Here is a 72,089-nt window from a genome sequence, read left to right as displayed (position 1 = left end):
CGTGTCATTTTGGGATGCTATAATATTATGTATTTTGTACCGCAAATTAGATGCATACACGTCACGCGCATTTCATATGGAAAGAGATGCCACGAAGGAGCCAACTATCAACACCTTCCTTGAATACTTGGATAAGAGAGCGCTGGCGCTTGAGAATGCTGATCCGGGCTTCCACGGGCAGCAACGCCAGCCGCAAAAGGAGCAAGGCAATGCCGTTGGTAGGATGGTAGCCTACACAGCTGCGCAGGAGTCTACATGCTTATACTGTAAGTTGAAACACAAACTTTATTTATGTAACAGTTTTAAATTACTGCATGCAAAGGACAGAATTAAATTTGCCAAGGATAAAGGCCTGTGTAATATTTGTTTGGGGGCTCACACCGGAAAATGCAAATATCATTTTCGGTGTGCAGAATGTAAAGAGGCCCACAACACATTGCTGCATTGCAGCGCACATAAGAGTAATAACTCAGATAAAACTCATACGGCCTCATCATGCACTGCTTCCCTAGCAGCAAGCAATAATAATAATAATGATGTACTTTTACCCACAGCTAAAGTCAAACTTATTGCTCGAGATGGTACCGAAGTTTACTTAAGAGCCCTACTAGACAGTGGGTCCCAGCTGTCCTTTATTTCACAAAAGGCAGTAAGGCTGCTTGATCTGGACCTCACCGATAGCAATGTCAAAGTAGTGGGCATAACTTCAACACGGACAAAGTTAAAGCATTGCTTACCTTTAGAGATTTACTCAATAACTTGTCCATATAAAATTTCAGCCACTTGTCATGTTGTTGATCAAATCACATGCAATTTACCTCAACACAAATTTAGTGCATCTGACATATTGATACCTAAAAATATTAAATTGGCTGATGATCAATTTAATATACCAGCTGAGATTGATGTATTAATGGGAGCGGACGTATTTTTCCAGGTGCTGCTGCCTACAGAGCTGCCGGTGCTGCCTGAGCGCCAGCAGTCTGCATCAGAGGCCGGCACTCCGCAACCACGTCTTATCAACACTTATTTTGGATACATAATTGGAGGTACCCTACCACATATTTCATCTAAGGTCTGCAACAAGGTAACGTTAAAGTGTACTACTTGTGAGTCTGACATTAATGAAACCTTAAGTAAATTTTGGAAAACGGAAAGCGTTCCTCAGATCTATGATGAAAGGTCATCAGAGCAAGAGCTCTGCGAGTATATTTTTAAAAGTACTGTTCAGATAAAAGAAAATTGTTTTGAAGTCTCTTTACCTTTAAAATTACCTCTTGAGGAAATCAATGATGCGCTAGGTGATTCCTTTAATTTTGCTTTAAAAAGGTTTTTAAACTTAGAGAAAAGGCTGCATAATGATCCATATCTTTTTATTGAGTACCAAAAATTTATTCATGATTATATTAACTTGCAACATGGCCAATATGTAGATATTGAACTGTATGAATTGAATAAAAATGCAGTTTATTTCTTGCCTCATCATGCAGTTTTAAAGCCTGACAGTAAAACTACTAAATTGCGTACAGTTTTTGACGGTTCCATGAAGACTAACAAAAAGGTGTCTTTAAATGATTTGCTTTTGAATGGGCCGACTGTACAAAGAGATTTGTTTGAAATTTTATTACTGTTTCGTTTTGGCGATTTTAACTTTACTTCCGACATAAAACAAATGTTTCGAAATGTGCGTATTATACCGGAGCATGCTAGTTTGCAAAACATACTATGGAGGGATAGCCCTGATGAACCTATTAAGTGTATAAAATTAGACACGGTTACTTATGGGTTAAAAAGTTCAAACTATTTAGCAACTCGCTGTCTGAAAGAATTAGCAATGCAACATAAGCATACCTATCCTCTGGCTTCATTTATTATAGAGAACTGCACATATGTTGATGATATCCTGTATGCAAATAATAATTTAGATATTATCCTAGAGGCAAAATCACAACTTCGCAAGCTCCTAAGCTTAGGTAGTTTTCACACACATAAATGGTCATCCAATGATAATAGGGTACTGACTGACATTCCCTCAGCTGAACGCCACTTTGATGATATAGAGCTTCAGCAAGACAACTGCCTGTTAAAGACGTTAGGTTTGAAATTAATAGTTAAAGATGACAAGTTCGAAATGTCTTGTCCAGAGCCATATAATAATAATAATTGCACAAAAAGAGACATTCTTTCATATATTGGGAAAATGTATGATCCCATGGGATTTGTTAGTCCTATAATTGTGCAAGCAAAGGCTATCATGCAAAGGTTATGGGTTTCTAAAACCGCCTGGGATTCCACGCCTGATGATGACATTAGGCATGCGTGGCATGAGTTTTCCGCTGCATTAGCTATGATGGAGCCAATTTATATTCCTAGAAATATACATGTTAATAATACAGACAAAATTGAATTGATAGGATTCTCAGATGCATCCAGTTCTACGGCATATGGATGCTGCGTGTACATGCGAGTTACAGATTTTAATGGTAATGTAAAAATGCACTTGCTATGTTCAAAATCGCGCATCAATCCGCTTCAGGACAAAAACAAGACTGTGCCGCGCTTAGAGCTTAACGCAGCCCTGCTACTCTCTATTCTTATGTCAAAGGTCTATTGCACGCTAAAATTAATACATAATATAAACAATGTTTACTGTTTTACTGATTCAAAAATTGTACTCGCATGGTTGCACGCAGAACCCATGAAACTTAATGCATACGTCGCGAACAGGGTTAAAGCGATCACCAAAAATCTATCTGTTTGTCGCTGGCTTTATGTAAGCACTGAAAACAATCCTGCGGACTATGTAAGTAGGGGCGTTTCACCCAGTGAGCTTCACGATTGTCGCATGTGGTGGGATGGGCCTGAAATTTTGCTCGATAATAAATACAATTTTGACTCTGAAATAGATTTACCTGCAAACTTACCTGAGACCAAGTCCGGGTCAGCATTCTCTACCAGTCAACTCTCCACATACACGGGTGACATTTTTGATCATTTACGTAATTATTCTAGCATACACAGGATGGTACGTACGTTGGCTTATGTATTGCGGTTTGTAAACAACATAAAAGGTGACAAAATATCTTACAATTATTTGTCATCTTCTGAATTGAATAATGCTTTATTGTTGATAATTAAGAATGAACAAGAATTATATTTTAAGGACGAAATTTCATGTTTAAGAAATAATAAACCTGTTAAGGGTCCCTTGCAAAGTCTATGCCCATTTTTAGATTGTAAAGGCATTTTGCGTGTTGGCGGCAGACTACACCATTCTAATATTCCATATGCACATAAGCATCAGGTTATTTTGCCCAAAAAATGTCATATTACTGATTGTATTATAAAGTCTGAGCATGAAAGACTGTTACATGCGGGACCGAAACTATTATTGTGTAATTTAAATCAAAAATTTTGGATTACAAACGGTTTAATGTATGTTAAGAAATTAACTAAGGATTGTGTATTATGTTTCAGACACAAGGCTAGTGCCTCCAAGCAGTTGATGGGTTCCTTGCCAGCCGATAGAGTGACCGCTATGAGTCGCCCCTTTGAAAAGGTTGGAGTGGATTTTGCTGGGCCTATAAATGTAAAACTTTCGCGCGTGAGACGTGGGTAAAGGCTATATCTGCGTATTTGTATGCTTTGCTACAAAAGCGGTTCATCTTGAACTCGCATCAGATCTTACCACAGAAACCTATCTAGCGTGCCTCAAACGACTTATCTCTAGAAGAGGGTTGCCCAGGGAAATCTACTCTGACAATGCTAGCACCTTTAAAGGCGCACGGAACCAATTAGCTGAGCTCTATTCACTGCAGGCATCTGGTAGTCACCAAAATAAAGTATGTCAATTTGCTGCCAATCAAGGCATAAACTTTCATTTTGTTCCGGCCTACTCGCCTACGTTTGCGGGACTTGCAGAGGCTGCAGTGAAGAGCACTAAATACCACTTAAAAAGAGTGTTACAATCACAATTGTTAACTTATGAACAGATAAATACAATCTTAATTGAAATTGAATGTATATTGAATTCAAGACCACTTATTCCATTGTCATCAGATGTAAATGATTTTAGTTACTTGACACCGGGACATTTTTTAATAGGAAATTCATTAACAATGTACCCTGAAAATGATGTAACAAATATTCCTTCTAACAGACTTAAATTTTGGCAGCTATGTAATCAAATTAAACAATCATTTTGGAAAATGTGGTACAAGCAATATCTTAATAGTTTGCAAAATAGGCCTAAATGGCTAGATGTCTTACCCAATGTAAAGGTAGGCACAATTGTAATTTTGAAAGAGGATAATGTACCTGTAATGTCTTGGCCCATGGCTAGGGTTACTAAGGTTTTTCCTGGTCATGATGGCCGCGTAAGAGCGGTAGAAGTAATAAGATCTAATAGAAAGAGCCATGTGCGCTCTATTCGTAAAATCTGTATCCTACCTATAGATGATAATAATTAATTTTAAGTAACGTTAATTTTTAAGTAACGTTAAATAATATTAGTAATATCTGTATTCTACCTATGGATGATAATAATTAATTTATAAGTTAATGTTAAGTACTAACTAGGTAACATAGTGACAAATAGGTTGCCTTGTAGCGCTGTACTCCCATTTTTTTGTTTTCCCTTTGGACATCGTTGTTCATTGAGGAGTAACTAAGCTTTGTATAAGTAAAAATGTATTCACCTTTCATATGAAAATTAATATCTTATGTAAGTCTATACATGCGTCACAGCTGTTATTGGTAATTGTAACTTGCTTATAAATAAGAGTTCTCTCCTTTTGTAGAGGTGGAGCATGTTGGGTTCCAACACTAAAACTCATTCATTCCTTCATTCGTTCGATCTTGTGACGTATGTATTTGAGCGCCTTTCGCGCCCAGTAGCGTTTCGTACTCCGGCCATTACACTTGTGATTGTGTGTATTAAACTGTGCAGACCTGGCAATAAACTTAATTAGTGAAACCACGGCCTTTCAATCAACACCTACAACAATTTCGCTGCCCTACAGTTTGTGTAAACAAACTGTCCTGTTTACGAAACCCGGAAAAGGTTTTGCAACATGACTACCGTAAGTTACTTACGAGTAAGTCGAAGTGAATGCATCAGTAAACCATCTCTGAAGAATCTGTAAAGCTAAGGCTCTGTAATCTCTACTTGAATGTACCTTGAGACTCAATACTTACTTCCAAGTCGAATTTACAGAAAATTGGTTTATAAAATGTAGTTTTAATGTCACGATTCACGATCCGAGAACCCAGCATCTCCTTTACCGTTAAAAGTTATGATGTTGTGGTCCGGTGGAGAGTTTTCGACTCACTCTACTTAGAAGTCCAGGATTCAGTTTCCGATTGAGACAAAGCTATAGACACTGCAAAAAAAACTTTATTTAATTTGTTCTCAGTTTGCAGGTCTGTAATGAATTAGAGTGGAAGAAATGTATGTGTGAAACATACCATAATTGGGATGGGACGGCGGATGCGGGTAGCGGCGGATCGGTCACTGCGGAAGATCCTTGGAGGAGGCCTTTTGTCTAACAGTGGACGTCTTTTAACTAAAATTTAACGTAAACTATACTCTATTTCATGCGGGCAGTGAAGGATCGGTCACTGTATAAGTCCTTGGGGTTGGAATTTGTCCCACACTGCTAAAACGTAACGTACAGTATACCCTATTTTCAACCGACTTCAAAAAAAGGAGGAGGTTCTCAATTCGAACCGTATGTTTTTTTTTTTTTTTGTTTTTTTTTTTTTTTTTCTATGTTTGTTACGCGATAACTCCGCCAATTATGAACCGATTTGAACAAATCTTTTTTCGGCGTATAGGTAATACCTCAAGGGTGGTCCCATTTAAATTTAATAATAAAAAAAACAACCCCCAAGGGTGGAAAATTGGGGATGAACTTTTTTATACGCAATATCTCCGCCGATTATGAACCAATTTGAACGATTATTTTTTTGTTGAATAGGTATTATCAAAAGGGTGGTTTCATGCGAATTTGAAGAAAAACTGGTCATGGTAGGTACAACTCCTTAATGCTTAGGAGTTGTAGGATAAATCTTTAAATATTATAAGTATAAATAGACCAACAGTTGTATTCTTTCATGTTTTTAAGGTGGGCTGACTGCCTACCTTGAGTGGTAACATCAAGGTAATAATTAGTTAACTTCGTTTGTGAATACGGGTGTTTGTCTCAAATCTGAATCATAATAATTAGTTAACTAAAAAGCAAGAAATAAGTAAAATTTTATAAAAAAAAATAAAACCGACTCCAAAAAACCTACACTAAAAAGTAGAAAAATAATTACTAATTACATACCTACTTATTTATTAGGACGAATTATTAATATTTATGTAGGTATACCATGATTGATACTTTTGGAGTCGGTGCAGGCAAACTTTACATGTTTCATAATCTTGGCACCGACTCCAGAAGTATCAATCATGGTATACCTACATAAAAATTAATAATTCGTCCTAATAAATAAGTAGGTATGTAATTAGTAATTATTTTTCTACTTTTTAGTGTAGGTTTTTTGGAGTCGGTTTTATTTTTTTTTCCTTTTTCTTAACGATTCCAGGACCAAAGACACCCCTGAATCCCACGCACATAACTTGTTGCGTTCGATATGACGCAGCTCGCGCCACCTCTTGGGATTTATCGGAGGCGTTATAACTGCCCCGTACATTTTGTTCGGGTGTTTTATGTCCAGGGCGAGTACCTCATCTATTAGAGGGTTATTGGGAATAAGCCTTTTATTGTCTTAGTATTCCATTGGGGTCATAATTTATCATGGCATTAGTTAGTTGTGTAGTCTTGATATATTTGTGAAGGCCGTCTGACCGAATCACAGGCTTAGTTGACTCTAGCCGAATTTTTGATCGAATCTCAAGTTTTTCCTGGTTGTAGAGTACCGCCTTTGGGAAATTCGTCATAAAATGATGTTTCACCTTCATAATCTTGATGGCTGGTGATCATCTACTTCATTTAGAAGAAGTTTTCTACCTCATAGAATGACCATGTCAAGACCAAGTGGCGATCGTTTGCCATCAGGTAAACTTTAAGCCTTCATCATCATCATCATCATTTCAGCCATAGGACGTCCACTGCTGACCATAGGCCTCCCCCAATGTTTTCCATGTTAATCGATTGGTAGTGGCCTGCGTAAACTTTAAGCCTAAGTATATTTTACCCATAAGTATATTTATTTAGAAAAAAGTTTGGTGTTCAATCGATTAATAAGCAAATATCAACATAGAGATCCCTTTAGTACTCATTCGGCTAGCCGCAGTAATGCAAACGTCGTTACTGTTAATTCACTCAAATATTGATTGGAATTTAGTTTATTCGATCTACAGTAAAAAGTGTAGCTTTTCAGTAAACATTACTCGATCAAATGAGTTTCGGAAACATGTACGGGACTCGCTTTCGCAGTAAAGTAAAGAAATGTGCCAACTAATGCATTTGGCTTTGTGAATCTTATTTTCATTTTATCAATGTTTGATTTTATTCTACTTTTGTGGGTTGTAAGAGTTAAGATCACATCCTGGTATCAGACAGAACCTTATAACCCCCATAGGTAGACAGTGGTTGATAGAATCGGCATCTAATCTGAGAAACTAGTAGACCTTTGATGATTTGGCTAATGATTTTTGTTCATGAGACGTAGTACAGTTGCTAGCACATCAAACTATACACTTTTGTTCCAAAATCTCATCTATTACAACAATATAAAATGTGTTTTACTAGATGTACCGTCGTCCGCACGAATAAATAAAAGCCAGATAAAATATTCAACCTTCGCAATAACGAAAACACCTTCCCAAATTCCCAACCCTTGTCTAGTAAGTATAATCCTTTACAATCGGAATCAACCTACTTTAGTGCCCTAAGGCAACATAACTAGCTTACCTTCAGCTCATACGTGTCTCTATGAGAATTATTTACTACGACTACCTCGTACACAAGCTATTTTCAACCCTCTTCTACAAACTCAAGGTTCGATTCAATTTGCCATCGTATTCCAGAGGTAAGATGACGGAATTCCAAAAGCCTGGAGTGAGTTTGCTCAGAGCTTGATAGGTGTACCGTCAATATAGACGATCGTATACCCAATGGAATAAGGTCGGGAATGGAATGGCAGACGGGCTCAATCGCAAGGGCAACTTAATGCAGGTTAGTTTGTACAGAAAGGTAAATGTTGTCGTTTAGTTAATTTGTCGTTGGACTGAAATATTAAAATTTAGTTCACTCAGCCGAGCGATCGCTCGCCATTTCATAAACACATGTACACAACTTACAACATATGAGTCTTTGGTTGATTGCTTTTTATGTTAAAAGACTGTCTAACTAAACTCTTCTAATTTGTGTACCTATTTCTTGTAATTGTGTACCATAGAAAGGATGTGATAAAGGGATCCATATCTAAAACATAGGAAATCCCTGTGACCACTGTTCGACAGTCTTCTTAGGTTCTGTTTATACCACCTTTGTGTCAGACTTTAGGTATCGCCAAGCTTTCAATGTGCATATCGAAGCAAGGAATCTTTCTTTTCAAGTAAACAGTTTGATCGAAGCAAGGAATCACATTTCTTTTCAGACAGTTTAAGTCCCTTCTGCTACTCTATGCCTCTGAATCGCAATTGCCCAACTCTAACCACTAAAACATATCTAGGCGTTCGATCCACAATCGGACAACACATTCCCCACGCCCTACGTCCAGTTTCTATTGCCCCAACCCGGTGTTAGAAGTTTTACAACTTTTTCAATTCCAGTTGGGAAATTGGTCAACTTTGGGGCGATTATTAAAAATTGCAGTCGCCCGCGATGAAATGTTTCCTTGAAATTAAGCACTTAGCAGAGGTATAAATCAGCAGAATGGTCGCCGGAACCACCGACAAATATTTACGTACTTAATAATCATGGGGGTGCGGCGTTTTGGGATAGGTAGAGCACGTTTATTTGTTTGTGTATGATGTAAAGCTAGAAATGAAAGGAAAAATTAAAGGCAAGTTTCATAATCAGATAACACAGACAATTTTTGTCATTCGACTTCAGTACTTATGCAAAATGAATGACTCTCTTATAGCTGGATCACGGAGGCGCGTTCAGTAATATTGCTAGACCCTTCATTCAGACTTAGACTCGTTTTGGGTTCGATTAGCATGTGGCATATAAATAAACTATCTACTATAAAATCATTCAATGTAGTTTTCGTTTACTGACTTTACAAAAGTTATGATGTGCTTTAAAGGGCATGTTAATCCGTCGGTTCGTATACGTTCAAAATTTATGGGGGCTCATCAAATCTGATGATCTCATTTGATACAACACTTCAACTGGAAAAGTTATAATTTGAATGGGACAAAGATATTAAAATTGTACTCACAAATATTCATGCTTCTAATAAAGTTACTACTCAACCTAATCCACCTCCGCACTAATAGAAAACCAACTCCCCAATCCGACGTCATATTATATCAACTGGCCGAAAATTTCTCAGCCATGAATCAACATTGAAGAGGTTATCTAACACCGTCCATAACTTGAGGGGATCGAATTTTATGTAATGGCGGGTCTGGGAGGTGGTGTAAATCGTACGCGGACATTGCGCGCACTCGTGCCGACGACGACATCGTGAGAGTTGGGTGGACATGGCTATCACTAATAATAATTATAAAACAGGGGTGGCCAACTTGATTAGACATAAGATCTACTGTTTACTAACGAAACCTATAATTAAGGCAGCACTTAGATTAAGTTTAAATATGTTGTAAATATTGATTGTCTTCTAGTGTATGTCTTGTTGGTTGTCCTATTAAATAAATAAATAAACCCTGGGTGATCTACCACTTACATACTTCTTGAAATCTTAAATGAAACAGCATAGCTTAGTACACAATCATGTAGTATTTTTTGCCTTGCCACGATCGACTGGACTAATAGTCGCGATCGACCGGTCGATCGCATCACTGTACGCATGGTGGTATGCGGCGCCGCAACGGCACCGTCTCGCTCAATCGAAGTGTGTACCTGCGGTGCGGCGCCGGAACGCACCGTCTGGCATATCATTCATTTTTATATGCAGGGAAGCGCTGGACGCAGGCCGCTACCAATCGATCAACATGGAAAGCATTGGGGGAGGCCTATGTTCAGCAGTGGACGTCCTATGGCTGAAATGATGATGGTGATATGCAGGACGCCGCAGCGGCACCGCTCCGGCGCCGCGCCGCGACTGCACCGTACCGTGTGGCTTCTCCCAGATAGAGTGATTCATGAGGAAGGTTTAAGTGTCTATCTGTAATAGATAGAACTTCATGCAGGTGAAGCGGCTTAACAAAAGCTGGTAAAGTATAAAAATTCGTCCACATATACTCGTATATTGCACCGCAGAGGATGGAAGGATCTATGTAGGAGCGGCAAATGCTCGGCGAACGTCAGCGAACGAACGCGAGCAAGAATATCGATGATCAGATGTTGTGTTTCCCTGGGCTATTTTTGTATGGGACCGAGAATCGGAATTAGTGCTTAAGGCCCAGTTCCTGATTTGAGAATTGAGATTTCCATCTTGAGGGAGGCTCATACTCATGTTCTACTCAAGGATGAAATTAATATGAAAGTTCATACTTGTTTTGATGATGAAACAATAGTCTAAATTCAGAAACCAGGCCTTAGTCACCGCTATTTGAATATTTGACTTGAATTAAGGCAGAGTAAATGGGTATTTCTTATGAAATCTCAAAATTTGAGATTTTTTTTAAATTTCTTTTTTTTTACATAAACTTAGATATTTTTTGCAGAGATCAGAAAAGTTACTTTTAAAGATCTGTCCAGGGGTATTGGTCTTCCATATTTTTTTATATTACCTATAAAAAATGAGGTTTAAAAAAATTAATAAATGAGGGAATGATTAACGGAGTGAGGGAATGATTTATTATTATATTATAGTAAAAAACAACATGTACAAATGGCATATTGGCATGCTTTAAGTTTTGACAAGTATTTCGGGTATTCACTAGTCTAAGTTTTTACTTGAACTTTCGCTTTTTCCTTTAAATATTTTAATCTTTCTTTATCCCGCAGTTTTTTCAAAGATTCAGTATTATTTTTCATTTTTCTCGCCTTTTTCTATCGTACACTTTCTTTTTTATTTATTTTTTTGCATCACTCAACTTCTTTTGTCGTGCTATTTTGCTTCCACATACATGCACCTCTTTTAAATTAAATACCAGGAAATACAAGTTACATGAAATAAATAAGCCTAGGCGCAGACCATCGATTTTTCGTCGGCCGATAGTTTAGTCGGGCAGTTAATCAGTATGGGCATGTATGGAAGTTCGCACATTACGCCGATTTGATTTGGCCGACTAAATAGTTGAATACGATTCCCAACTGCCTTCCAACTAAAGTATCGTCCAACTATCGGTCGATAGCTTGATCAGACGGCGCTCCTCTACGCGCGCGCAGACTGGCCGATTTTTCGTCGTCCAACTCGGCCGATAGCTTCAGTTTGCTCCTCGTTTTTGGCGGGAAAGGTTATTATTACTAATTAATTGATTTAACTAGTTATTACTCTCGATTTCACTTTTTCATGATCATTTCCCTTTCATCATCATCATTTCAGCCACAAGGACGTCCACTGCTGAACATAATCCAATGACTTCCACATCGCACGGTTGGTCCCGGCCTGCATCCAGTGCCTTCCTGCTACCTTTATCAGGTCGTCGGTCCACCTTATGGGTGGACGTCCCACGCTGCGTTTTCCGGTACGCGGCCTCCATTCCAGAACCTTGTTGCCTCATGCCGTCAGTTCTGCGTACTATGTGCCCTGCCCACTGCCACTTCAGCTTGCTAATCCGTTGGGCTATGTCAGCTACTTTAGTTCGTTTACGGATCTCCTCATTTCTGATTCGATCTCGTAAAGAAACACCAAGCATAGCCCTCTCCATAGTACGCTGTGCAACTTTGAGCTTCTGTATAGGGTCTATAGTGAGAGGCCACGTTTCCGAGTCATCACAGGATGAACACGGACAAAACGAAGCTTATGTCGAACGTCCATGTTGCGCTCGATTCTTGAGATTGTTGACAAGTATGTGTACCTCGGACAAACGATTCAGCTAGGTAGGTCCAATTTCGAGAAGAAGGAGGTCAATTTCCTTTTCATGATGTATAAATTTGAGATGATTTTTATTAAACTTTTATCTTTTATGTAACAATCTGAATTTCGAGCAGTTGAAGCCGCAGGCATGAGTTAATTTGGTATAGAAAAAATTATAATATTTCTGGGAAACATTCTAAGCGACTGATCTCTTCAACAGCTCTCTATCGAATGAAGCAATCGGCCCGATTTTAAATCGGCGGTCTGCGCACCCACACCCGATTCAACTGTTTAGTTGAATCAGTGTGAGCACTGAGAGCCCAACCCAACTAAACTATCGGCCGACTAAAAATCAACGGTGTCTAAACAATCTAAAAAACCGCAGATTACTGGATAAATCATTCCCTCACACGACCGTCATTCCCTCACTGCACTTAGAAGTGAGGGAATGACTGTGAGGGAATGACGAATTTTAACTTAAGCTACAAAAACACCGACACATAACCTCAATTTGCTTGTTACATTTTTAATATGTATTTTACTCCCAAAAACGCATAAAACCAACAAATTTTAATGATAAATATTAAAATGCTTAATACATTAATGTAACGTGAGGTAATGATCGTCATAAATTTAACTTTTAACAATTTTACGCAAAATATTTTTTTACACGAACTAACCTACTGTTGAGAAGAAATTGCCATCTTGAATCATTTGAGAGTGTATCCAGGTACTAAAAACTTAAAGTTGCGTTACTAAATATCGTTTGACACATTCAGAAATCGAATATTCGTAATAGGATGAGGGAATGATTTTATTTGGCGGGACACATTTAAAATCGAATCATTGTTTTTATAAATTTGTTGTTGTAAGATGAAAGCTTTTATGGACAATAACAAACATCTTTCTTACATATTTGCATAATTTTATTATTAAAAATATTGATATATTTCAAGTTAATAGGCATTTTAGTAATAATTTTGGACTAAGGGACAAGGTGAGGGAATGATTTTCACGGTAATAAAGTAGCCATATCTTTTTTTTCTTTAGAGGTAATACGTTTTCTTTTTATGCAATAGTGGTATCGACAGCGTACATTCAAATAAAAAAAAGACTTATGTAATTTAATGCATGTGACTCGGCACTAATGGCTCGGGAATCAAATTTCGCAATTTGATGAGAAATACCCAAATACAAATGAGTAGGTCATCTTCATAGAAACGCACCGAGCGCGGTTTGTATGTGAACGCGCCTCAATACGAATGCGGCAAACCGCGCTCGGGCGTTTCTATGAAGATGACCTACTCATTTGTATTTACTCTGCTTAAGGCTAAAAAAAAAGGTCCTATGTCCCTTAGATGGGGCAGAGGGCGTCCACAACAGTCCTCCTATTTCCTTCAATATTTACTGGTTTTCATTTTGTTGTAATTAATGATTAATTAATATTAGCATTTTCAAGTGTTTGTCAACAGTCTTGTCCACCCTACGCCTCCCTCAAGCCGTATATATCGGGTGTAACACCTCGGGCTCATCCCTGGCGCCGACCGCTAGACATTATTTATACGCCGAGAGCGCCCTAACGTGACATATTTTAAAGCGACCGTTTTAATAAGTCGCCTTTAACCTGTGACTTTTGGACTTAAAGCCGATAGATATGGTCCGTTCTAATTTTAACCGGTTTTAATCATAAACTGTCAAAAGATCGGTATGAGGACAAAAGCTTTTGGTTGTCCCCAGTTTTCTTTAATTTTTGTGTTTGTGGTGTGAACAGGTTGAAACTGTTCACATTTTGATGTAGTACCTACTCGTAATTAAACCTTTACTATGAGTTCCATGGTGATAGCTAGAAAAAAATGTTCTGTACAAAAATGTGCTATCGATTCAACAAAAATGTATAACTGAAGATTTTGCAACTGTTTAAAGTTAAGCCTTGCTAGCCAATGCCCGATGAAATTTGTACAGAAGTTTTTGGTCTCGTATACTTTTTTAATTGACCTACTATGAATGTTGCCAGTATTTATTGAATAAGAAACTTTCAAAAGGCGTATTTTATGTCTCACTCTTGTCTGACTTAACTTGAAGACAGCGCAGCGAATAAAGACCCAAAGAAATACCTAGTACGTCTTTTATTTCTAAAGAGTCCTTTGTAGGATCTCATTCCTCTCGCAAGCAGTAGCTATCCTATTACACTTCTCCGCTTCTCCGCTTCCCGACACCTAGTAACACATCCTGCAGATTACCCTGTCACATACTAAAATCTAAACCTAAGCACATTTAGGAGTGAACAAAGCCGTGAATATGGAAACATAGTGGGTATTATTCACTGTGCAACATGTAGGGTTAGGATATCTTACATGTATCCCAAGTTATACAATATTCGTTTCAGTACCACCCTTGCAATATTGGATAACATTTTGTTGATAAGGGTTTGTTGGGTTTGGTTTAGAGCATATCTTTGATGTCTACATTCATTTGTTATTTATTATGAATTGATTTAACGCTGCTCTCACTTCAAAGAGAAAATGAATCTTAGAACATTGTCATTGTCTCATAATTTCTAAGCAAAAAGGCGCAATAGTTCCATTATTTAAGGTTCACCAATAATCCAACTGGGTTTCCAACGTGTTGATTGTCACTCTTGTTTTGGCTCATCAACATTTATTCTCATCATTTATCATCATAACGCCAGTCCACGACTGGGCATTTTCATAAGCTCGTTACTTCCTTAAATCTGCAAGATATGCTTATGTTATCGGTCGCTTTGATTACACACCCAAACACGTGATTTTCTTTGTGGACGTCATTTAGCTGAAATAAAAGAACGATTAAAAAAATTAATATTTATTACAAAAAGTAGGTGTACTCTTCCACCGCGCTACATCCGTGGCAGTCCCCAGGCGCGGCGCCTATAAAACTTGGTCGGATTACCCCAGCACCTCCTAAAATCTAAAGCTAGTGGCATGTGTTACTAATTGATGTGCTCCACGGGGAATAAAAACGGCCCGATTAGGAAGTTCCCTAGTTTTAATGTTAGTTTCGTTTTGTTTTGGACGGTTGTTTTTGTTAAGACTTATTTATACCTCGACATTTAATTCGAACGTGTGTTTTGTTGTTTATTTTATTTGTGGATCGTTTGTCGTTTTTCGCAAAAGCTAGTCAGCTCCAGGAGACTAGTAAACAGTGCCCGGTATCTATTAGTAAGTGAACTAAAGAATAGGTAAATTGGAGATTTGTATTGTTAATAAGTTACACATTTCTCGATTAAAGTAAGTAGGTAGCTTTTGCTACTATTTGTTACTTAAACAGCTTAAAAAAAATTGTGACCTATTAAAATCGTAATAATATTTGTAAGTACATATCATAGATTGACTGAATCCGCATAGTTTATGAGAAAGATCTGTGTGAGTAATAAATAAGTACTTCTATTTACCCCAAAATTGCAACGCGAAGCACCATCACATATAAGATTTACTATGTTACTATTCAATAAATTGTAGTTTCAAATGCATGACTTGCAATACTGAAACTAATATTACCGTGGTTTCGTGCTCAGGTACCGTGGGAGTTGAGAATAAATAAAGCAGTCAACTCGTTATATCAAAATGATAACACTGACTACAAAAATGTAGAATTTGTAGAGCCTCTTTATTAATAAACTTGCGGCCGCCCGCGACTTCGTACGCGTCGATCCCGTTTTACCCCCTTCATCTATCTTACGCGGTTTAGATTTTTTCATACAAATGTTTTTTCCCGCTAACTTCCGGTCCCGTGGGAATTTTACAATATCCCGTTGTAACTAAGCTTTAAGTTTACTAAGGTACCTGCATGCCAAATTTCAAGGGTCTAACTTAAGCGGTTTAGATTTTTAATACAAAAGGATTTTCCCGCTAATTCCCGTTCCCGTGGGAATTCCTAAGTATACTATAACCTGCTCAGGAGTATGAAGAATAATTGTACCAAGTTTCGTTAAAATCCGTCGAGTAGTTTTTGTTTCTATAAGGAACATACAGACAGACAGACAGACAGACAAAAATTTTACTGATTGCTTTTTTGGCATCAGTATCGATCACTAATCACCCCCTGATAGTTATTTTGAAAATATATTTCATGTACAGATTTATTATAAGTATAGATTATAAGTATTATAAGTAAAACGAAACCATAAAAACCGCCAAAATCACTTTCAGTTTAGACCGCAAGGAAGGCAAGAATTCCATGTCACATTAACCTACTAAAAGTTAAACTATCTCTTTAGCCCAGTCGTATAAAAGCTCTATAAAAACATTAACAATAGCAATTCTGGTCGAAATAGTAAACCTTAAACGACATTCATTCGTATAATTGCTACCAAAATGAAGCTTTTGATAACTTTAGTGCACGCAAAGGAATCAGTTTAAAGCTAAGCTTCCACCAAAGCTCTGCTACGTAACTAAGCTAAGCGAGAAAAAGTTATAATTTTTTAACAGCTTTCGTAAAAAGTGGTAAGCGAGCGAGGTAATAATGTATTTTGGCTGTGATGGGAAATAGAACCCCCCCTCCAATTTACCCGTCTGGCTAGAAAAGGGAGTGTAGACGGAATCTAAATATACATAATTCAAAGGTGACTGACTGACTGATAAAGTGATCTATCAACGCACAACCCAAACCACTGGACGGATCGGGCTGAAAGCCCGGTCTGTGAGCACGTACAATTTACGCGCGAGCGATAAGGATGGGTAGCTTGGGGTCATTGGACAAAATTTTACGTGCTCACAGACCAGACTATAGATCTTATGATGTTGGCATTCGCTAAGAAAGGATTTTACGAAACTCCACCCCTAAGGGGGTAAAACGAGATCCACGCATATGAAGACGCGGGCGGCCGCTAGTCCTCCATAAATGTCTGATATTTGTAAAGAAATATGTGCAAGGTTCACAAGCGAGTTATTGTAGGACGAGAGGTGTTGTACCGAGCAACAGTCAAGAAAGCCAGCTATGTACATCTGATTCTTCGCTAAACGATTGAGGTCTACAAACAGAGAATTGGGCTGCTTTACCACCAATTTGCGACTTAAAGTAATGTTACTGTTGCTACGAAATTGTATGCATAATTTCAGACGTTTTAATTTTTAACGGAGCTGTTAAACGGTGTATAGAAAGGGTGCTTTGGTGGATTCCTAGCTTGAAAAGCGTTGTAACAAACTTAATAGCTATGTTTCAAAGTAACGGCACTTTTATAAAAGTTTTACTATCATAATTCTTTTGTTTTAAGATTACGTTGTTATAATCTTTTTATATGAAAACTTGTGCTTGAGTGGTAAACGTAATTTATGTTTCACGACTTTATAACTTAATCAAGCCGTGAGTAAATATGTAACCCCTATAAATATGTCGCCTTAAGACTCAAGTTTCTCTATCGCCTTAAGACCCAAGTTTCTCTATCGCCTTAAGACCCAAGTTTCACTATTTTAATAGGTAACAGTTTTATATCTCTAAATAATACAGGTACGGCTTTTAGAGCTGCCACTATTTCTGTTGTGTGATTCAAAGTTTCTTAATCGTAACTAGTGACCTTTTAAAACGCGCTCTCATGGAAAAGCAGCTTGTACAAGTTGTTCCGAACTTATCTACACCCTTAGTCAAAGTGGGTCGTGGCCATTTCTCTTATTATATTAAGGTCCTTTGATGAAGTCCGGGCGGGTGCAAGATGTGGAAAAACTAACGCAAATATTATGCACCCCGTCCGCTGCACTCTCCGAGTGGTCTCGGTCCATGGTTCTTACCGCTTTGTGGACGAGATGTTTTATACAAGGTTTAGACGTCGTTATAGAGAACTACAGTTTTCCCGCGGCTTTGGTTCTATAGATTTTTTCTAGTTGATGTATTTTCTATGTCCTCGTAATTGTTATAAAAGCCGAGCTTGTAATGAAATGGTAAACCTTTTTTGGAATGCACCTGAACTGCTACCAGTGTGTCACTCTTAGAAATTCTCTCTACATAAAAAGGTGTATAATAACTATTTTCTTCCGATTCTGTTTCTTTGTCCTACCCATTTCCCAATATTTGGGGTCGGCTCTCCTTGTTCTGTGGCGCTAGGACAGTCTGGTCAGTTATATGTTAAGATCCTTTGATGAAGTCCGGGCGGGTGCAAGATGTGGAAAAACTAACGCAAATATTATGCACCCCGTCCGCTGCACTCTCCGAGTGGTCTCGGTCCATGGTTCTTGCCGCTTTGTAGACGAGATGTTTTATACAAGGTTTAGACGTCGTTATAGAGAACTACTACAGTTTTCCCGCGGCTTTGGTTCTATAGATTTTTTCTAGTTGATGTATTTTCTATGTGCTCGTAATTGTTATAAAATAAGCAGAGCTTGTAATGAAAACGTCGAGCTATTGGAACGCTGCCACGAAATTTCGATCGACCAGCAGATCAAGCGCCGCAAGTGGAACTGGATTGGCCACACTCTCCGAAGGGACCCCGATCACATCCCTAAGCAGGCTCTGGATTGGAACCCCCAAGGAAAACGCAAACGTGGTCGCCCCAGGCAAACTTGGCGGCGCACTGTAGCGGACGAGGCGAAGAAGATCGGCAAGACTTGGAACGAGATCAAGCGCGAAGCTCCAAACCGAACGAGATGGAGGACTGTTGTGGACGCCCTCTGCCCCATCTAGGGGACATAGGACCTTAAGTCAAGTAAGTCAAGTAATGAATAATGGCAAACTCATTTTGGAATGCATCTTCTTTTTAGCAGTGTGTGGCCGTTGGAAATCCTCTTACAGGTGCAAAAGAGTGCACTAGGCCTTTTCTTCAGATTAATATTTTTTTTTAAGACTAACTCAGTCATCATTGGTTGCCAGGACTTACAAGATGCAGTCAGTTTTGTTGTAAAAATGCAACTGTTAAAATTACATCTCTAGTGTTTGCCCTCATATACCATATTCCATTCGTAACTTCTGTTAATATTAATATGACATCAAGGGCTGATTTTTCAATCGTCAGATATCTTTTAACTGACGAATAGTCTTGTCATTTTGACATATTTCCCATACTAAAACTGTCAATGTGCCAAACTTATTCTTCAGTTAAAAGTTATCCGACGATTGAAAAATTAGCCCTAAGATAGATATTTGCGTCGTCATTCCAATTACTTAGTTACAAAGCAAAGTTACGTAATTAGTGTTAGTTGGTTATTAAATTAAGAGTCTGCGATGTCGTAAGTATGCACCCTCCACACTAAGTGCCTTCATCCCGGTTTTGTTGTCATTTGCGACGAGTTTGTTGTGTGTTGTTCTTGCAAGTTCAGCTTGGGAATTAAGTAGAATGGGATTTTAATTCAGATTTTTTAATGAACTGGAGACGATTAATGAGTTAGATACTTAGGTACTCATCTTGGTATAATGTTCAATAACGTTATTTTGAAGGCATTTTTAACGATTGTTTTGAATATCTCTGAACTGCTAATAGTCCAGTAGAATTAGCTTTTAAATCGGAAATAATTCCTACAAAAGATTTTATTGTTTTAATGGCTTCATTGGTTGCCCATTAAGACTCTCCTAAGTTTTCGACTTCGACGGAGTTGTGCTTAAGTGGTGGGGGCCCCCAAAAGGGGCATTTTTTCGGTTTTCCGGTTATACCGCGAAAGGACTTACCCTATCAAAAAGTGGTCTTCATGACGGTTGAAGGGCACTTAATCCTGCATTGAATAAGACCAAATTCATATGTTTTGGACAAACCGTTCTCGCGCTAAAGTTCGGCAAAGTAGAAAATATACGTATATTTAATGACCCTCTCCACGTCCAATGGTTTGTTACCCACAGGCTTCCAAGTCTTGAAAAGGGCCACCTCAACCAGTGTAACCCTATCAAGGCTTACGAGCTTGATGCGCCTATCCTTGTTCGTCCCAGCCGTTCCTTAACTGCGGTTGCTGCACCTCTTCCTGGCACTCACCTGAACGACTCTGTGTTACCTACTGTGGCTGCCCCTCTTCCTTGTGTCCTCCTGCATGACTACGTTGCCTAGCCGTATGCCTGGTCTAAGGTTCGACGCCAAAAATCAACAACAACAAGTTCATATTAAAACGCTGAAGAGTTTTTTGTTTGTTTGTTTGAACGCGCTATTCTTAAGAATTACTAGTTTGATTGAAATCATTATTTTTGTGTTGAATAGCTCATACATTGAGGAAGGCTATAGGATATATACAATCACTCTACGACTAATAGAGGCGAAGCAGTAAAGAAAAATGTTGCAAGCACGGGAAATAGTATTTAAACTATTTTCACTCGTACGAAGTTGATTTTGTGGCGTCGAACATTGGACCAGGCATATGGCTAAGCAATGAAATCGTACAGAAGGGTACAAGGAAGAGGGGCAGCCACATTAGGTAACACAGAGTCGTTCAGGAGAGTGCCAGGAAGAGGTGCAGCAACCGCAGTTAAGGAACGGCTGGGACGAACAAGGATAAGCGAATCAAACTCGTGAGCCTTGTTAGGGTTACACTGGTTAAGGCGACCCTTTACAAGGCTTGGAAGCATGTGGGTAACAAGCCATTGGACGTGGAGAGGGTCATTAATTATACGTATATTTTCTACTTTGCCGAACTTTAGCGCGAGAACGGTTTGTCCAAAACATATGAATTTGGTCTTATTCAATGCAGGATTAAGTGCCCTTTAACCGTCATGAAGACCACTTTTCGATAGGTTAAGTCCTTTACGCGGTATAACCGGAAAACCGAAAAAACGCCCCTTTCGGGGGCCCCCACCACTTAAGCACAACTCCGTCGAAGTCGAAAACTTAGGAGAGTCTTAATGGGCAACCAATGAAGCCATTAAAGCAAAAAAATCTTTTGTAGGAATTATTTCCGATTTAATCAATTTTTGTGTTTAATTCTACTGGCCTATAAGTCATTGTTTTCCTGATTGCATCCATGTCATGTAATTGTCATTTCATCATCTAATGCCATCATTTCATCATCAAAAACCCCATGCAAAATTTTAGATCTCCTAGCACTTGTAGTTTCACGAAATCCTTTCGCTTTTAATAGATTCAGGTCTGTTTTTAACAAATTGAAAATATTCAGAAATGGGTTTAAACTTCTTCATTCATAAAACCTAATCAAAAAAGTAAAACAGTAATTGACTAACCCTTATCGGGATTAGAAGAGGCTTATGAATGAAGTTTAAATCCCTATAAGAAAATTCTGTTTCCAACCGAACAATTCAATAAATACAGTCATACTAAGATATTGGTGCGAACTAAACAGACTAACAAACAAGTAAATAGGTTCTAAATCCCAAGTATTAAGGTACAAGTGCAGCGCCGGCGATAGTAAAACTTGAATGCAGTTTGTAAGGATGGGCACTGTGCGCCAGACCCGCGCGTTTGTAGCTAATCCATTCGGATAGGGCTGTCGAGGTAGAAGTTTTACTGGATAATCTTAGGTGGTTAATAAATCAACTTTTAGATAAGTACAAGAAAAATACATTTAAAAAAAATAGATTATATATTATTGGGTGCCCTCTCAGACGCATAACATTTTTCATCATAATTTAGTTTGGCATAACAGTATTTGCATAAAGTTTTTTCGCATAAACTTTGATATGCATAGTTTTGTAAATGCTTAATAGTTTCTTAGGCATAATAATAACTTTCTCTAATTTTCAATACCATAATTTAAATAATCATAAATGTAAAGAACATAATTTTCATACAGGGTGGAAACGATAAGTGATCTCACTCGATTATTTCTAAACTACACAAGATATCCAAAAACTGATTACTGATCCTAAAAGTGCTTCACGAGCTCTATCCAACGGTACCAATAATAGGTTACAAAATAAACAGGATCTATCTGAAAATTCAATGATTCCAGCCTCCATACATTTAGTAAAACCACATAATATTAAAAACTATTCAAGATATCCAAAAACTGGTAACTGATCCTGAAAGTGCTTCACAAGCTCTATCCAACGGTACCAATAATAAGTTATAAAATAAGCTGGATCTATCCGAAAATTCAATGTTTCCAGCTTCCATACATTTAGTACTGCCACAGTCATGACACGCATTTCTTGATAATATTATAGCAAGTAAAGGCTAAAACCAATGTTTTCCATGAATAATTTTAAATTAGAATAAAATTTACGAGTTAATTTTAAGTGTTTATTATTTAAAATAAAAAAAATTAACACTTCTAATATTGTGGGCTGGCATAGTGGCATACATTTAGTATGGAGGCTGAAAACATTGAATTTTCGGATAGATCCAGTTAATTCTGTAACCTATTACTGATATCGTTTGAAAGAGCTCGTGAAGCACTTTCAGGATCAGTAATCAGTTTTTCGATATCTTGTATAGTTTAGAATTAATCGCGTGAGATCACTTATCGTTTCCACCCTGTATACATAAAGTTTGTTTTTAATAAAATACTACAAACATAATTTAATTATTTATAACATTTAAAGTCATAAAATATTGTCTATAAGAGCAACCAACATTGAAGAGTAAATAATTATGTATTTGTGATGTTACGAACGATCCTCCTTCCACCTTTATATACTCTTTCGGCCTATAGATTTGCAAAAACTAAAATTCTCTGTATCATTGTCATTTTTGTTCTTAATTTTTGACCTGTCTCTTAGAAAACTTAAGCTCGTGAAAATACATTCTGTTTGATCTCGAATCCCTCTTATCTATTATAACGCACATATTATACAGTCCACATTTCTTTTACAACATTAAACTTGCCTGGTCTGAAATTATGTTGATCCCGACTGGCCGTAGTCTCTTCCACGTGGTACTAGTCTGCCCTATACTAGAGTGTAATTTAAAAGCCGGAGGCGCGGAGGGAGTGCGGTCCTCGCTCGCTGTAACATATATCCGGCAGCCGAAGCTGCGGAAGCGAGCATGGCATGCCGGGTATATGTTACGCCAGAGCGGAAGGACCGCACTTCCCGCAGCGCCGGAGATAAGGCAATCCTAATGCTTGCTTGCATGCTTGCTTGCTTGCATGCATGCTTCCTTGCTGCTTGCTTGCATGCTTGCTGCTTGATTGCATGCATGCTTCCTTGCTGCTTGCTTGCATGCTTGCTTGCCGCTTGCTTGCTGCTTGCTTGCTGCTTGCTTGCATGCTTGCTGCTTGCTTGCATGCTTGCTTGCTGCTTGCTTGCATGCTTGCATGCTTGCTGCTTGCTTGCTTGTTTGCAACCTTGCTTGCATGCATGCTTACATGCTTCCTTGCAGCTTGCTTGCATGCTTGTGTGCTTGCTGTTTGATTGCATGCTTGCTGCTTGCTTGCATGCTTGCTTGCTGCTTGCTTGCATGCTTGCATGCTTGCTGCTTGCTTGCTTGTTTGCAACCTTGCTTGCATGCATGCTTACATGCTTCCTTGCAGCTTGCTTGCATGCTTGTGTGCTTGCTGTTTGATTGCATGCTTGCTGCTTGCTTGCATGCTTGTTTGCATGCTTGCTTGTCTATTTGTTAACTTATATTTTATATGTATAACATTTTTATATTTCATATTTGTTAACATTATGGTATTTTGTATATTATGAATAGTAATATTTATGGAATTGGTTTAGATGCCAATAAATGTTATGCCTAGAAATCGTTATTAAAAAAACAAGAATACAGAAAAAATATATACTAAAATATTATTATAATAAAAGTGGTTATGGCAAAAAATATTATGCCTTATCATTTATTCTGTATGAACGTTATGCGAAATGATGAGTATGCCAAAAAACTTTATGCACTCTTAAATTATGACAATATTTTTTATGCAACCGAATATGGACCCTATATTATTAACTATTATAGATTCAAGCTTGTGGTATAAAAGTACAGAAATACGAATCCTGGATGGAATGGAATCGTAATATTATAGAGGTAATAGTTCAATAGATCGATACTGGTCGTAGTGATACTAGGGTGAACTAAAATTGTTGCTCATCACTTAAATTCACGTGGGAATGTGACGTCCACCCACAAGGTGGACCGACGACCTGATAAAGGTAGCAGGAAGTCGCGCTGGATGCAGGCCGCTACCAACCGTGCGATGTGGAAGTCATTGGGGGAGGCCTATGTTCAGCAGTGGACGTCCTGTGGCTAAAATGATGATGATGATGATGACTAAAATTCAAATAAACAGTTGTCTAACCAGTTTGACCACGATGGAGAGTGAAAACTTACCTCTTCATAAGAGTAGGCAGTTCTATAAAGGAGTTAAGGACTAGCGGGCTCCAGCAAGCCCACCGACTCCGAGACCTTTTAGAGCCAAAGCCTTTGCCTCTTACAGTCTTTGACTTCATTTTAGTTTACCGCGGCATCCTAATAGCATATTTTGTTTTTATTAATAGGTCCAAACCCTGAAGGTATATAACAACACCAATAACTTTCAGCACACATGTTATTTTCACACATGCTTACATCTTTCTTCAATTCAAGGTCCCAGTACGGCAGTTAGAGAACCATTCAAATGTACAACCCTATCCGATAGGTATCTTCAGCACAACAGTCGTATTTCAGCAATACACTGAACAGCAGTTCCTGATACTTAGCAAAAGGATCTCTTTATCAATTTTATTAAAGCTCAAATTCCAGCTCGGACTACAACGTGAGCGCGAGACTTGGGAAGTGCAGGCGAGATTGTTCCCTAAAGCCATCAGAATGGGCTTAAGAAAGAGTTAATTTCCTGTGTGCGAGCAATAAGCTGTGTTCTAGGTTGTTAATTGGGTGGACCGTGGTAGGATTATGCCAAGTTTTTGCTGCGTTCCGGCATAATTACTTTGAGTGCTCAAACTTAAACTGCGAAGTTGGAAAGGTTATGTTTTATGCCGCAAGTTTGATGAGATATTTGTATTTAAAGTTTAAGAGAGTAACTAATAATATTGGTTAAGTAAGTACGAGCAGGTATTGAACACGTTAAATTTCGTCTATTTCATTCTGGCTGAAGAGGAACAACTTGATAAGTATGTACATTGATATCAGTTAAATGAGGAAATACAAAATAAATTTTCAGCTTTTTACAGATATATTTTGATGAATACTTGTCGCAGTAAACTTACAAAATAATGTTTATGAACAGTAAGTAATGTTATACTTAAAAAACGTTCAAAAAACCATTCACGAATTATCAATATATGTATACAGAAGAGGTATGTATAAACCCAACACAACTGTTAAAGGTCAGTGACTCAGTGTATTACCACAAAATAGTGGTATTACCTACTTATAGGCAGCACAGTACACCATTTATAAAAATACAAAAATAATCAAGTATCCTATCCTTACATACTTTATAAAAGTATCTATAACAATTTCATATTAAATGCTATCTAGAATATTGTTACTACTTACTTAAGTACGTTGGGTTCCAATAATCTTATAATTTAGTAATACAATTATTAAACCAAAAGGTTGCACAATTTTAGGTAAGTAAATGTTAAAAGTTTAGTCTAGACTCTAGCCTATTGATTTCATAGTTATTAGAAACTATTTCAAACATGAAAATAAACAATGTTTCTCAAATAGGGACCTAACCGCTACTAGTCAATGTCGCATCTATCATTCAAAGGCATAAAACAGTAGAGTCATGCGACCAATCGAATCAATTTCTAAAACGGATGTTAAGGTACCTACTCATAAAGCGTGCACGAGCAACTGGAAATGAGCGTGCCTAAGTAGCAATTGTTTAAACCTTAACTTACTACTTATATTGTAACTAGCTAGGTAGTAAATTTCGTTAACTTAATATTAAATTGCACTAGAATTTTCACATTTGTTTGAGAGGAACTTCAGTGCCATTTTCTATTACAGGTTTTTTTCTTAAGCCCCTGCGATGCTCCACGAACAACCATCTGTAATTATATGGAAAGATATTAAATTATTATATGAAATGGCCGTGATGGTAAATTATTCGTATCGTTATTTTCCAATTAAAATGAACAAAATTTAATGCTGAAGTTTTAAACTCCATAAAATATTTAGGTCAAAATCGAAAGCCTACAATTATCGTAAATTATAAATTATGAAGCATTCTGCGTTATAATTTTATTTGATTACTAAAATAAAATTATTATACTTCATCATCAGGTACTTTTGGTCAATTTGGTCTCTACTGCCAGAGCACTACCCTCTCTAATATACCTACCTGAGGCATAAGGGAGTTTTGGCCTACACTCCCCACACTGACCAGACAGATTTGGTAGGTCTGATGTTCAAATATTAGTCCTTGAGTCGCCTCTTACGACATTCACGGGAAGGGGGGTTTCTATTCTACTCTGGCAGAACCACACACCTTCATTGATTTCACATAAGAACTATAATTCTATTTAGGGTCATAGTTATAAAGCAGGGTACCTACTAGCCATGAAGCATCTAATCTAATGTAACAGATACTGTATCAAGTGAGTACATAGGCACGAGCCCGCTCGCGCGTGGTTGGCAGGGAGATCGCAGCGACACGCCGACTGGTGGTATCACTGCGAGCACAAAGGCGGCTCGCAGTAGGATCCAGGAGCTCGCAGCTAGAGACACGATGACCGTGGACGAGCCGTATTCGCTAGAAGGTTGGACACGTTACATGCTACGTTACGTGCTACATGGCAGGTGAGTACCCTGCCTAAAGTTAACTTAAAACAAAATGATCTTACATGAACACCACTACAGCTGGTAAGGTCATGGCTGCTCCTAATAGGAATACAGCACCAGGCAGCACTTCCATCGTCGCTGTATACACTTGTGTGTACAGAGGAACATAAGCCAACGGCATTAGGGTCTCTGTTAGACCGATTATAGAGTTCACTTTTCCTGTAATTAAGATTAACTATGTCAGCAAAATGGTGACAAAGTCGGTAAAAATCTAATTAATGAAGGTCAAGTTTATTTCGGGGGTCGGTTAATGGTCATCGAACCTCGAACCCGAAATTAGAAGAATACGAGTATAAAAGGAGTTTGGATCGACGTTTTTCTTTCTTTCTTTCCTTCCAAGGCCGGACCCTGAGTTTAGGGGGCCCTGGGCTAATATTATTACTCAGGGGCCCACCTACTCGTACTATACTCTTTCGCATTATCGTCTATTTTTGACATTGACTTGACTTAGCTGGGGGCCTTGAATCCACGGGACCCTGGTACCATACCATATTAGATCCGGCCCTGTTTCCCTCCAGTATAAAGCGGAGGTAAGTATTAAGATGATCAGAATCAAGACATATATTGGCAAACAATTGTTACTCAGATCATATTATCCTGAACTCTCTTTAATTCCGGAAACAAAAGCTGAACGCTTTTTGAGGAATCACGTTTCTCATAAAAATATAGAATAAGAAAAAAAAATGTTGACACAGTATACAATATTTTAACAGTAGCAGGTATTCTTCGATCAATGAATGATTGGTGGTGTAACTACATCGTTATACTCAATACATACAAAAATTTTAATTATAGGGAAAAAGGTTATGTTTTTTCAAATTAAGATCAATATTAAAATTATCAATGAAGGCTTAGTGGTAAATTGTGTTTTCGATAATAATTTTCAGCTTTGTCAATGGAGATTAAGATAATCCAATTATGATAATATTATGTTATGATACTTCAAACGTCGGTAATAAAATCGTAGCTTTATAAAAATAATATTTCATATCTTTTGAGGAACTAAATATCAAATATTACTAAATTGCCTATAAACCTACAGGTAAGTAAATACTTATTTGAGGATGGTTTCGTAATAATGATAGTAGGAACATATGAAAGTAGGTAATTATAAAAACAATATAAATAAAATTCTAACTTTATTAGTAAAAAACCTTGTTCAAACGTCTCCTAAAACTTTCGAGACCGCGTTGTACCGCCCGCACCACCCCCGCGTGCCCCGCTACACCACTGAGTCCGTGTGTCGTGGGCATTGTTTTACAAAACCACTCCCAGTGTAACGCTAAATCAAATATTTTGTCACAGCTGCTTAGTTTGTAAGTAGGTATAAAAAGAATCTTACCTATCTCATCTGCAGCTACCAACTTTGAGAATATCGACCGCAAAGCTAACATCGATGTGCCGTTCAGTATTTCAACCATTGGACCTGAAAACAAAAACAATAATGAGCTATAATATTGTAACCTGTGTCATTGTCTTTGTGGAAAACCTTGAGGGAGGCCTTTGTCCAGCAGTGGACGTCTTTCGGCTGAAACGAACGAACGAACGAACATTGTAACCATTATGAGTTTTATGACTTTTTACGACACAAAATCCAACACGTGATCATATTTTATGGACTACTTTAAATTACTAAAATAATGCTTTTACACGATGAAACGGCACCAATTTCACTTGATTATAGTGTAGATAAGTAAATAACCTACTTATTGATATTGATACAACGTGTTATTTGGGATCATATAAGTGACTAGCGGCCGCCCGCGACTTCGTACGCGTGGATCCCGTTTTACCCCCTTCATCTATCTTACGCGGTTAAGATTTTTTCATACAAATGTTTTTTCCCGCTAATTCCCGTTCCCGTGGGAATTTTGCAATATCCTGTTGTAACTAAGCTTTAAGTTTACTAAGGTACCTGCATGCCAAATTTTAAGCGTCTAACTTAAGCAGTTTAGATTTTTCATACAAAAGGATTTTCCCGCTAATTCCCGTTCCCGTGGGAATTCCTAAGTATACTGCCCAGGAGTATGAAGAATAATTGTACCAAGTTTCGTTAAAATCCGTCGAGTAGTTTTTGTTTCTATAAGGAACATACAGACAGACAGACAGACAGACAGACAGACAGACAGACAGACAGACAAAAAATTTACTGATTGCATTTTTGGCATCAGTATCGATCACTAATCACCCCCTGATAGTTATTTTGAAAATATATTTCATGTACAGAATTGACCTCTCTACAGATTTTTTATAAGTATAGATAATCACGAGGAAAACTGTCGACTTCGTATACAGGGTGGAATTTTGTAATGCCACTTAGAGGGAAAGTACCCTTAATACTGTAGATAGAAAATTCTACTCAAAGAAAACATTCCTTTATTTTTGAAAAGAAAGAGAACTGCATTCATAGATTTTTGATTTTTTTTCAAAAATTCACCGCCATATCACACAATTTTCTGTAAATAATTAAAATAATTTAAGATTTCATGATTTTCCTTTGATTTCATTTATCAAGTTTGTTAGAGAGATTTCATCTTTATACTCAACCCTAACGATCGATGCAATAAAAATGCAGGGTGTAATTTTTAACAGATTTTAGTTATGCCGATTCCCGGGTGTGGCAAGCAAAATTTCGGAAATCTTTGATTGCAGTTTTACTTCTTTTCAAAAATAAAGTAATGTTTTCTTTGAATAAAATTTTCTATCTACATTATTAAAAGTACTTTCCCTCCAGGTGGCATTACAAAATTCCACCCTGTATAATGTGTAACATATAGTGTAATTACTAGATTAAATAAATAAAATAAATAACGGTATACCGGTCCTGATTCAATGATATTTTATTATACACTATACACGATTTCTAAGGTTGTATTGTAGGTAGGCTAAAATCAAAATCGAGTAAAGTAAGTTACATGTAACTAAATAACTTAATAATACGCAAACAAAAAACGTCTCCAAAGCAATACTATCTTGTATTTAAAAAAAAATCGTAACCATAAAATAGTCGTGCCGTCGTTATTTTAATCTTTACTAACTTAACAATAAGTATTAACTGATACATAAACCCATTTACCAGATTTATTTAGTACTAGCTTTCCGCCCGCGGCTTCGCCCGCGTGGAATTTTGTCTGTCACAGAAAAGCTTTATTATCGCGTGCGTCCCTGTTTCAAAAACCGGGATAAAAACTATCCTATGTCCTTTCCCGGGACTCAAACTATCTCTATGCCAAATTTCATCAAAATAGTTTCAGTGGTTTAGGCTTAAGCAAGACAGACAGACAGACAGACAGTTACTTTCGCATTTATAATATTAGTATAGATTCGCAAATAAGCGACTATTTATCCTTAAGACTAATTCTGATATTATAGCTCGCAGTTTTTTGTTAACTTCGATTTTTTCGATTTGGAACAGTACAGTAACTAGTCTTTTAATCAAAGTTCAAAATTTTTGGTTAAATTAATTCCATTTAATGTTGATGTGTTTTCATTAAAACACAATTAATAGAAATGCAATTTTACCTTTTGAGGTCTTTTTATTCCTCCATTAAAAGATCTCCATATTTCGGCAAATTAAATAGACATTTAACATTTTACCAGATTATAAATTGAATTTTTGTTTTTGAAAATTGAATTTATGCCTATATAAAAAAAATCTCAATCTATTTAGATAGTATTCCCACCTCTCGTTCCCACCGCTGCAACTCCTGTGTAGCCAGGATCTACAGCTTGACCGCCAATAAAAACCCAACCAGTGAAGGTCAAGTTTGTCCCGGGGGAGAGTTAAACTGTCATTGGACCCGCAACGAAATTAATCAGAAGAACATAGGAGGAGTTCGAAGTTAAGGTTTAACTTCCCTCCATTTATTTAGATAGTAAAATGTAAAAATTAAGGTTACCAATAAAGAAGATTGTCTCGTTAGGAGCAAAGCAGTAGACGAAAGAAGCTGCAATCTTGCTGACGGTGGAGATGATGCCCAGCATGGAGTCGTGCCATTGGAGGTATTTGCTGAAGACCGTAATGGAGAATACCGTGCCTGGAATTGTTAAAAGGGTTAAATACTGAAAGTTCAAGTCTCAAGCCCTTAAGTTAACTAGAGAAGAATCCCAAATGGCATTAAGTTCGCCGTATTTATAGATCGTGCCATCCACGAAGACGCGCCCCACCATTCTTCCGCTAATGTTTGAGTGTTATCGGTACACGCTAAGTTATCCATGAGTGCACACACACACTACAACAATGACGCTCGGATTGCTCGGATCAAACTCTCCGCACCCCGCGCTTCCCTCGACCAAAAATTGGTGGGGAGCGTCTTCCTGAATGGCACGATCTATACTGTGTTTTATATGCATATAAGTTTTAAATCAATAAATGTTGCTTGTTGAGTTTGGCTTGCCTTTCAATGGGAGTTTTATACTAACAAGTATTTAGCTTACCAATTGTATGCGTAATAAAGTTGTATGCTTGGAAGAGGCTGTATTTAACTTCGTCCCAGTTGAATCGGTACCGTGTAGACATGTACATAACAGACATTTCACCTGTAAAGTAAATGATACATTTTTACGTAAGTGTCTTATTTATAGTACCATATTTGAACGTATAACGCCATGTGTTTAGGCACAAAGTGCTCAAGTTCTTTTCGTTCCAGTTTTATTTTCATCACAATATTAGTCTACGAATTATTTGCCTAGTACTTACTCAATCTAAAAACACTAATCTAGAGTATAGATTAATTTAGGTATAATTTTGAAAGTAATTGCGAATGTATTGTCTGTTTGTGTTAACTTTTTACAGATTAGGACAGACTATCTAGTGGTAAGTACATAGAGTCCACCCATAAGGTGGACCGACGACCTGATAAAGGTAGCAGGAAGGCGTGCGATGTGGAAGTCATTGGGAGAGACCTATGTTCCGCAGTGGACGTCCTATGGCTGAAATGATGATGATGATGATGACATAGAGTAGACTACTCTAGTAGTATGAAACAGTACCCCGTTTATCTCTATACAGTCAGCGTCAAATATGTAGTTCGTGACACCCAAAGTAGCCAAAAAGTTCGCAACACTTCTTTGTTACAATGAGGGCTATCGTTTTAGCGCTCACCAGTTAGCGCCACTGTAGAGTAAGGTCCTGTCACTTGCTAGTCGCGAAGACAGTGGCACCAACTTGTGAGCGCTAAAGTGGTAGGAGGACTATCGCATTTGCACTCATCAAGATGGCTCCACTGTAGAGTAAGGTCCTGTCACTTGCTAGTCGCGAAGACAGTGGCACCAACTTGTGAGCGCTAAAGTGGTAGGAGGACTATCGCATTTGCACTCATCAAGATGGCGCCACTGTAGAGTAAGGTCCTGTCAATCGCCAGGGGTGCCAACTGTTAAGTATAAAAACGATAGCCCTCATTGGAATAAGGTTGTGTTGTCAACTTTTTGGCGACATAGAGTGTCACGAACTATTTGACGCTGACTGTACCTACACCGAATATAGGCCACAAAACTAAGTACATACCAAACATAGGTCCAAACAAGAAGGTGACTATCACCATCAGCACACACATCCTCAGCCGACGTCTTTTAGGTCCATTTTTGAATACCACTTTGATAGTCTCCTTAATGTTGGAAAGATCAAAGAACGTTCTGAAGAAGTAGCGGACGCCCTGCCCATCGTGCTGCGGAAAACAACTCTTATGAGCCCAAAATAAATAGAATCCAATTTTGATAGTACCATTTAAGCTTATTAAAACAGAAATGTTTGTGGTTATTGCCTAACACAACATTCTAAAATGTATTGTGCATTCATAAATGGTTGTGACTTAGGAATATTTGACAACAATGCTCAAAATGTGTGATGATCAAATTATTTGGTTATTTGCTAATGGAAATAGGTACCAATAGAGCTAAATGCATGCAGGTAGGTATTGTTTTTTAAATAACATATTGTTTTCTCTTTTTTGTTACTTTTTCCAACTTATTTGTGTGTGTGATTTTTCACAGTTTGTAACATTAAAAAAATATGATGGCTAGTATTTTCCAAAGTTTTCCGCGTTACAAAAAACCAAGCGTGTAATAATGATGGCTCTAGGTAGGTACCTACAGTATGTTAAGGGGCCTTGATTAAGCCCTTTAGACTTCCGTAGCGTGTTTACTAACCATGATCTGATAAAATTACCAGTTTTAACAAACTTAATTTTAGGACTATCTTATAATAGTTTTTTGGCGCCACTGGCGAGTGAAAGAGCCTTACAAGCAGGGCGTAGACTGGTGTACGCAAATTCGATATCATTGCCATATTCGGACCAGCAACTTCCTACCCAGTTGTTTGCGTACTACTATAGCAACTTCTGTGGTTACGGGTTCGAATGTTAGTGTATGGATATGGACGAAAAATAGATTGGGCTTTGTGGCACCCCTTGAGGAAGACTTCGGTCTAGCAGTGAATTGTTACAAAATCAATCAAAATCAAACGACAAATTAATGATGTTTCTTTTATTAGTCGTATTACCAATGTAAATTGATAATCATGATTAGTGTTTTGAAGCTAGAGCAAGACTGATATCGCATGCGGAACAAAAAATAATGTTATTTAAATAAATAAATATTTTTTTAATCCATTTATTCAGCAGAAACGAAATAATCTCAAGACACGGGAAGCTTTCAAAGCAATCAAAAATAGTAAGCGTTGCCCTAATTTTAGTTTTAAACGCATCAAACTTCTAAATATTCAATAAACATTGTTATTTATTGTATAAACGGCAATGTTGTTCAACAATGTGTACAAACACATATGAATTGTAATTAACGCTAGATTACTGCCATAAACTTAGCACAGGCATTAATATTCATTGTTCAGTATTTGTGGACTTTGAAAGGAAAGCAGAGATAAGATTAATGCGGTTACGTTGATGTTTACTGAAAACTAATAATTGATGTTCTGATTCATTTAGTTATCATTTTATACAATTAATATTCATTGCGATTTAAAAAAATCCACTCGCGCCTAGATAATCCTTTTGGACCAAATCGACCGCTGGACTATTGTAGTGAACCCCTAACACAAGTATACATACTTGTTGAGTGGTTTGGAGGGATTAAGAGGGTTAAGTTACATTTAATTTTTTGCTCAATTTAGAAACTGAGTAAATAAATTATATAAATTGATTACCTTCTTTTGTTCCGGTGTTCTTTTTGGATCTTTCACATAAAATAACGTATAGAGGCAATTTACGAAATGGACTAAGATCACAAAAGTGTAACATCCAAGAAAACCGATTTTTTTCAACATTACCCCACTTAGTGCCATTCCGATGGGCAGGCCTACTGTTGTACAGAAATTCACAATGCCCAGACGAAACGTCCTGTTTTCACTATTTGTTATAACAGCCATGTACGAAAATATTGTCGTAAAAATCACACACCAGCCGCCACTGAATGCCTCAAAAAACGCTTCACATAAAACCAGAACTTCTAAGGACAGTTCATAAAAGAAGTAGGTATTAATGATGAGGCTGATTCCCATTAAAATGTGACCCGTCAATGGCAGTAGGACGAACAGTCTCCTGTGGCCTGTGATGTCTGACCATGCCCCAACAAAAATACCCAGGATAGCGGGTACTGTTGATGTTAATAGAGTTTTTTTGCGCTGAGCTGATGCTAGCAGCTTCTGAGCCTCTCTTTCATATTGATTTTCACTATTGACACTCTGCATTCGAAGTGAGTCGCAAATTTCGTCTGTGTAATTCAAGTTGACTCGACAGGCTTTCTCTAAGCTCAAATTTTGAGTTGCATTTATCGATATCATCACTGAAATCATGAACATGATCATGGTTGGTTCAAGTGTGGCCTTTTTTAGTACACAGCGAATTTTTTCATTAAAAGATTTACTTTCAATTGTCTCTGTGGTCTCAAAATTGTCTCTATCTTTATTTTGTAGGGTGCATTTTTCTGTGTACTCTTCTGATCCATTTTTATCCAGAACAAAATTTGCGTCTGCCATTTTCTTAGCCTGGTATCACACTATTTGTTTTATTTAATTGACATTTGTACGAGTTAATTTATTATTGCTTGCACACAGTTAACGTTCGTTCGTGCACTATTGTATTGAGTCAATAAGACTGTCTTTAGTGTGTCTTTATACTTTAGTGGTACTCATTGCATGTACATAAAGTGCGGATAATGATGACAATTAATTGTTTATTTAATACGCTTGGCAATTAAGAAAATTCTTGTTAATCATTACTAAATTATGGTGGGAAAAATATTTCTTAACTTCGATTTTCCTATTAGGTATTTATTTATTTATTGATTTATTTTTATGATTTATTACTGTGGGAGTGCATTAAATGGGTGGTGTACATATTAGAAATAAGTGATTCTTCTATAAAGTAAAGAATATTGTTCTCTTAAGTGTCTCTATCTGTTCTCTTTGTAGTTTAATTTATCTATGCAAAATTGAGGCGCAAAACTGTAGATGGCAACCTTTGGACAAAAACAATTGATTTCTCATTTATCAATATTATCAATTAGTACTTTGAATTGAGATTATAACAAAATATCAAAGTATTATCAATTATGTAGGACATCTACAGATATATCAACAATACCCCAGACACTCTTTGCTGTATCAGAATTTTTTAAATTAGATCAGTAACGAGTAAGTATTGGTAAGTATTTTAAACTGACCATGTTGTGTACTTCACCACTGGTGATTCACCAGAGATACAGACATAGTTTGGGAAAATTATATTCATTATCTGCAGCTGTATTACTAGCAATACACAATTAGTTAACACGTTTCTATGTATGATGATGTAGTTAACCGAGTTTTAAGGGTAGTATAGACCCTACTGTCGGCTATGGCTCATAGTCTTATAGGACACTACGATTACCATAAACAGTTATCGCGGATCTTGCTTTAGAAGTGAACCAGCGTTTATGCGCCGAATATTCATTCGTTTAAATTAATAATAACAAATATTTTTTAACTGTATGAATCATTTTAGAATCAAAAGCTTATACCTACCTACTCATAAGCATATAATATGTTACTTAAGACCAATTTTATTCTCTGAGATTATTTTGATTTGTAAGTTTTACGTAGAATAATAGGTATAATCCGCATTATCTCAAATGTAACTGTAATGATATCTATCAAGCACGTTCAGTTTTGTTAATGCATTAAGGCCGGGTAGCAGAGAAAATGGCGAAAATGAGGTTTTCATTTTTCATTTTTGAGGTACTAAACAGTAAAATTAAAGGCTAAGATTTTTATTGGGCATAGTTGAGGATATTTTCTAGGGCTATTAACGGATGGAAACACGATTTGATGAAGTTGACTCGATAGAATATATTCCCAAAGTTACCTCTATTCGTTTTCTATTTATGGTTTTATTTTTAAAATAAGCGATTTGAGATTCTAAATCTTTTACTAAACTAAAGTTCAGAAATAACTTGAGGGCTTTTAACGGATGAAATTTTTATATTGCGTCTTATTTAGTTACTATGTTAAAAAATGTGGAAAAAATCGTCCATGATGGCTTGGACAATCTCAATCAGTCGCGCGGTGGCGCTTACGGAGGACGGACGCGTGTCAGTTTTTTGGCCGTGACAGTTCGCGATTTGTCAATATTTTTGACAATGATGACTTTGATGAGTCACAGTATAATAATATCAGTGTTACTGGAGAAAGCTTAAATTTTTGATAATTAAGAATTATCAATTTTGTCTACCTATTGAAATTTAAATCGTTCGCATCCTTTTAAACGAAGACTCTACTCATGCATGATACATAGTACATTCCTCAAATATGAGACAAAACCAATGAGTTAAAATTACATTTTAATAGTACCTACATACAATCGTCTTACACTCTTTAGAAGAGCACACTGACACAAATAAATAATAAAAAATACTGTCTAAGGTCTGTAGCTAAAGGTCTAAGCTGTAAGATAGAAGAATCTTCTAGCCAAAAAGATGGCAGATGCAGCAGATGTTAACGGATTTAAAACTGGAGTTCATATGACTCCTTGTAGACTTGAGTCTCTAGAGCGTCCCTTCCTCCACCATGCGTAAGAATGTTTCAAAAATACTGTCTAAGGTCTGTAGCTAAAGGTCTACGCTGCAAGATGGAAGAATCTTCTACCCAAAAAGATGGCAGATGCAGCAGATGTCAACGGATTTAAAACTGGAGTTGATGTGACTCCTTGTAGACTTGAGTGTCTAGAGCGTCCCTTCCTCCACCATGCGTAAGAATTTTCACAAAAATACTGTCTAAGGTCTGTAGCTAAAGGTCTAAGCCGTAAGATAGAAGAATCTTATAGCCAAAAACATGGCAGATGCAGCAGATATCAACGGATTTAAAACTGGAGTTCATGTGTATCCTTGTAGTTTTGAGTCTCTAGAGCAGTGGTTCTTAACCTTTAAGTCATGAGGGACCATTTTACCAAATTTCTGTCTTGTTAGGGACCACCTCATAATCGGTCAAAACCAGTTTGGGACCACCAGTGGTCCGCGGACCACCGGTTAAGAACCACTGCTCTAGAGCGTCCCTTCCTCCACCATGCGTAAGAATGTATGCATGCGTCAAAAATACTGTCTAAGGTCTGTAGCTAAAGGTCTAAGCTGCAAGATAAAAGAATCTTCTAGCCAATAACTTTAAAAAACTATAATTTGAACGAATTTTGCTATTAGTGGACAAATTTCTGCTCACAATGGACTAATTTATCTGCTATACTCTCGACTCTCTAAAGCACAACATTTATAAAAATTTTGCTGCGGTAATGCACTCCAGGTAACAGTGTGTGATGCTCATTGCTCATAGTGATTTTCGATACAGAGCCCCGTACATACGTTATACATAAATTATGGAAAGAAAACACCCAGACCAATACAAACAAATATGTATGCAATTTTAGTATGATATTTTTATTTATTAACTAGCTGACCCGGCGAACTTTGTTCCGCCTTAATGGCAATAAATAAGCAGACTTTTTTAATTTCGAACGGGATAAAAAGTATCCTATGTCCTTCTCCTGGCTCTAAACTACCTCCCTGACAATTTTCAGCTAAATCGGTTCAGCCGTTCTTGAGTTATAAGTGGAGTAACTAACACGACTTTCTTTTATATATATAGATAAACAAAAATACTGAACAAAATTGATGCGTGTACTGATTAATGTAATTAACCACATGCAAAGCTTTGTGAATTGCAACAACTATAATTTATTATCCAAGCTCTAAATAATCGCTACTACGAGTAACTGGTCATAAAATGTTTTTCCAATCGCTCAAGCTCCCGAGGATCTACCGATAGGTCGGGTGACGTAATCTTGAAATTATTTTAGCCGGCGCGGAACTTCCGGAAGGTCGGGTGACGCCACGCCTCTTTGAACCGTGTTTACTTTGGCAGTTATATTCTATATTTATTCGATTCTAAAATATATTCCCAAAACTTTTGAAATTTGTTTTAATTTGTATCACTTGGATATGATTTGTATTAGAAAGTGCTGTGAGTGTGACGCTTGAACGGAAGGAAGTCAACCTAACCTAACCAACTGCGTATTTCTAAACTGCGTATTTCTATACTGTGTAGCCGCGAGAGCTCTTTGGCGCGCTGTCTTCGGCGAAGTATTGCGCGCGCAGATTTTGACAGCGCGAAATACCTACTTTAGCAGAAATACCAAGCCTTAATTGAATATTGATAACCTATTGATGCTTTATGAATAATCATAATCTTCAAGAACAATAAATGTTTACAATTTTGAGATTAAACCAATCCAAATACTCATATACTTATATCAACAAATAACTAAGAAAGGGATTAAAACATTACCTTTTTCTGCTCCGGTGTTCTTTTCGGATCTTTCACAAAAAAGAACGTATAAAAACAGTTTACAGCCTGCATACATATCACAACTATGTAACACCCGAAGAACCCTAAGTTTTTCAACAACACTCCACTGAGTCCCATCCCGATGGGTATTCCTACGGTGAAACAAAAGTTCACGATGCCAAGGCGAAAAGTCCTGTCTTCTTTTGACGTGATAATGGCCATGTAAGAGAAGATTGTGGTAAAACAAACGCACCACCCCCCACTGAAGGCCTCAAAGAAAGCTTCACTGAAAACTAGCACTTCCAACGAGAGTTCATAAAAAAAGTAAGTGTTAACAATGTTGCTGACAGAAGCGAGCATTTGGCCAATTAAAGGCATAAGAACGAAGAATCTCCTCCGGCCAGTAGTGTCCGAGTAAGATCCAACAAAAATGGCCAAAGCAGCCGGTGCAGTGGCCGCTATGTATGTTCTTCTGCTCACAGCAGTCGCCAGCAACTTCTGGGTTTCCCTTTCGTACTCGTTTTGACTGTCAGCACTTTGTGATCTGAGAGACGTGCATATTTCGTCTGTGAAATTCAAATTGACACGACAAGCTTTTTCTAAACTCAAATTTTGCGTGGTCGTCATCATGATCATCACAGCGATTGTGAACATAACCATAGTCGGTTCAAATGTTATATTATTAAATATGTAGCGGCATTTTTCACAAAAAGTTTGGCTCTTAATTATTTCCACATGACCCGTTTCGAGTTTCACCCCTGTGTTTTTTTGCAGTGGGTCTTTTTCTGTGAATTCTTCCGATTCATTTCTGTTAGCCATTTTTTCACTTTAACCAATATTGCATTTATTTATTCTTTGAACACAATCAACACACGCATTTTTCTATCGGATTGGGTAGATAAGTCCGTCCTCAACGACTGTTTATACTAATATGTTAACTAATTGGTGCCTCTGCATTTGGTAAGTCATAAACTTTTGTTGATAATGATACTGATTACTTGATCCCGTCTGTTGTTTATTCAATTGGCTTTGAGATATGCCATGAAATACTAAGCAATTAATAAGGAAAACATGATTTTAAATAGTCACTCTGAATTTTGAATTTTTTATCACAGTAAAATTTCCATATGACCATAAATTATGATAAAAGCCTTTGAAATGAAAAAAAATAATAATCTGAGTCTGAATTAAGTTGGCGAAGAAGTGACAGCGTCTATGTCGCTGTTGCTATACAAAATAATATGCAGAAGTCCCGGTACTACTGTTTGAGAACATGTAAAAAGTGCCTGGATGCGAGCAGCGTAGGACAGGTCTTCGTGAAAATCCTTAGGGGAGGCCTTTGTCCAGCAGTGACGTATATCGGCTGAAATGAACGAACGAACGAAAAAGTGATTGGTGGGATCAATTAGCCATTTCCTCTTACATGTTAACAGTATGGGCAGCCAGTTCGATAAACCGATCTCAAGAAGAGGTAGGTACTTAGTAAGTTAACGCACCATTGACTTTTCTTTATCAAAATTATTCAACTATTAATGAGTTATATTGGTCATATCATACCTACTCGTATTGATTTGCAAAGATATTAGTGAGCCCAAAACGAGCGTTTATCGATCGTTTAAAGCCTTTGGTCCACTGCTGGATAAAGACCTTCTCACGAATTTTTTTGTTCTCAATTATTATGAAAATTAACAAATTAATTTTATAGGTATATTTGAGATCTCGGTTGATGACGAATTTTATTGGTATTTTCTTATAACTATTAATTATTATGAACTCGGATTTTTACATCAAATGACGCGGGTTAATATTCATATAGTTCGTCGATAATGATAGCACAAGCTTTGCTTGGTTTTGACTAGATGGCGCTAAGTAAAAATAATGATGTAGCGGTACATACGAGTTACAAAATAAAGACCCAATACAATGAACTGTCCCACCCGTGACATTGACAGGGGGCGCCACCGTCAATACCGGATCGCTGGTTCCGATTTTTGCCATGTTGGAAACTAAATAGTTGAACGATGGTGGCGCGATGGTCAATGAGTTTGGTGTGACAGTTCAGTGTAGGTCATCTATAGTGACACATTTGACAAGAAATGTGTTGAAGCGTTTATTGTGGATCTGCCTCAACTATACAGGGTGTTTTTATTGCAGCATTTTCCTGCAGGCCTATGGACCATTTGACCAGGAAATTCTCAAAAAAAAAACATCTCCATACTACGGCTGATTGATGATTATAATTTTATGGAAAGGTTTTTTATATTTTAACTTCGGCCCCTTGAGAAAAGTTAACATTTGAGCAATAAATAAAAATATTTTTTCTTTCTTAATTTCTTCTTCTTTCAATAGAATCAATCCTTTTTGTTTGATCAAGTATAGAGTAAATGTGTCTTCCTATCAATAAAATCTCTCATTTGTAAGTTTTAAGGTATATGTTTTTGTTTGTGTGTGCGACTGTGCGTATAATGTTTACAATCTGAACCTACCTTAAAGGGTACTTTATTAGCTTAATATCGTATCCTTTTGGGTAATAATCATGTCAGAAAATTACTCAAGCAATGTGTTGTTGTTATACCTATACGATTAGAAAATTGACAAGTAATAATACAAAGTAGGTATTAAGGAATTTAACTTACCTTCTTTTGTTCTTCTGTTCTTTTCGGATCTTTCAACACAAATGCGTTATACATCGCGTTGATGAGATGTATTCCTAAAGAGAATCCAAAGGGCCCGTAGAAGCCCAGACTTCTCAACATAATTCCACTTGACGCGATCCCAACCGGCAATCCCACAGTTAGACTGAAATTCACTAACCCCATTCTAAAAGTTCTATTCTTCTCTGTAGTTATAGTAGATATGAATGAGAACACAGTGATAATCACAACACACGATCCCCCACTCAACGCATCCAGCAAAGCTTCAGTGAAGATCAAAACCTCCAAGTTGAGTTGATAGAAAAAATACACGTTAATCATACTGTTGATGCAACCGAGGACTTGTCCCATGAGAGCGATTACAAGAAATATTTTTCTTCGGCCCGTCTTGTCCTGCCATGGACCTACGAAGAGTCCTATCACACACGGTATTGTTGCGGTGATATATGTCCTCCAGGACAACGCTCTTGCCAGCAGTCTCTGTGCTTCTCTCTCGAATTCGTTTTGACTGTCTAACGTTTGATCGTTCATTGCTGTGCATATTTCATCAGAGAAATTAAGGTTCACTCGACAAGCTTTCTGCAGGCTTAAGTTGGTCGTGGCCAGGCTAGCAATCATGTAACCCATGATGAAAAGCAAGACAGTTGGCTCAACGGTGACCTTTCTGAAGGCATACATACAACTTTGGGCACAAGTTCTCTTCTCTTCTGGCTCGTCATCATGGTCTTGGTGCAGAGGCTCAGCCTCAGGTTCAATTGTTTCTTGATAAACTTCTCGTCTTTGAGAAACCATTGTATCGATTGACTATGATTATCCTGTTTTCGCCTCCGAGATTTATTTTACCGTGTAGTACCCCTGTACGACAAGCCAATCCGCACACAATATTCAGCGTAGTAGCTAGTAGTAAAAAACAAAAGAGCGGGCAACCCCACCCCTACCACGCTGTGGGCTCGGTGTCCGAGCGGTCTCAAATCCACGCACTACTAATAGTAGGTATATATCAGTTTTTGTTTCTTTATCTTTTTATTATCAATGATTTATGCGATTTAGGTCAGCACTTACCACGAGGTGTGAGCACATTACTGATAATCAACTTAAAATTATCAATTTTTTGTTTAAAATAATATTATGTCATGTCATTTATGGTTTTATAATAGAAACATCGTATGCATCATGAATATATTATTATCTACGATCAGATTTTAACCTTATTAGCAAACACATAGGCAAGTAAATTGCGTCAGTGAGTTATTTGATAAATTATCATTTTCCAGTGATATATTTTTACGGAAAAATTTTTATATTGCAAGCAAGGTGATTCAAATTAGATTACAGTGACTTATTCATTGATGTTAGATATTATTTCTTCGAAATCTTTATTCAGAGTCTTGATAAGCGTTTTCAGATTATTTAGTAATTCAATTAAGATTAAGTAGTGTATAATATATTTGTCAGAGTTCTACTATCATAAGGATACATTTTACACATTTAGTTTATACTCTAACGGCAATAGTGGCAGTTCCTTTAAGCTTAATAGGTGCAAATGTATGATCCATGTATTTTAAAATTCATTTTGGCTAAAGTCGATGGATTGACTCGTCTTGACCACGAAAATAAATATTGAAGGTTTCTTAAATGTATTATGTTAAAATTCATTTTATTTGAAAACCAAAATATTAATTGAACTTAATAGAATTTTTTTTTTGTCTTTGAATTGGGTGTACAGAAGATCGAAAATAACAAAATTATGATCACTTATTCAGCCATCAACAAAAGCATGCTAATATTAGCAGAAGAAATTGGTTTGTGCATTATTTTACTGCACCTGATTTAGATTGTGTATTTGCGACTGTATGTTTTCCAAATAAATAAATTAAATAATATTTTTCTAATAATATTTTATTCAATTTGATTTGATTTACATAAGGAGTAGGTAAACTTACGAAAAAAAATCTTAAAAATTAATTAAAAAATTACAAATCTACACAGGTAACGAATACTAATAATACTATTTTAAATCTTAAGTTATAGGAAATATTTATTTGTATAATAGTTTTTCTCAAACTTTCGTTTTTAGGCACTGAAGTATTTTGGACGATAATTGGGAGAGGTCAGCTGTGGACGTATTCGTTTATAAATATTTTTGTGACTGACTGTACATTTGATTAAAAATTGCTTCTATCTGACCGGGGGCGTCGACCACGGGTGCGTCGAACACAGGGGGACTCGGCCACGGACCCGTCCTGTCGCTGAAACTATGATGATGAATAGTTTTTTAGCAAAAGCAAAATACTCATTATAATTAACATTATTGTCATTGGATAGATTGAAATAACATTCAATGTACGAGTACGAGTTACATGAGTAACATGATGAAATTAATAGTTAATGTTAAGAATGGTTTTAATTGACAAAAATAAATGAACATGCCTCTTCATTCATTATTATTTGTATTCGTATTAAAATAATGACGGTGTGTTCTCGTTGTTGTTACAATAGTCATGGTGTGATGTTGTTGGTGAGGTCTTCTTGAGAAGGGCCTTTAGAAATCTCAGAACTTTGACGTAACAGCTTAAATAGTAATGAAAATAAACATTATAAAAATAAAGATAAAAAGAAAGATATGATATAGTAATTTACAAAGCCTTATAAATAAAGAAAACAAAGCAAAAAAGTCTATAAAAAGTTTACCAAAACGAACTTAAAAATAATTTAAAGTATTATTTAAAATTATTATTTATATATAACAATCACAGTGCATACACAGCAAGATAATAACTAAGACTATTTATTTTTAAGGTGAATAAAAAACATTATGAATAAAAAACAAAGTATTTTGAGAATGATTCATGAGATACGAGCTTGGTGACAGACAACCTTTCTTTAGCGAAGTCTACTATGACTTCGCTAAAGGTTGTCGCTAAGGGTCGCGTTTTAACTCTTTAGCCTTTAATTTAAGGTAACAGAACCCTAAAAATTAGTAATTTCAAGATCGATCTAGAAACACTGACAAACAACCTCAGTAAATAAGTTTAGTTACTCGAACCTTGAACTAAAGAGACAGCTGCGCGTGCGCGTGAAAACCGACCGTAACGCCTATGCAATAAGTTTAAGATCAGAATGAAGTATAGTTTAGTTTAAAGTCTTTTGAGGTTTGACTAGTCAAACTCCGATTTCATTAAATTGAGTTTCGACCTTTGCCTGACCAAATTAGTTACTCCTACGTTTGACTAACATTATTTAGTTAAAGGCCGAAATGTTTGGGCTTTGACTAAGACTTCTAGTCAGACCTGAGGATTGACTAGTCAAACCTAGGAGTGCCGGAACTTCGAGGTTTGACTATAACATAAACACACTGAGCCCCCAGTAGACTCATACGACCAATCGAATCAATTTCTAAAACGGATCTTAAGGTACTCATAAAGCATGCTTTTAATACAAGCGAGCACCGAGCCACCGACAACTCGAAATGAGCATGCTAAGTAGTTGCAATTGCTTAAAACTAGACTTACTTGTCTACAACTATCTAGTAAATTGCGTTAACTTAATACTAAATTCGACTAGAATTTTCACATCTGTTTTAGAGGAACTTCAGTGCCATTTTCTATTACAGGTTTTTTCCTCAAACCCCTGCGATGTTCCACGAACAGCCATCTGTAATTATATGGAAAGATATTAAATTATTATACTTATGAAATGGCTGTCATGGTAAATTATTCGTATCGTAATTTTCCAATTAAAATGAACAGAATTTAATGCTGAAGTTTTAAACTCCATAAAATATTCAGGTCAAAATCGAAAGCCTACAATTATCGTAAATTATAAATTATGAAGCATTCTGCGTTATAATTTTTTTTTATTACTAAAATAAACTTATTATACTTCATCATCAGGTACTTTTGGTCAATTTGGTCTCTACTGCCAGAGCACTACCCTCTCTAATATACCTACCTGAGTAGGGTTGCCAGGCGTCCGGCTTTAGCCGGACATGTTTGGCTTTTTAGGGACTTGTCCGGCCAAATATTGCCTTGTCCGGCCTTTGTTAGGCTTTTTATTTGGTTGCCGCGCCAGGCGATGATGATAGTACTCACTCATGAGCTGACACTTAATTGCACCACCCCCCCCCCCCGTCACATGTCCGGCTTTTAGGGTAAAATGTCCGGCCAAATGAAGCACAAAGTCCGGCTTTTGTGATTTTGGACCTGGCAACCCTATACCTGAGGCATAAGGGAGATTTGGTCTACACTCCCCACACTGACCAGACAGATTTGGTAGGTCTGATGTTCAAATATAGTCCTTGAGTCGCCTCTTACGATATTCGCGGGAAGGGAGGTTTCTATTCTACTCTGGCAGAACCACACACCTTCATTGATTTCACACAAGAACTATAATAATTCTATGTAGGGTCATAGTTATAAAGCAGGGTACTCATCTAGCCGTGTAGCATCTAATGTAACAGATACTGTATCAAGTGAGTACATAGGCACGAGCCCGCTCGCGCGTGGTTGGCAGGGAGATCGCAGCGACCCGCCGACTGGTGGTATCACTGCGAGCACAAAGGCGGCTCGCAGTAGGATCCAGGAGCTCGCAGCTAGAGACACGATGACCGTGGACGAGCCGTACTCACTTGAAGGTTGGACACGTTACATGCTACGTTACGTGCTACATGGCAGGTGAGTACCCTGCCTAAAGTTAACTTAAAACAAAATGATCTTACATAAACACCACTACAGCTGGTAAGGTCATGGCTGCTCCTAGCAGGAACACAGCACCAGGCAGCACTTCCATCGTCGCTGTATACACTTGTGTGTACAGAGGAACATAAGCCAACGGCATTAGGGTCTCTGTTAGACCGATTAAAGAGTTCACTTTTCCTGTAATTAAGATTAACTATGTCAGCAAAATGGTGACAAAGTCGGTAAAACCTAATCAATGAAGGTCAAGTTTGTTTCGGGGGTCGGTTAATGGTCATCGAACCCCGAAATTAGAAGAATACCTACGAGTATAAAAGGAGTTTGGATCGACGTTTTTCTTTCTTTCTTTCCTTCCAAGGCCGGACCCTGAGTTTAGGGGGCCCTGGGCTAATATTATTACTCAGGGGCCCACCCCATATGAATGATTGGTGGTGTAACTACATCGTCATACTCAATATATACAAAAAAATAAATTAATGAGAAAATGGAAGAGGATTCTGGGAAACCATCGCAGTAGAGAAAAAATAGTTTTCATTTTTACCCGACTGGACCAGAAGGAAGGTTATGTTTTTTCAAATTAAGATCAATATTAAAATTATCAATGAAGGCTTAGTGGTAAAATGTGTTTTCGATAATGATTTTCAGCTTTGTTAAAATGGAGATTAAGATAATCCAATTATGATAATATTATGTTATGATACTTCAAATTCAAACATCGGTAATAATCGCAGCTTTATAAAAACAAAACATAATATTTCATATCTTTTGAGGAACTAAATATAAAATATTATGAAATTGCCTATACAGGGTGTTAGGTAAATGGGTATATGAGCCGACACTTGCCCATGTTGACATATGCATATAAATGGTATGGTGAAGTCAGAAAATTGATATCACCATTTTAATTATTTTAATTTTCATACAAATCTGATTTTATAAATTTTATTTTTTATGATCATTTAAAAAATTAAAATGATGATATCAAATTTCTGACTTCGCCATACCATTTATATGCATATGTTAACATGGGCTAGTGTCGGCTCATATACCCATTTACCTAACACCCTGTATACAGGTAAGTAAATACTTATTTGAGGATTTTTTCGTAACAATGATAAAAATACAGGCTGTGGTTTTGTAAAACAACGCCCATATAGGGGTGGTAGTAGGAACACATGAAAGTAATTACAAGAAAAATATAAATAAAATTCTAACTTTATTAGTAAAAACCTTGTTCAAGCGTTGCCTAAAACTTTCGAGACCGCGTTGTACCGCCCGCACCAACCCCGCGTACCCCGCTACACCACTGAGTACGTGTGTCGTGTACAGTACCACCACCCCTGAGATGGGTGTTGTTTTACAAAACCATACCCAGTGTAACGCTAAATCAAATATTGCTGCTTTAGCGTTACACTGGCTGCTTAGTTTGTAAGTATCAAAAGAATCTTACCTATCTCGTCTGCAGCTACCAATTTCGAGAATATCGATCGCAAAGCTAACATCGATGTGCCGTTCAGTATTTCAACCATTGGACCTGAAAAAAAAAACCTATGATGAGCTATAATATACTAACCATTGTAACTATTAGTCTAGGCGCAGACCACCGACTTTTAGTTGGCCGATAGTTGGGCCCGATTTTAATTTGTATGAAGAATCAGCCGATACCAAATCGGTGTAATATGCGCACTTTCATACATGTTCATACTGATTAATAGCTCGACCCTACTATCTTATGAGTTTTATGAGTATTTACGATACAAAATCCAACACGTGATCATATTTTATGGACTACTTTAAATTACTAAAATAATCTAAATATATAAAAGGAGAAACTGACTGACTGACTGACAGATCAACGCACAGCCTAAACGGTTAAACGTAGGCACTTGAAATTTGGAAGGGACGTAGTTTAGGTACCGTAGAGGTGCACTAAGAAAGGAATTCCCGAAATTCCCACGGGAACGGGAATTAGCGGGAAAATACTTTTGTATGAAAAATCTAAACCGCTTAAGTTAGACGCTTGAAATTTGGTATGCAGGTACCTTAGTTAACTTAAAGCTTAGGTACAACAGGATACCGCAAAATTCCCACGGGAACGGGAGTTAGCGGGAAAAAACATATGTATGAAAAAATCTAAACTGCGTAAGATAGACGCTTGAAATTTGGCATGCAGGTACCTTAGTAAACTTAAAGCTTAGTTACAACAGGATATTGCAAAAATCTTACGGGAACGGGAGTTAGCGGGAAAAAACATTTGTATGAAAAAAATCTAAACCGCTTAAGATAGATGAAGGGGGTAAAACGGGATCCACGCGTACGAAGTCGCGGGCGGCCGCTAGCTATCATCTATCTATCTATCTATATAAATAAAAATGAATTGCTGTTCGTTAGTCTGATTAAAACTCGAGAACGGCTGGGCCGATTGTGCTGATTTTGGTTTTAAAATGTTTGTCGTAGTCCAGGGTAGGTCTAAACGGTGAGCAAATACGCGCGCGATATTGTTTTTCTGTGACTGACAAAATTCCACGCGGGCGAAGCCGCGGGCGGAAAGCTAGTGCTTTTATACGATGAAACGGCACTAATTTAACCTGATTATAGTGCAGATAAGTAAATAACCTACTTATTGATATTGATACAACGTGTTATTTGGGATCATATAAGTGATAATCACGAGGAAAACTGTCGACTTCGTATATAATGTGTAAAATATAGTGTTACTACTAGGTTAAATAAATAAAATAAATAACGGTGTACCGGTCCTGATCCATTAATATTTATTTATACACTATACAAGATTTCTCAGGTTGTATTGTAGGTAGGCTAAAATCAAAATGGAGTAAAGTAAGTTACATGTAACTAAATTAACCCATCAAAAACAATACTTGTCAAAAAAAACAAGTCTCGCAACTCAGTTGTTCTACGGTAAAAAGTTGTGAGATCCATGTAATACCAAGTCCAGGCCAGGAAATCTTTAACGTTTTACATAAATTATTGACTTGGCCATCGCATGAAAACACGTGTAAATTAAATTATTTAGTGCGATGGCCAAGTCAATAATTTATGTAAAACGTTAAAGATTTCCTGGCCTGTACCACTAGTACGAAAAACTTTGGTTTTTTTGACAAGTATTGTTTTTGATGGGATCTCATTTCTTTTTGTATTTTGTAGACAGCAGTTATGTATCTAGAAAACTGGACCGAAATTGAAAAATTTTACTCGACTTGGCGGTTGCACTACCGTGCCCCCAAATATTTTAGTTTTTCCTTGATTCATACACCAAACACTACTTATATTCCAAATTTGAAGCTTCTAGGTCTGCTAGAAGTGCCTTAGAGTTTTGATGATCGGTGAGTCAGTCAGTGAGTGACAAAATTAAGAAACTTTGACGCGTTATAATTCTTAAACTACTGGTTCAAATTGAATGAAATTTGAAATATACCGTGTCTTTACAATGCCTGCATGGTTACTGAAAATTCAGTCTTCTAGTTTTATCCACAACGAAGTTACAGGGGGTCGAAAATGGCCTGAATTGCTTCGAGAAAAGGATGGTACGGCCGTGCCGCTTTTTTGCTCGACTTGGTGGGGGCACTGCCGTGCCCCCAGATAATACGCATACAAAAAACGTCTCCAAAGAAATACTAACTTGTATTAAAAAAAAAAGATCGTAACCATAAAATAGTCGTGCCCATTATTAAGTCGTTATTTTAATCTTTCGTACTTAACAATAAGTATTAACTGATACATAAACCCATTTACCAGATTTATTTAGTACTAGCGGCCGCCCGCGACTTCGTACGCGTGGACCTCGTTTTACTCCATTAGGGGTGGAGTTTCGTAAAATCCGCTCTTAGCATCTATAGTGCATACATTTAAAATTTAAACTCTCTTACTTTAAACACGTAGGACTTTCATAATATAAACTTCCAACCCTCCTTTTATCTCCTTAGCCCCCGTAGTTGATTTCTAATGATACATTTTCAGTATATGTACCACCACCACCACCACCATTTCAGCCATAGGACGTCCACTGCTGAACATAGGCCTCCCCCAATGCTTTTCATGTTGATCGATTGGAAGCGGCCTGCGTCCAGCGCTTCCCTGCTACCTTTACGATGTCGTCGGTCCACCTTGTAGGTTGAAGTCCCACGCTACGTTTTCCGGTACGCGGCCCCCATTCCAGAACCATTCTGCCCCATCGGCCATCAGTTCTGCGTACTATGTGCCCTGCCCATTGCCACTTGAGCTTGCTAATCCGTCGGGCTATGTCAGCGACTTTGGTTCGTTTACGGATCTCCTCATTTCTGATTCGATCTCGCAAAGAAACACCAAGCATAGCCCTCTCCATAGCACGCTGTGCAGCTGAGCTTCTAAATAAGGCCTATAGTGAGAGGCCACGTTTCCAAGCCATAAGTTATCACTGGTAATACACATTGGTTATACACTCTAGTCTTCAGGCATTGAGGTATTTTGGACGAAAAGATGTTGCGTAGTTTCCCGAACACTGCCCAGCCGAGTTGGATTCGACGATTGACCTCCTTCTCGAAATTGGACCTACCTAGCTGGATCGTTTGTCCGGGGTAGACATACCTACTTGTCGACAATCTCGAGAATTGAGCTCCCAACTGAAACTGGGTAGGGCGCAACATGGACATTCGGCATAAGCTTCGTTTTGTCCATGTTCATCCTCAGGCCTACCTGTTGGGAAAATCGATTAAGGTCTTCGAGCATTGTGGCAAGATCTTCCAACGATTCTGCCATGACCACAATATCGCCGGCAAACCGATGTGTACACAGTACCACAGTGTACCGAACAGTATATGTACCTACACCTCCACAATATCTAGAGATCATAGTGAGCATACACTTTAACTTTCAAGTCTCTTACTTTAAAAACCGAGGACTGCAATACAAACTTCTAACCCCCTTTTTAACTCCCATAAGGGTTGACTTTTGCAAAATTTCGTCTTAGTGACTACCTACGTTCTAAAAGGAGGTGTATTCCACTTTGATCACCTGGCTTTGATTAGCCAGGTGATCAAAGTGGACTTACAGCGACAATTTAGTGTCCTTTGAATTTATTCTGTGCCTTTGATCACCCACGGATACGATGACCTGGGTGAGCCAAGTGGACTCTAGTTAAATTATTATTTTAGTGTCCTTTGATCATCTACAAACAAATCACACCTCCTCTTAATAGTCACATGTCCAATTGTTGTACTACATATTTTGTTTTGTAACATTTTTGATATTTTCTAAAAACCGCAATAAACAAATTGGACATGTATGTGACAATTCAGAGATAATTATGATTTATTTATGGTGATCAAAGAACACTAAAAATATAATTTAACTGGAGTCCACTTTGATCATCTTGGTGATCAAAGCCAGGTGGAATAGACCATTAACCCCTGAGAACTCTTTTGAGACTTGTAGTTTCTGAGACTTCGTGATGAGTGAGTGAGTCACTTAGTCATTCAATGACCTTTCTTTCTACTAAAATTATACGTACCTATAGTAATTATCATTAAAATCAAATAAGTACCTAAGTACCTACCAACCTAAGTAATTAAAATAAAGACCCTACCAAAAAATTAACAAATTACATACAGAAAATAAAAACGAAGTAGGTAATTCTTATCCTATTTAACTACAATCGCCCACGCGCCCATCCCATTTCCGTACCCTAATATTCATCTCGGTAGATGGCGGCACATAGTAAGAATTTGCAAGGAAGTTTGTAAAAAGTCACTAATTAACACTTTGATTTGCTCGTTTAAACACAGTGAATGATTCAAATAGGTACATACAGTGAATGGTTCAATTACATAACATATCTTTATTTATTAAATTTTCAATATTATTTACGAACAGCGCTATTCATAGTACATGTAATATTTAGTTACTAATTTACTAATGATGTCGATAGATGGCGTTTGACAGCTTTGCCTTCATGAATATTTACGTACCTCAAAAATTTTTGTCAGGCGCAAGAAGATTTTAACCAATGACGATAGATGGCGCTTTTCCAAGTCTTACGAAAATCCCAAATATTTTACGGGACCCTATTATTTTCCAAAATAAAATTTAGCCTATGTTACTCGTGAGTTATGTAGCTTTCGAATGGTGAAAGAATTTTTTAAATCGGTCCAGTAGTTTTTGAGCCTATCCATTACAACTAAACAAACAAACAAACAAACAAAGTTTTCCTCTTTATAATATTAGTGTAGATATGCATATAAGCGACTATATCTGATATTATAGCCTTGATCACACGTACCGAGCAAACGGGCGAGACAGTGCTCTCGGCCAAGTACTCGGTGTTTGTTTTGTACTATTCGGTTGGTATCGTATGGAGACAGTAGCACTGTCTCGCCTGTTTACTCGGTGCGTGTGATCAAGGCTTATAGCTCGCAGCTTCTTGAACTTCGATTTTTCGATTGTTCCTAGTCTTTTAATCAAAGTTCAAAAAATGTTTATTAATTTAATTCCTTTTGATGTTGATTTCATTAAAACAAAATTAATAAAAATGCAATTTTACCTTTTGAGGTCTTTTTATTCCTCCATTAAAAGATCTCCATATTTCGGCTAATTAAATAGAGATTTACATTTTACCAGATTTTAAAATGGAATCTTTGTTTTTTAAATTACAATTTTCACTCTTTTTCTAATTAACTAGATAATTTATGTATATTATTTAGCATAATCTCACTCTATTTAGATACTATTCCAACATCTCGTTCCCACCGCTGCAACTCCTGTGTAGCCAGGATCTACAGCTTGACCGCTAATAAAAACCCAACCAGTGAAGGTCAAGTTTGTCCCGGTTAAACTGTCATTGGACCCGCAACGAAATTAATCAGAAGAACATAGGAGGAGTTCGAAGTTAAGGTTTAACTTCCCTCCATTTATTTAGATAGTAAAATGTAAAAATTAAGGTTACCAATAAAGAAGATTGTCTCGTTAGGAGCAAAGCAGTAGACGAAAGAAGCTGCAATCTTGCTGACGGTGGAGATGATGCCCAGCATGGAGTCGTGCCATTGGAGGTATTTGCTGAACACCGTGATGGAGAATACCGTACCTGGAATTGTGAACAGGGCTTAAAATACTGAAAGTTTAAGGAGTTCAACTAGAGGAGAATCCCAAATGGCATTAAGTTCGCCGTATTCATAGATCGTGCCATCCACGAAGACGCGCCCCACCATTCTTCCGCTAATGTTTGAGTGTTATCGGTACACGCTAAATTATCCATGAGTGCACACCGCACACTACAACAATGACGCTCGGATTGTTCGGATCAAACTCTCCGCGCCCCGCGCTTCCCTCGACCAAAAATTGGTGGGGAGCGTCTTCGTGGATGGCACGATCTATACTGTGTTTTATACGCATTATAATTAAGTTTTAAATAGATAAATATTGCTTGTTGAAATTGGCTTGCCTTTCAACGGGAGTATAAATTACTAACAAGTACTTAGCTTACCAATTGTATGTGTAATAAAGTTGTATGCTTGGAAGAGGCTGTATTTAACTTCGTCCCAGTTGAATCGGTACCGTGTAGACATGTACATGACAGACAATTCACCTGTAAAGTAAATGATACATTTTTACGTTAGTATCTTATTAAATAGTACCATATTTGAACGTAAAACGCCATGTGTTTAGGCACAAAGTGCTCGAGTTCTTTTCGTTCAAAGTTTTATTTTCATGACAATACTCGTATTAGTCTAGAACTATTTGCTGGTACAGTCAGCGTCAAATACTGACACTAAAAAAGGAGCCAAGAAGTTCGCAACACGTCTTTGTTACAATTGGAATAAGGTTGTGTTGTCAACTATTTGACTCTGACTGTACTTACAATCTAAAATTATCAAACAAACAATTAAGTTAGCAGTATCTATAGGACAGACTATTTAGAATAAAGGTAACAGGAAGGCGCTGGGTGCCCCCAACCGTGCGATGTGGAAGTCATTGGGGGAGGCCTATGTTCAGCAGTGGACGTCCTGTGGCTGAAATGATGATGATGACATAGAGTAGACTACTCTAGTAGTATGAAACAGTACCCCGTTTATCTCTATACAGTCAGCGTCAAATAGTTCGTGACACCCAAAGTAGCCAAAAAGTTCGCAACGGTTCTATATTGGCTCACATAAAATTCTAAATCCTATTCTTTGTCTTACTACCGATTTGTGTTCATAATAATCTCTCTTCATAATTTTATTTTTCATACTTTTTTTATTCATTCATTTTTATTACTACCATCGGAGCTCATAACAGTTAGTAATCATAATTTTTTTATCAATACTGTTACTACCAAGAAACATTTAAAATACATAATTTTTATTTTCAGATCTTTTTTCTTCATAACATTCATTGATCATATTGTTTTAATTAATAATGTTGTTACTAAGAACATACTTCAACTCATAATGTTGTTGTTCAGAATATTTTACTTTATAACAGACATCATATCTTTAAAAAAATCATATATAATTTAATAGAGTAGATAAGCATGCAGCATGAAAGCATGCATGCAGCATGCATTGGTATCTCCTCGTCTCCGGCGCTGCGGGATGTGCAGCCCTTCCGCCCTTGCGTAACGAGGCTCAGGCACCCACGCTTGCTTCCGCAGCTTCGGCTTTTTGGATCGCCATCGGCGCCTTCGGCGCCTCGGCGACCAGCCTCAGCCGCTCCAGCTCACCCGGGCGCCTGAGCCTCGTTACAGCGGGCGAGGGCTGCCCTCCCTCCGCGCCTCCGGCTTTTAAATTACACTCTAGGGGTAGTGCAGACAAGACTACGTGGAGTCGGTTTTGCAGCGATTCGTTTCTGTCACGTTAGTTTTGTGGCACAAAATATTGCCTGTTTTGGACCATTTCAAATTAATTTAATGTTAAAATACGATTTAATACGAATATAGACATCATGATTTTCAATAATATGGATAAATACACTTATGAGTAATAAATTTATGAAAACAAATATTAGGATACATCACATTTATGAATATTCCTAGTTATTTATTCGAATGATTATGAGTTTCGATCATTAGTATAGAAAAATATATGAAAACAAATATTAGTAAAAACTAAGTGTATGATTAGTGATATTATGAATATCAATGATTATGTTTTTAAATATGTAGGTTTTAAATTTTTTATGAAGAATCATCATTATGGTATCAAATTGTATGAGAAATATTTTCGGACCTCCAATGATAGGAATTGAAAATTTATGTAAGAAAATGCGCTACCGTTCGCAACACGTCTTTGTGACAATTGGAATAAGGTTGTGTTGTCAACTTTTTGGCGACATAGTGTCACGAACTACACTGGTCATCACAAAAATCGACCCTCCTGCGACAACCCAAGTAGCATTTTACTCCATTTAAGAGTACACATTTAGTTCCAATGTGTACTTAAAGCATTAGTACAGTTCACTCGTGATGTATAAGCTGTATTAATGCAATTAATTACACCTATACCTGTCTAAGGGACTTATAGGAGTGTAGACTAGTGTAGAGTTATACTTTTATACGATTGTTGGTGTTATAATACTCTAACAACTATCCTTTAGTCAGCCGTCTGACTAAGAGCATTATAGGAGGGTAGAGATACGGCAACGAGCTGTTTAACGGCCTACTTGTACGATGTTATAGAGCTAGCATTTTAATAGAACACACGTGGTCATTTATAAAGCCAAAGGCTGTTATGTTTACTTGTTTTAGACTGTTATACAGCTAGTTGCTGTAGTAGGACTTGTTTGTGATAATTAAAATAACCTTTTTTTACTATCTGTACAAAAGTGTTTCAATGGTTCGCATGTGCACTGTAGGCTGTTAAAAGGACTATATGTGTTGTCCATTAACATCAATAGCAGTTTATTTGTCCACAAGTACTACTCTTATTTGCTTTAAGCTGAACATGAATGTGAATGTGATATTCTATTACACATTTCCCCAAGCCTGTTTTTAGTTGTTCATGGTGGTTCTGTACATGATGCAGAGGAAAATATTATGCCTGAACCTGAAATTTCCCTTCAAAATATACAGATATCAGAGTGTGATGATTGCATTTCTAGTGATAGTGAATACCATTTTGATTTGGACAATTATTTAACCTTTCGCAAAAAAATAAGAACATGGGCTATTGAAAATCGTATTCCTCATTCCGCTTTGAATAAATTGTCAGGCATAATAAACGAATTAAAACCGGGAACACTACCGTCTGATGCTTTAGGTATTCATACTTGACTATTAGTACCTGGGCTAGGCGATTTAACGGACATTAATAATTTTTATTGCGGATCTCTAAAATTTCAGTATTTGAAAGAATTAAAGATACACAATTGACCTGAACTAGGTACATCTTAAAGCTGTACATAAGTTCACATTAGAATAGATTTATCGACATTAGCGCTGTAGTGGTACAAATGTGGAACTTCATAATATTGATAACAGCATTCTAACAGAACACATGTGAACCTAATATACGCTCACCGCATTAAATTGGAGTTATAACAGTTCACATAGCCGTATTTCATTTCCACCATTTTGTTCTACATAACCTAAAATATTTACCAAATAAATATCCAAAATTAATGCAGATTTATCACAAAATTCGCAGATAGAGCGATTGAGTTTTGGTTTCATGTTATAATTACCGTAATATAATTATAATGCCAATACAATATCAAAAACTGAAAATTGTAGATTTCCTCTCAGCCAGTTTTAAATATTTTAAAATGAATATCGCGTTTTTACAGAGGCGCGTAAATATTTTAGCTGTAAATATGTATACATTTCACGATAAAGTTGCATTCCCAATGGCATTAACATTATTAAGTATTTAAAACCCGTGTTATTATTTGCATAAATGATTATCCGCCCGAGTTGTTTCCCCTTGGCACTCACGTAAAAATACCAAACTAATATTAAAATGTGAAATAATTTAGGACACACGTGAACTTTAGGTAGCATTGGAATACTTTTGTCGGACTTTATAACTTTGAAAGCTGTGCATTTAGCCACTTGTTACTCTTTATTACACTCACGTACGTTGTATGGTTCACACTGCGTCCCATATAGTGCCGTAAGTCAGCCTTAAGTCCGATGTTACTACTTAAACTGCTATTATAATGCTATTATACTGCTAATGTACAGCCATAGTGAACTTAAGGCTGTCTAATTTGTGCCCAAACTGGTTCTATAAAAGCATTATAGCAAGCTATACAGCTCGTATACAGCTGACATACACAGCTTGTGGAGTACATGTGAACGACTAGACATACTATATAGAACCCCGAATGCTACTTGGGAAGCACTTTCAAACGTATGCATCCCCACTTCCCACTAATATTGGCACCATTTAAAAGCCTAGTTCTAAACTTCATTTCATTAAAGGAAAGGTTTTTACCCCAAAAATGTGTCTGTAGAAGTGTGCACGACCGCCCACTGTTGGGATCTGAAGTAGCCGCTCGGTGTGACGGTGCGTGCACTGGGTCTGATCGGCGGAGCTCGAACCGCCAACCGTTCATCGATAGCTTCTAAATAATAAAACAATGGACTGTATAGCTTCTTTTATTCTCACTTCACAAATTCACAAATCTTCACTTAACACTATGTAGGTCCTGTCCTTAAGTCTAGAACTACACTACACTTTGCCCGTTCGAATAGGGCAACCGCGTCGCGTTTAGGAGGAGCTTAGCTCGACTCGCACTTATTCCGATTTGAACTGGACTGCACTGGACTAGCTGACGAACTCACGAACTGCACTGACGAACTGACTTTTTGGGCTCGAGGCGCGCTTCTTATGTCTTGTCTGAGAGCGAGGGTTTAGTCGCGGCAATCGCCCATAATCTACACCAATCGCCATGCCCGAATGTAGGCTATCTCTCTTTCAAACCCTCCCTCTCAGACAGACGCGTCCGTGAGCGCTCACATGCCTATCTCGCTCACTCCTAAGCGATTCCCTATCTTCTTATTCTTAATTATCTGTTTTCCTTAATTAATATGTGTCCTCTTTATTATTTACATGTAAAAAGTAATACATAGGCTTCGTCTTTTCTTATATATTATTACAATTTAACTTAGTCCTTAGTAAATTACATCTTCTATAAAGAATTATTCATCATTTACCATCTTTATTTATGTAACTTACATAAACGGTTATTATTTCCATAAATTATATATCAAGCTATTTAATATTATTACAGAGACCATCAAATACATGTTAAAACCTTAAATATTCAATAATTAACATACAAAACATACACATTTACAGTTTACGCGCAACGGTGTACGCATTCGTTCGCGCCACTATTTCGCCGATTTCCTCCTTCTCGGCGAGTCGTCCCCAACAAGAAGAATCCAGAGTCACTTCTTTAAAAAATAGGTAGTTACGCTTGAGCCAACTTCATGGCTATAAAACTATTAAGTTGGGATTAATCGCTATCAATCTGTTAAAGAGGACACGTGAGATCATTATTTGGTTTTATAACCATAAAAATTGGTCTAATTGATCCCAGAGGTGAGCCCAAAGTGAGGTTTTCAAGTCACATTTATTGTATACTAGCGGCCGCCCGCGACTTCGTACGCGTGGATCCGGTTTTACCCCTTTATCTATCTTATGCGGTTTAGATTTTTTCATACAAATGTTTTTTCCCGCTAACTCCCGTTCCCGTGAGAATTTTGCAATATCCTGTTGTAACTAAGCTTTAAGTGTAATAAGATACCTGCATGCCAAATTTCAAGCGTCTAACTTAAGCGGTTTAGATTTTTCATACAAAAGGATTTTCCCGCTAATTCCCGGTCACGTGGGAATTTTGCAATATCCTGTTGCAACTAAGCTTTAAATTTACTAAGATACCTGCATGCCAAATTTCAAGCGTCTAACTTAAGCGGTTTAGATTTTTCATACAAAAGGATTTACCCGATAATTCCCGTTCCCGTGAGAATTTTGCAATATCCTGTTGTAACTAAGCTTTAAGTTTACTAAGATACCTGAATGCCAAATTTCAAGCGTCTAACTTAAGCGGTTTAGATTTTTCATACAAAAGGATTTTCCCGCTAATTCCTGTTCCCGTGGGAATTCCTAAGTATACTATAACCTGCCCAGGAGTACGAAGAATAATTGTACCAAGTTTCGTTAAAATCCGTCGAGTAGTTTTTGTTTCTATAAGGAACATACAGACGGACAGACAGACAGACAGACAGACAAAAATTTTACTGATTGCATTTTTGGCATCAGTATCGATCACTAATCACCCCCTGATAGTTATTTTGAAAATATATTTCATGTACATAATTGACCTCTCTATTTATTATAAGTATACAGGGTGTTAGGTAAATGGGTATATGAGCCGACACTAGCCCATGTTAACATGGTCATATAAATGGTATGGTGAAGTCAGAAATTTTAATATCATCATTTTATTTTTTTTAATTTTCATACAAAATAAATTTTATAAAATCCAATTTGTATGAAAATTAAAATAATTAAAATGAAGATATCAATTTTCTGACTTCACCATACCATTTATATGACCATGTTAACATGGGCTAGTGTCGGCTCATATACCCATTTACCTAACACCCTGTAGATGTTAATCGTTTAAATCGTTTATTAAGAAATTAAATGTGTTTTTCTTTAAGGATATTTACTGGGCTTTCAAATAACACCAATATTGTTGGGGCACCATGATTGTGTCAGTAAAAACGAGTTTTCCTGTAAAACATAGGTGGGCCGATTTTTGTGATGACCAGTATATTTGACGCTGCTGTACCTACACCGAATACCAAATACCAAAACTAAGTACATACCAAACACAGGTCCAAACAAGAAGGTGACTATCACCATCAGCACACACATCCTCAGCCGACGTCTGTTAGGTCCATTTTTGAATACCACTTTGACAGTTTCCTTAATGTTGGACAAGTCGAAGAACGTTCTGAAGAAGTAGCGGACGCCCTGCCCGTCGTGCTGTGGAAAACAACTCTTATGAGTCCAAATAATAACACGCAATAAAGATTTTGAATTTGAATCCAATTTTAATAGTACCATTTAAGCCTATTATAAGAGAAACGTATGTGGTTATTGCCTAACACAACGTTCTAAGATGTATTGTGCATTCATAAATGGTTGTGATTTAGGAATATTTGACAACAATGCTCAAAATGTGTGATGATCAAATTATTTGGTTATTTGCTAATGGAAATACCAATAACTGTGCCAATAATGCTAAATGCATGTAGGTATTGTTTTTAAATAACATATTGTTTTCCCTTTTTTGTTATTTTTTTCAACTTATTCTGTGTGTGATTTTTTCACAGTTTCTAACATTAAAAAATTATGATGGCTGCGTATAACGTATTATTTTTCAATTTCTTCCACGTTACAAAAAACCAAGCGTGTAACGTCTAGAGCAAATCTCGTGTGTAACAATATGTTAAGGGGCCTTGATCAAGCCCTTTAGACTTCCGAAGCGTGTTTACTAACCATGATCTGATAAGATTGTACCAGATTATAAAAACATTGTGTTTTTAATAAACTTAATTTTAGGACTATCTTATAATAGCTTTTTGGCGCCACTGGCGAGTGCAAAGAGCCTTACAAGCAGGGCGTAGACTGCACGGCTAGCTCGAAAAACTTTCGAGTTCGAATCGTTTGCATATTCGAATCGCCATAAAAATATTTAGTACGAAAACTACAACTCTGCCCTTGAGAACGTGTCGTAAAGTGAACTTAGTATGAGAATTGGTCGTACGAAGCTTATTTTGAGAATCAAAATTGTCACATTATCGTTTAATTCGAAGGTTGAGTATCGAATTTTTTCGAATACGCAAACGATTCGAAGACGACAGTTGTTCATGCTAGAGGTACGGAACAGCAACTTCAGCAAGACCTAGTTGTTTGCGTACCACTATAGCAACTTCTGTGGTTACGGATTCGAATGTTAGTAGTGTATGGATGGATATGGATGAAAAAAAGTAGATTGGGCTTTGTGGCACCCCTTGAGGAAGACTTCGGTCTAGCAGTGAATTGTTACAAAATCAATCAAAATTAAACGACAAACGACATTTCTTTTATTACTCGTACTAGCGACCGCCCGCGATTTCGTACGCGTGGATCCCGTTTTACCCCCTTCATCTATCACGCGGTTTAGATTTTTTCATACAAATGTTTTTTCCCGCTAACTCCCGTTCCCGTGGGAATTTTGCAATATCCTGTTGTAACTAAGCTATAAACTTACTAAGATACTTGCATGCCAAATTTCAAGCGTCTAACTTAAGCGGTTTAGATTTTTTGATACAAATGTTTTTTCCCGCTAACTCCCGCTCCCGTGGGAATTTTGCAATATTCTGTTGTAATTAAGCTTTAAATTTACTAAGATACCTGCATGCAAAATTTTAAGCGTCTTACTTAAGCGGTTTAGATTTTTTCATACAAATGTTTTTTCCCGCTAATTCCCGTTCCCGTGGGAATTTTGCAATATCCTGTTGTAACTAAGCTCTTAGTTTACTAAGATAACTGCATGCCAAATTTCAAGCGTCTAACTTAAACGGTTTAGATTTTTCATACAAAAGAATTTTCCCTCTAATTCCCGCTTCCGTGGGAATTTCTAAGTATCCTATAACTTGCCCAGGAGTATGACGAATAATTGTACCAAATTTCTTTAAAATCCGTCGAGTAGTTTTTGTTTCTTTAAGGAACATACAGACGGACAGACGACAGACAGATAAAAATTTTACTGATTGCATTTTTGGCATCAGTATCGATCACTAATCACCCCTTGATAGTTATTTTGAAAATATATTTCATGTACAGAATTGACCTCTCTACAGATTTATTATAAGTATAGATTACCAATGTAAATTGATAATCATGATTAGTGTTTTGAAACTAGAGCAAGACTGATATCGCACGCGGAACAAAAAATAATCTTTTTTAAATAAATAAATAAATTTTTAATCCATTTATTCAGCAGAATCGAAATAATCTCAAGTCACGGGAAGCTTTCAAAGCAATAAAAAATAATAAGCATTGCCCTAATTTTAGTTTTAAACGCATCAAACTTCAAAATATTAAATAAACATTGTTATTTATTGTTTAAACAGCAATGTTGTTCAACAATGCCTAACACATAACGTTGAATTGTTATTAATGCTAGATTACTGCTATAAACTTAGCACTGGCATTAATATTCATTGTTTAGTATTTGTGGACTTTGAAAGGAAAGCAGAGATAAGATTAATGCGGTTACGTTGATGTTTACTGAAAACTAATAATTGATGCTCTGATTCATTTAGTTATCATTTTATACAATTAATAGTCATTGCGATTTAAAAAAATCCACTCGCGCCTAATCCTTTTGGACCAAATCGACCACTGGACTATTGTTGTGAACCCACTCCTGACACAAGTATAAATACATATCGAGTGGTTTGGAGGGATTAAGTTACATTTAATTATTTGCACAATTTGGAAACTTAGTAAATAAATTATAAATTGATTACCTTAATTTGTTCCGGTGTTCTTTTTGGATCTTTAACATAAAATAACGTATACCTAGAGGCAATTTACGAAATGGACAGAGATCACAAAAGTGTAACATCCAAGAAAACCGATTTTTTCAACATTACCCCACTTAGTGCCATTCCGATGGGCAGGCCTACTGTTGTACAGAAATTCACAATGCCCAGACGAAACGTCCTGTTTTCACTATTTGTTATAACAGCCATGTATGAAAATATTGTCGTAAAAATCACACACCAGCCACCACTGAATGCCTCAAAAAACGCTTCACATAAAACCAGAACTTCTAAGGACAGTTCATAAAAGAAGTAGGTATTAATGATGAGGCTGATTCCCATTAAAATGTGACCCGTTAATGGCAGTAGGACGAACAGTCTCCGGTGGCCTGTGATGTCTGACCATGCCCCAACAAAAATACCCAGGATAGCGGGTACTGTTGATGTTAATAGAGTTTTTTTGCGCTGAGCAGAGGCTAGCAGCTTCTGAGCCTCTCTTTCATATTGATTTTCACTATTGACACTCTGCATTCGTAGTGAGTCGCAAATTTCGTCTGTGTAATTCAAGTTGACTCGACAGGCTTTCTCTAAGCTCAAATTTTGAGTTGCATTTAGCGATATCATCACTGAAATCATGAACATGATCACGGTTGGTTCAAGTGTGGCCTTTTTTAGTACACAGCGAATTTTTTCATTAAAAGATTTACTTTCAATTGTCTCTGTGGTCTCAAAATTGTTTCTATCTTTATTTTGTAGGGTGCATTTTTCTGTGTACTCTTCCGATCCATTTTTACTCGTATCTAGAACAAAATTTGCGTCTGCCATTTTCAAAACCTGGTATTACACTATTTGATTTATTTAATTGACATTTAAACGAGTTAATTTATTATTGCTTGCACACAGTTAACGTTCGTTAGTGCACTATTGTATTGAGCCAATAAGACTGTCTTTAGTGTGTCTTTTACTTTAGTGGTACTCATTGCATGTACCTTTGCATTTGGTGGCAGTAAAGTGCGGATAATGATGACAATTAATTGTTTATTTAATACGCTGGGCAATTAAGAAAATTCTTGTAAATCATTACTAAATTATGGTGGGAAAAATATTTCTAAACTTCGATTTTCCTATTAGGTATTTATTTAGTTATTGATTTATTTTTATGATTTATTACTGTGGGAGTGCATTAAATGGGTGGTGTACATATTAGAAATAAGTGATTCTTCTATAAAGTAAAGAATATTGTTCTCTTAAGTGTCTCTATCTGTTCTCTTTGTAGTTTAATTTATCTATGCAAAATTGAGGCGCAAAACTGTAGATGGCAACCTTTGGACAAAAACAATAATTGATTTCTCATTTATCAATATTATCAATTAGTACTTTGAATTGAGATTATAAAAAAATATCAAAGTATTATCAATTATGTAGGACATCTACAGATATATCAACAATACCCCAGACACTCTTTGCTGTATCACAATTTTGTAAATTAGATCAGTAACGAGTAAAAACCTTTTTTAAACTGACCTTGTACTTCACTAGAGATACAGACATTACTCTAGGAAACTCTTATAATAATTTTATCTGCAGCTGTTTTACTAGCAACACACAACTAATTAAAACGTTTCTAGGTATGATGATGTAGTTAACCGAGTTTTAAGGGTAATGTGTATAGGCTCTGCTGACGCCTATGGCTTATAGGACACTACGAGTACTATAAACAGTTATCACGAGTGAACCAGCGTTTTTACGCCACATAATTATGTGAGTATTAGTTTACCTAAATAATAACAAATATTTTCTAACCGTGTGAATCATTTTAGATCCAAAAGGTCAAAAGCATATTGTTAAGACCAATTTTCCGAGATTATTTAATTTTGATTTGTAAGTTTTACGTAGAATAGTATAATCCGCATTATCTCAAATGTAACTGTAATGATATCAAGCACGTTCAGTTTTGTTAATGCATTAATTGAATGTTTGATAACCTATTGATGCTTTATGAATAATCATAATCTTCAAGAACCATAAATGTTTACAATTTTGAGATTAAACCAATCCAAATACTCATATACTTATATCAACAAATAACTAAGAAAGTGATTAAAATGTTACCTTTTTCTGCTCCGGCGTTCTTATCGGATCTTTCACAAAAAATAACGTATAAAAACAGTTTACAGCCTGCATACATATCACGGCTATGTAACACCCGAAGAACCCTAAGTTTTTCAACAACACTCCACTGACTCCAATTCCGATGGGTATTCCTACGGTGAAACAAAAGTTCACGATGCCAAGGCGAAAAGTCCTGTCTTCTTTTGACGTGATAACGGCCATGTAAGAGAAGATTGTGGTAAAACAAACGCACCACCCCCCACTGAAGCCCTCAAAGAAAGCTTCACTAAAAACTAGCACTTCCAACGAGAGTTCATAAAAAAAGTAAGTGTTAATAATGTTGCTGACAGATGCGAGCATTTGGCCAATTAAAGGCATAAGAACGAAGAATCTCCTGCGGCCAGTAATGTCCGAGTAAGATCCGACAAAAATGGCCAGAGCAGCCGGTGCAGTGGCCCCTATGTATGTTCTTCTGCTCACAACAGTCGCCAGCAACTTCTGGGTTTCCCTTTCGTACTCGTTTTGACTGTCAGCACTTTGTGATCTGAGAGACGTGCATATTTCATCTGTGAAATTCAAATTGACACGACAAGCTTTTTCTAAACTCAAATTTTGTGTGGTCGTCATCACGATCATCCAAGCGATTGTGAACATAACCATGGTCGGTTCGAATGTTATATTATTAAATATGTAGCGGCATTTTTCACAAAAAGTTTGGCTCTTAATTATTTCCACATGACCCGTTTCGAGTTTCTCCCCTGTGTTTTTTTGCAGTGGGTCTTTTTCTGTGAATTCTTCCGATTCATTTCTGTTAGCCATTTTTTCACTTTAACTAATATTGCATTTATTTATTCTTTGAACACAATCAACACACGTATAGTTCTATCGGATTGGGTAGATAAGTCCGTCCTCAACGACTATTAATATGTTAACTAATTTGTGCCTCTGCATTTGGTAAGTCATAAACTTTTGTTGATAATGATACTGATTACTTGATCCCGTCTGTTGTTTATTCAATTGGCTTTGAGATATGCAATTAATAAGGAAAACATGATTTTAAATAGTCATTCTGAATTTTGAATTTTTTATCACAGTAAAATTTCCATATGACCATAAATTATGATAAAAGCCTATATGCTTTGAAATGTAAAAAAATAATCTGAGTCTGAATCAAGTTGGCGAAGAAGTGACAACGTCTATGTTGCTGTTGCTATATAAAATAATATGCAGAAGTCCCGGTACTACCACAGAATACATAATAGTAGCAACAGAAATTGCACTCCTTTGTGTAGGATCAGATGCCGACATTTTAACAGTAATAATAATAATACAAAATATCCAACGCACATGGTGCATTCGAAATCGCACCTTACTACTACGCTCACAAGAGCGCAATTTTTTTGTGTTCAGAATTGATCTACCTCACAGCTCAAGGGCTCAAGCGTCAGGGTTGTATTTAAGCAAAGTAAAATAAATAAAAACTTAATTTTAAGAAGCATTTTTTATTGTATTTACGATTGGTAAACTTTAATCTAGTGTTGTTTGTATAATCGTACCATCTCTAAAGTACCTATTAATAAACTTCAGTGTTGCGATAATTCGAAATTGGACAAACAGTTTTAAAAGGTGTAGTGTCGGAAAATAGACACGGTGAAGTAAAGTTAATGTTTAAATTAGCTAAAATATTTTTTTTTGCTACAGTTTTTTGTCATAAGTATTTCAAAATTATTTAAAAAGTGTAGTTATTTTTAATTATTTAAATTACTACAGTTAATTATTATTCCTAAATATTACGATTTTCCATTAAAGAAGGATAACAGTGCTGTTGGAACAATAAACCTTGATTGTGAGGATGATCGACCGAACGTGTATAGAAATACGCGTGTGCTCACAGGCGCGTGGCGGCCCTGATTGATTTGCAACTTGAAGTTGTCGCGCGCTGTAGGTAATTATCTCGGCCGGCATAGGCGAGTGACGGAGGCCTGGTACTACTGTTTGAGAACATGTAAAAAGTGCCTGGATGCGACCGGCGCAGGACAGGTCTTCGTGGAAATCCTTGAGGGAGGCCTTTGTCCAGCAGTGACGTCTATCGGCTGAAACGAACGAACGAACGAAAAAGTAATTGGTGGTATCAATTAGCCATTTCCTCTTACGTGTTAACAGTATGGGCAGCCAGTTCGATAAACCGATTTCAAGAAGAGGTAGGTACTTAGTAAGTTAACGCACCATTGACTTTTCTTTATAAAAATAATTCAACTATTAATGAGTTATATTGGTGATATCATACATGTATTGATTTGCAAAGATATTAGTGTGCCCAAAACGAGCGTTTATCGATCGTTTAAAGCCTTTGGTCCACTGCTGGACAAAGACCTTCTCACCAGTGCTGTGCTACCCTCATTCAGGTGCTTCCTTCGACCTTCATCGTCTTATATCTTTTATTGTTTGTACTACAAGTATCGAACCTGCGACATTCGTGTGAAAAAGCCGAGTTGTCAATTATTATAAAAATACATATTATGTCGACCTTAATGATAACAAATGTTATAGGTAGGTATATTTGAGATCTCGGTTGATGACGAATTTTAAAGGTATTTTCTTATAACTATTAATTATGAACTCGGATTTTTACATCAAATGACGCGGGTTAATATTCATATCGTTCGTCGATAATGATAGCACAAGCTTTGCTTGGTTTTGACTAGATGGCGCCAAGTAAAAATAATGATGTAGCTGGACATAAGAGTTAGGTAGGCGGTTATCATCACTCTGCACTGCGCTCCGCCGCGGGACGCGTGGCGACAGAAAACGCGCGCGGCGAAACAGGCGCAGATCTGCGTCACCACGCTGTGTGATCTGCCTTCCCGCGCGGAGCGGCGTTGCCCGCGTGCCCCGCCTCAAATAAAGCACAATAAAGACTAATGTCCATTTCACAGTCGAACGTCGTGGTGAAAGTACATATTTACAGAGGTTTGTTTCGATAAGAATGGTTAATAGTGAACTCATTCAAGATGCTGCAGTTATATTATATCAATTTGGTTCTTGTATACTCAAATTAGAAGACGCCGTGTCCATAGAAGATATTGGATACATCCCTTTTTACGAACGAGATCGATAAATGGATCATCACTAAATAAATATTGTTATCACAATAAAGGGCGTAGCAGGATAGTCTTGGAAAAAGTGCCCCCAAAGCCTGAAGCTCGAAACCGTGGTCAAACGATACTTTGTATAAAGATAGTATATTGTGCAAAATTTCACCCCCCCAACACCCCCCAGGGAGCCACGCCACCCATCTATACCTAAAACTGTTTTATTTTTTTTCTCCAAAACTATGTAACTGACGAATTTAAATTTTTGCACAGGTATAGTTGTGTCTCATAGTAATAATATAAAAAAACAACAGCTCTATAACTACCTTCCATGATGGAAAAAATAAAAAATAAAAATTGTAACACCCTGTATAATGATTTCCTTTGGTAGTACAATCACAGAACTTTTTTAAAATGACCAACATTCTATATTTTGTGATTCTACCTACGTAATCCCAAAGTTTTATCTATCTAGCTACGGTGTAACATAGCTTAATTAATTATAAATAAAACTCTTAGGCCATATTTGAAGTAACGAACGGTGCAGTCCTGTTGTTCTCCCTGATTGCCCCCCCCCCCCCCCAAGAGGAGAGGTCGAAATCCTGTTGTCCCCCCTGGCTAAGGGAGACAACATTTTAATCAAAGATTTGATTTGATTTAATGAATTATGCAGTTTTAGCATCCTACCTGCTAATAATTACTCGTATAAATGCGGAAGTTTGTGAGTATGGATGTTTGATACTCTTTCACGTAAAAACTACTAAACGGATTTTTACTACACTTACAGTAGATATTTTTTATACATGAGAATAGCATATTATATTAAGCTTTTGCCCACGGCTTTGTCCGCGTAAAGTTTTGTCTGTCAGAGAAAAAAAAAGAGCGCCCCTGTTTCAAAGACCGGGATAAAAACTGTCCAATGTCCTTTCCCAGGACTCAAAACTATCTCTTTACCAAATATCAAAATCGGTTCAATGGTTTAGGGTGAATTCGTAACGATCTAGTAAAGTTACTTTCGCATTTATAATATTAAGTAGGGATAATTCATAACGATCTGTTGAAAGAAAGTAAAGCAGATTTTGGAATAGTCAGAAATAGTCCCCGATACCAACAACTTATATTTTTTCGCTTAATTATTATTTGCCATACGTTTAGGTACTATTCAGTTTGGTAATACGAATATGGCATTCAGTCAGGTACTCCAGTACTTCATTATAAAAATAAATGGCTTTTAAATAATGTTTGCCAAATTGCTCAAATCATTGATTAAAAATCCCCCCTGGCTAGGGGAGACAACAGGACTGCACCCGAATAACATAAAAGAACGCATATTAATAAGAACTCCACTAAATAAAACTTTTAAGTTTAGAAAAATAAACAAGATTCTTGTTCAAATATGGCCTAAGAGTTTTATTTATAATTAATTAAGCTATGTTACACCTTAGCTAGATAGATAAAACTTTGGGATTACGTAGGTAGAATGTTGGCACTCATTTTAAAAAAGTTCTGTGATTGTACTACCAAAGGAAATCATTTTACAGGGTGTTACAATTTTTATTTTTTATTTTTTTCCATCATGGAAGGTAGTTATAGAGCTGTTGTTTTTTTATATTATTACTATGAGACACAACTATACCTGTGCAAAAATTTAAATTCGTCAGTTACATAGTTTTGGAGAAAAAAAATAAAACAGTTTTAGGTATAAATGGGTGGCGTGGCTCCCTGGGGGGTGTTGGGGGGGGGGGTGAAATTTTGCACAATATACTATCTTTATACAAAGTATCGTTTGACCACAGTTTCGAGCTTCAGGCTTTGGGGGCACTTTTTCCAAGACTATCCTGCTACGCCCTTTGATTTGATTGATCAGTAAATATATTTATTACCTCTTCCCATTGCTTCACTCTTTGCATTGTACTGTAATCTTTGTATTTCATATTCCATATTGCTGGACGCTGTTCGATTTCAAATATAAATCTATCTACGTCGAGATCCATCATGGAAGACGTGCTTTATGCATAAAAACACGCGCGTTACTGCGGATCTCAGTGTGGCATACCCGCGGCACACACCGCGGAATCAGCGCGCGCGACGCGTTCCCGCGCGCAGACGCGTTGTCAGTGTGAAGTGCCGCGCGTGTTTTCTATACAAACTGAGGTATTTGCATACAATGATTAAATCTGTCGTCCCGCGCTCCGCGGCGGAGCGCGGCGCAGTGTGACAACCGCCTTACAAAATATAGGCCTATAGTCTTTTTCACCTAAGATGATCCGTATGACGTTTCGAGTTTGAAAGATTTAGAGATGTCACATAACTAAACCATAGCGATTTATCTATCGATTTTTTTCGAAGAGGTAGTGAAACCTACTTTTAGAGAAATATTTTGTATAGGTGTTATTTAACAAAAAACATGTTTTTTTTAATTACAAATATTATTGTAACAATTTTTTATTTATAATATTCAAATTTCATGGTTCGTGTTCAAAAAAACGATTCCTAAAAAGTACTGGTTCTGTTTCTTTAAATTAAAAACTATTAATTTATTTTCAATGCGTTTATTAAAGTCAATAATCGAAAAATATAGTTGATTTTTGTGATGTTTTTAATAACTAAGTATTCACTGCAATCGATTAATGAACCGCGGAAATAATCAATTTTATTAAACAAGAAATACCCCAGCACTAAATCTATTCCGTTTCACACATTGCGTACATTAAATAAAAAATATTTTTACATCGTATTTAATTAAAATATAATCAATAGACTCAGATTTTACAATATATTTCAAGACAAGTAGTTAATTTTTTTTTATTATATTGCTAATAAAATACAAATATTTTTTCAAAAATAATCTGCATTATGTAGTATGCGTAATATGGATAACCTTGAAGTGTCATACGGATCATCTTACGTGAAAAAGACTATAATACAATGAACTGTCCTATCCGTGACATTGACAGGCGGCGCCACCGTCAATACCGGATCGCTGGTTCAATTTTTGCCATAATTGGAAACTAAATAGTTGAACGATTATGGCGACCCCCTGTCAAAGTTTGGTGTGACAGTTCAGTGTAGGTCATCTATAGTGACACATTGACAGGAAATGTGTTGAAGCGTTTATTGTGGATCTGCCTCAACTATACAGGGTGTTTTTATTGCAGCATTTTCCTGCAGGCCTATGGACCATTTGACCAGAAAATTTAAAAAAAAAACAACTCCATTCTTCGGCTGATTGATGATTATAATTTGTATGGAAAGGCTTTTTTTATATTTTAACTTCGGCCCGTTGAGAAAAGTTATTACATTTGAGCAATAAATAAAAATATTTTTTCTTTCTTTCTTCTTCTTTCAATAAAATCAATCCTTTTTGTTTGATCAAGTATAGAGTAAATGTGTCTTCCTATCAATAAAATCTCTCATTTGTAAGTTTTAAGGTATGTTTTTGTTTGTGTGTGCGACTGTGCGTATAATATTTACAATCTGAACCTACCTTAAAGGGTACTTTATTAGCTTAATATCGTATCCTTTTGGGTAATAATCATGTCAGAAAATTACTCAAGCAATGTGTTGTTGTTATTATACCTATACGATTAGAAAATTGACAAGTAATAATACAAAGTATGTATTAAGGAATTTAACTTACCTTCTTTTGTTCTTCTGTTCTTTTCGGATCTTTCAACACAAATGCGTTATACATCGCGTTGATGAGATGTATTCCTAAAGAGAATCCAAAGGGGCCATAGAAGCCCAGACTTCTCAACATAATTCCACTTGACGCGATCCCAACCGGCAATCCCACAGTTAGACTGAAATTCACTAACCCCATTCTAAAAGTTCTATTCTTCTCTGTAGTTATAGTAGATATGAATGAGAACACAGTGATACACACACGATCCCCCACTCAACGCATCCAGCAAAGCTTCAGTGAAGATCAAAACCTCCAAGTTGAGTTGATAGAAGAAATACACGTTAATCATACTGTTGATGCAACCGAGGACTTGTCCCATGAGAGCGATTACAAGAAATATTTTTCTTCGGCCCGTCTTGTCCTGCCAAGGACCCACGAAAAGTCCTATCACACGCGGTATTGTTGCGGTGATATATGTCCTCCAGGACAACGCTCTTGCCAGCAGTCTCTGTGCTTCTCTCTCGAATTCGTTTTGACTGTCTAACGTTTGATCGTTCATTGCTGTACATATTTCATCAGAGAAATCAAGGTTCACTCGACAAGCTTTCTGCAGGCTTAAGTTGGTCGTGGCCAGGCTGGCAATCATGTAACCCATGATGAAAAGCAAGACAGTTGGCTCAACGGTGACGTTTCTGAAGGCATACATACAACTTTGGGCGCAAGTTCTCTTCTCTTCTGGTTCGTCATCGTGGTCTTGGTGCAAAGGCTCCGCCTCAGGTTCAATTGTTTCTTGATGAACTTCTCGTCTTTGAGAAACCATTGTATCGATTGACTA

The 72,089-nt window shown here is 37.0% G+C and overlaps 3 protein-coding genes across 3 annotated transcripts in view; 1 reads left to right on the top strand and 2 right to left on the bottom strand.

The window, feature by feature from the left end:
• LOC135088484 (uncharacterized) overlaps positions 1-1,482 on the top strand; it is a 3,256-nt gene extending 1,774 nt beyond the window's left edge. Inside the window, exons 2-3 of the mRNA XM_063983309.1 lie at positions 51-266; positions 938-1,482. Coding sequence (XP_063839379.1) covers positions 51-266; positions 938-972 — 251 coding nt within the window. The 3' untranslated portion in view covers positions 973-1,482. The remainder of the gene's footprint in view (positions 1-50; positions 267-937) is intronic.
• Positions 1,483-25,096: 23,614 nt separating this feature from the next.
• LOC135088488 (proton-coupled folate transporter-like) lies at positions 25,097-42,034 on the bottom strand. Its single transcript, XM_063983312.1, has 7 exons — positions 41,195-42,034; positions 32,241-32,400; positions 31,172-31,273; positions 30,634-30,771; positions 28,077-28,160; positions 26,737-26,893; positions 25,097-25,941 (listed from the first exon to the last, which is right to left on the bottom strand). Exons 1-7 carry the CDS (start codon positions 42,002-42,004, stop codon positions 25,857-25,859), a joined length of 1,536 nt encoding a protein of 511 aa, XP_063839382.1. The 5' UTR covers positions 42,005-42,034; the 3' UTR covers positions 25,097-25,856.
• A 1,056-nt stretch (positions 42,035-43,090) lies between these two features.
• Positions 43,091-65,486, bottom strand: LOC135088486 (lysosomal proton-coupled steroid conjugate and bile acid symporter SLC46A3-like). The gene is made up of 7 exons (XM_063983311.1): positions 64,538-65,486; positions 59,717-59,876; positions 53,384-53,485; positions 52,847-52,984; positions 47,357-47,440; positions 45,930-46,086; positions 43,091-44,866 (listed from the first exon to the last, which is right to left on the bottom strand). Exons 1-7 carry the CDS (start codon positions 65,354-65,356, stop codon positions 44,782-44,784), a joined length of 1,545 nt encoding a protein of 514 aa, XP_063839381.1. The 5' UTR covers positions 65,357-65,486; the 3' UTR covers positions 43,091-44,781.
• Between the last annotated feature and the right edge of the window lie 6,603 nt (positions 65,487-72,089).

The sequence above is a fragment of the Ostrinia nubilalis genome, chromosome 4, assembly GCF_963855985.1.
Source record: "Ostrinia nubilalis chromosome 4, ilOstNubi1.1, whole genome shotgun sequence".
Taxonomy (NCBI): domain Eukaryota; kingdom Metazoa; phylum Arthropoda; class Insecta; order Lepidoptera; family Crambidae; genus Ostrinia; species Ostrinia nubilalis.
The sequence above is the reverse complement of the archived record's forward strand: the minus strand, read 5'-3'. Positions and strand labels throughout refer to the sequence as shown.

Excerpts from the sequence above, each read along its gene's own strand:
- LOC135088488 (XM_063983312.1), bottom strand. The coding sequence starts at position 42,004 with ATGGTTTCTCAAAGACGAGAAGTTTATCAAGAAACAATTGAACCTGAG. Across the intron at positions 26,894-28,076 it reads GGTAGCTGCAGATGAGATAG|GAAAAGTGAACTCTATAATC; the intron begins GTAAGATTCTTT and ends TCTTAATTACAG. Across the intron at positions 25,942-26,736 it reads CCAGCTGTAGTGGTGTTCAT|ATGGTTGTTCGTGGAGCATC; the intron begins GTAAGATCATTT and ends ATATAATTACAG.
- LOC135088486 (XM_063983311.1), bottom strand. The coding sequence starts at position 65,356 with ATGGCTAACAGAAATGAATCGGAAGAATTCACAGAAAAAGACCCACTG. Across the intron at positions 59,877-64,537 it reads GAACGCCGGAGCAGAAAAAG|CACGACGGGCAGGGCGTCCG; the intron begins GTAACATTTTAA and ends TGTTTTCCACAG. Across the intron at positions 46,087-47,356 it reads GGTAGCTGCAGACGAGATAG|GAAAAGTGAACTCTTTAATC; the intron begins GTAAGATTCTTT and ends TCTTAATTACAG.